This window comes from Parasteatoda tepidariorum, chromosome 2 (assembly GCF_982258835.1).
Source record: "Parasteatoda tepidariorum strain Cologne lab strain chromosome 2, Ptep-v5.0, whole genome shotgun sequence".
NCBI lineage: Eukaryota > Metazoa > Arthropoda > Arachnida > Araneae > Theridiidae > Parasteatoda > Parasteatoda tepidariorum.
The window spans coordinates 27,860,588-27,924,262 of NC_141756.1; the positions used below are offsets into that span (position 1 = coordinate 27,860,588).

At 27.9% G+C, this 63,675-nt stretch overlaps 2 protein-coding genes across 10 annotated transcripts; one reads left to right on the forward strand and one right to left on the reverse strand.

The window, feature by feature from the left end:
- Positions 1–12,223: 12,223 nt before the first annotated feature.
- Positions 12,224–20,275, reverse strand: Pmi (Transmembrane protein Pmi). 4 transcript variants are annotated; one of them, XM_016056103.4, is made up of 2 exons: positions 20,073–20,275; positions 12,224–14,647 (listed from the first exon to the last, which is right to left on the reverse strand). In XM_016056103.4, the coding sequence occupies exons 1-2, from the start codon at positions 20,096–20,098 to the stop codon at positions 14,134–14,136; spliced, it is 540 nt and encodes a 179-aa protein (XP_015911589.1). In that variant the 5' UTR covers positions 20,099–20,275; the 3' UTR covers positions 12,224–14,133. The 4 variants fall into 4 exon arrangements, with proteins under 4 accessions (XP_015911589.1, XP_015911590.1, XP_042909217.1 ...); XM_016056104.4 differs by having other exon boundaries at positions 20,059–20,203; XM_043053283.3 differs by having other exon boundaries at positions 20,003–20,197.
- On the forward strand, positions 20,127–53,197 carry CSN3 (COP9 signalosome subunit 3). 6 transcript variants are annotated; one of them, XR_006226459.3, is made up of 17 exons: positions 20,275–20,568; positions 20,665–20,794; positions 28,811–28,923; positions 29,104–29,153; positions 29,998–30,090; positions 30,896–30,970; positions 31,592–31,696; positions 33,053–33,142; positions 33,232–33,282; positions 33,377–33,478; positions 34,449–34,520; positions 37,171–37,257; positions 39,078–39,191; positions 40,957–41,037; positions 43,847–43,994; positions 48,376–48,442; positions 52,957–53,197. XR_006226459.3 is itself a non-coding variant. In XM_016056098.5 (17 exons), exons 1-15 carry the CDS (start codon positions 20,514–20,516, stop codon positions 43,976–43,978), a joined length of 1,350 nt encoding a protein of 449 aa, XP_015911584.1. In that variant the 5' UTR covers positions 20,275–20,513; the 3' UTR covers positions 43,979–43,994; positions 48,376–48,403; positions 52,957–53,197. The 6 variants fall into 6 exon arrangements, 5 of the variants coding, with proteins under 5 accessions (XP_015911586.1, XP_015911584.1, XP_015911585.1 ...); XM_016056098.5 differs by having other exon boundaries at positions 48,376–48,403; XM_016056100.5 differs by lacking the exon at positions 43,847–43,994 and having other exon boundaries at positions 20,127–20,568.
- Positions 53,198–63,675: the final 10,478 nt, after the last annotated feature.

The window sequence follows — 63,675 nt, forward strand, 5'->3', positions numbered from 1 at the left end:
TCAGTTCGCGTAAGAAAATCTCATATATGGCGAAATACGCAAAAATTAAAATTAAAGGGTCCAAACTTTGGATCGCTGTCCTGACCAAACAATGGGGACCGTATTTCTCAGATTGCGGCTACCCCCTATATTTTGGGGGTCAGAAATCCTAATCCGTTGAAAAAAAAGTATATTTATTCAGAGAAAGTAAATTTTTGCGTCTGATTCTATAGCTTAAAATATCGTCTGCACTAATTAATTGGGATATTTGAAGCTACTCCTCGAAGCCTTGAACATTCAGGGAACATGAAGTTACCCCCCCCCCTCCCCCGAAACATTAATATTGAGGCCTAAAAGGTGAAGATCCGATCATTAGATCAAAAATTATTCAGAGTCATCCGTTTTTTTTTTTTTTTTTGCACTGTTTTCATTTGTTTGACAAATAATTTTCCCATGAGTGTGCTTACTCGACAGGGCTGGCTTATATGGGAAATGAGAAAAAAATATTCTCTGTTGCCAACTCCTTTACCTTTAAAATAAGGCTGGGCTACTAGTGACAAAAAAGAGCAAGCTATATTTAATGATTGTGTTTATAGTAACTGTTTATGTTGTAAACCTTTCCCTCTGCTTTTTAAAGGACTTGGGACCTTCCAGAACTTTCAGTTAGTTCTGGGTAGCATTAAAAGGTTTTTTTTATTGTTCTATCCGCTTTTTTTTTCTTTTTTTTTTTTTTCGTATTCCATTCTTTTTTTTTTTTTTTTTTTTTTTCAATTCTTCCTGTCTTTTAATTTTTTTATTCTGTTTTTTACCTGTACTATTCTTTTTTTTCTGATTTCTTTTTTTTTTGGTCTGTTTTTTTTTTTTTTTTTTTTTTTTTTTAAATTTTTTGTTCTCGATTTGGTAATTATTTTCATTTACCATTTTGCTTCTTAATTACTATAGTTTCTCTTTTGTTCGACCATTATTTTTTAATACTAATTTGAGTACCTTTATCGTTTCAAATTGTATTTCATAAAATTTTATATTAATGCAAAATTGCAAAACAATAGTACAGATCTGTCTATATATTATTTTTGATTTTTATTATTTTTTCTATATGCAATATAGTTCTCAAGAGAAGAGAAATTGCAGATATTGTCAAATTCTTTAATAATTCGTAACAAAGTTCCAAAAAGCAATCCAAACATAATCCACAATCAAATTCGCAAATCCAAAATCCAGTCCATAATTCCGACTTGTTTAACAGATATTCATCCCTTAAAACAAACACTAATGGTCCTTTTTATTTGATTTTTTCTTCCTCTTGAACAAGTTCTTAAAAAATGATCGAACTCTAAGCTTCTTAGTGCTCTTTTTCAAGATCTTATCTGTTTTCCTTTTATCACCAATTTCATTAACCACTTCATGGACCATGCTAAAAAGATAATTAAAAACATTGAGTATTATGAATTTTCCTTCCAAAGCGATTTGATGTGCTATATTTTTTCTCACTAATAAAAAATAAATTTATAATTGTATTGTATTTTGTTAAAGAATTCGTACATTTAAAATTTGATTTCTCAGAAACTATTCATCAGATTTCGTTCAAATTTCGTACTTTGCCAAACAAATGTACAATCTTTAAAATGATATAAAAATTTGTTTTTGTTATATAATGTGCTTATTTGTACTGTATTTGTATTCAAAACTTTTTCTACGATTATTCAACAAAATAATAAATAATTATTAAAAATTACTTTTTGAATAGAATATTTAAGTAAACGAATTTTATAAATGGATGCAAAATTTTTTTAATTCATTAAAATGTTTCTCGAAAAATGGCAAAATACAAAAAGTACTAAAATTAATATTAAGGGTGCAGACCATCCAAACGATTGGTACCACATTTCCCACACTGCTGCTACCATTGAATTTTAAATGGTCAGAAATCTGAATCCGCCGTAATTAAACGTATATTTATCCAGAGATAGTGCATTTTCTTACTTGATTTCTTATTTTGAATTTGATTAAATAGCTTATTTTAAGTCAATCCCCGAAATATTAAGATTGAGACCTAGTATGTGAAGATCCGATGATTAGACAAAAATTTAAGGGTTTTTCTTTTTGCACAATATCACCAATAAATAATAAAACTAAGGAGAAACAAAAACATTATCGAAAACTAACGACTCCCAACTGAGGAAGATGATAATGAAAAAGTCACAATCTGTTTGAGTGCCTGGAGAAAAAAGGAGAAGCAGTAAAACTAAATTTAGAAATAATTCAAAGATTCATCCAGCAAACTGTTTTTAATGATTTCAGCGCCATCTATTGCGTTGAAATGCTATAAATTTCGGTAGAAATTCTGTCGCTTTTTTTCTTTTTTTCAACTTTTCGGGATCACTGATGTACCAATTTATTTAACACCTTTTTTGGCTAATATTTAAAAAAATATGTTAAGGTCGGCAATTACAGAACACCCTTTACACATTTTCGCACAGGAAAAATGACGTTTTAAAAGACAATTTATTGTAAATAAAAAAGAAATGTAAATTTCAAAAATTTACAAATCTTTCTAGATTACGTTTCAAAGAAAAATAGTGATGCGAAAATTAATAAACAAGAGAATTACAAAAACTTGAAAAATATTTTTTAAATATTTTTAGCTTTTAAAATTACCTTTCTAAATATAGATCAAATTTTAAAATAAACTTTTTGAGATTTTGAAGATGCTGAATGGGAGAAAATACATATTTTATATCCATCTATAAATGAAATATATTCATGCAAAAAAAATGCATATATTTATTGTAATTTTTTGCATTGTTATTTAAAATTAATCATCATGGATATTTCTATACGTTGATATGAATTAAGATAAGATTAATTTCGTGAAAAATTATTTTTGTATATTATGAATCTGTTACAAAGTACTAAGTTTTAAAAAAGTCTATTCGAAGCATTAAAAACAAATTTTAAGTACCTCATTTTCATCTCCGATTTATCATTGGATACCTTTTCTTCCATCAAATCTGAAGAACAACGGCCATCCACTTTCACATAACCAGAGTCACGTTCTTCATCATTTTCCTCAACATTAAACATTCCATTCATATCTTCCGCTAATGACTCGTATGACGATCCTCTATAGAGTCGTTTAATTCTTTTGTACTCCCGAAAAATATAATCAGTGTTTGTCAGTTTGTACATCAACTCTTCATCATAACTTTCATCACTCATTTGAACAACAGATTCACATTTGGAATCCAAATCCCCATCATACTCAAGAGATTCGCTAGACAGAATCTTTTTTGGGAGATGTTCAAGTTCCGTCGTCATTTCAGAAGGTGCAAATGAAATATGCATATTTGGAAGACTTTGAGATCTTATATATTCACCAGGCTTCCTCTCATAAGAAAGTTCGTCTTCCGATTCTTCATCAATTTTACAACCTTCCTCAACAATATACTTGTTGGCAAGACGACGGAGTCTAGAATACCATTCGCCATAATCAATTTGGACCATTCGATCTTGCTGTGCAAGAAACGAATCACAATTATCACACTTGGCGATTGTCGCCTTTCTATTTTTTCTCTTGGCTGCAAAACAATATAACCAATATTTACCTCATAAGGCATATTATATAATAGTAATGAAATTGCGTATAATTTGAATTTCTAATACATTTATGAAACTGTTTCGAGTAATAAAGTCGAAATAAACGGGGGGAGGGGGAATCTTAACATTTTTGAATAAAAATTCTGTTAATAAATTATTTCCCTTAAAATGACTAAAGTAAGTGAAAAAAAAATTTTTTTTTTGCAATTTTAGTTTATTAACAAGTAATCTAAATCATCCTTTTTTTTAAAAAAAAAAAAAGAAAATTTAAAGAAATTTGAAAAATAAATTTTAAAGAAATTTTATTGTAGGCACATTATTTCAGCGAATCACAGTATAATTTACTATAGAGTGCGTAATATTAAAGTTGAATTTTATGAGTTTTACTAATAAGTAATTAATTTAAATCAGACTTTATGATAATTGAAAAGCATGCATTTATATATAGTTCCAAGCTAACAATTATTTAGTTAAAATAGAAAAAATAAAAAATTAGAGCTTGTATTCTACTATAATTGAAAACCTTTGATAAATTTTGGTACGTCCTTTTTATGAAATTATACAAATTTCTAAATAGAAAAAAATTTATTTGTGGAAAAATAACTACATCATGAGAATTGAATATTCTATTTTCAACGAACAAATATTATTGTACGTGCGCAATCGAAATAATTTTAAAAATATTTGTAATAAAGTTAACAGTGAACAGTTTATGTAAATCGTCAAGATTTGTTATTTAAATTTTGAATGCTCTATTAGGCAGACTGCTAATGGAGTTTTATGATAGAGAAATATATAAGTAATAATAAGTATAATGAATTAATATATAATCTAACACATTCTAAATAATAGGTCTAAAGCTTTTTGTCATTAAAAAAATTAAACTCAAAATAAAATGAATATTTAATAATATTAGCAAATATCAACTTTTGTTAAGTTAAATGTTTACAAATATAGATTTTAAGAGTGTGTTAAAAACTCAGATTAAATAAGATTAGCATTCAACGTCATATTAATCACATAAATCATTTTTTAGATATTTTTATAAATTTTCATTATGTTTTGATAGCTCAATTAGCTGATTAGTGAAATATTATTGAAAATCTAAAATGTAAATATTTTAGCTATTGTTAATGCTTACGTTTACAAAACCCCAAGCACATCAACCAGTTTCTAATGAAACCAAACATTTTTTCCACTTATTAATCACTCTACAAGTTTAAGCTCAAACGTTATAGTATAACTCACAAGCTCAAAAATTAGAATGAAATTCTTCTTTAAAAAATGAAACATTTATTGATGTTTTCAATTGTTGAAATTTTAGTATTATAACTGAAACAATATATTGTTAAACAACAGAAAATCACTTAAATAACGATTGTTGCTGAAAATTTGTCAAAATGAAATTTAAAACTGTCTAATTGTTGCAAACTTACAACAAAAAGTTTTTAAAACTGCTTGCTATTGATCAGGGCATAATTTGAATTGGTATTTCACATTGATTTATAAAAATCTTGTTTTTACTCGCATAAATTAAGCACTTTTAAATAAGAGTCAAATACAATCTTCTGGATATGAAAATATTTGTAGTGATTTTTTTTAAATTAACAATGTCTATGGAACCTATAAAAATCATAAATACAAGAAAAAAATAATATTATCATTGACAATTTGAGTAACGTTGGTTTCATATAAATCCAAAATTGCTACCATTCTTACTACGCTACACACATTTCTGACGAATGAAATATTTATAATATTTTTAATAAAGTATGGTAATTTAGTGACACAATTAAAAATCATTACTACAATCCCATTCAAGTGACATACAGAAGTTTATAAATTTTACGGTTAGTTTTAAGTGTGTTTTAATAAATTTTCTATTAATTCTAAAATTTTGGAACCAAATTTATTTAACTGAGATGTAAAATTATGTGAATGATAATGCAAATGAATATAATGAATCATTTTTAATACATTTCTATTTCAGGTGCATTCACTAAAAGTTTTTTTGTAATAAGGTTTCAAACCTTAATACCTATAACTTTTATTAAACATTATTTTTATGTACTTTTTCATTATTCTGTATTAATTTAACTCAAAATCAGTGGAAAATACTATATTTTGCATTTTAGTAATTTATGGTTATGAAATATAGCGTGTTACGTTAAATTAAAAATTTGCCAAACGTTACTCACTTCCAAATAATAATTTTTCAAATTTGTTATTCCTTATTTGTTATTTCAAACTTCATCATTAAAATTACTTTAATTAACAAAATCTTGTATATATATTTGATTATGAATATAATATTTGATTATGAATAAAAAAAATATTTCGATCTACTTCTTTTTTTCTTTTGGATTCTAAATTTTAGTACAAATGAAATTCGATAATCTAACAGATTTTTTGAGAGCTATTAGAATCATTTGCGTTATAAAAAAATAAATGCTAAAATATAATTTTGCTTGTTATTAAAACGAAAGAAAAAAATTTATAAAATGGGCACCGGTGCCCCATTTGCATCAAAGGGTTATTTATACAGGTTATTCAATGAAGATGCATGACAAATAATCCGACATTTTGATTGTAATATAAGTCCGCTCTTTATTTCCATATAAAAAATTTCTCTTTCATCAGTGTTATTCGCGTCATCTTTATTTTTTTTTCTTTCGTTCTTATCATGACTGTGTGTTATGCTGTCGATAGTTGTGCTGTTTCTCTCATAAATACTTTTACTCACTGCGTTGCTTTGCAAGCATGAAATATTTAATTCCATTCAATATCAAATGAGAATAAAAGCTTTATTTACTCATATATGAGAATGGTTTTTTAATTAGCTTTTTATCTCCAGTTTCTATATTTCTAAGAGATACTTAAAAGAATTGTTAAATAATAATAATACTTAAAACATTCTAAGTTAGGAGACAAGATAATGAATTTTTTATTCAAAAATTTTTTACTGCCTTTCTTCTTTGTTGCCTAGTATGACTTTCTTATTCTCAAGTAGAGAATTTACAATGAAACAGTTTCGTGAAGATAAAAAAAATAATAATAAAGTTTGGAAATGTATAGAGATTTTAAGAATACCTTTGAGTCTAAACTAAACTCAGCGGTACTACAGCCCATAGAGGGCCAAGGCCTACTGTGTCCATCACAGTTCTCTTGACCTTGGGCTCTGGGGTGCAGGAGCAGATGTTCCGGTCAGGTGGTCAGCCGAACGCGGAACCCCCAGTGTTTAGTTCCCAAGTATGCTTGGTACTCATTTATCGACCCACTGAAGGGATGAAAGGCTGAGTCAACCTTGCCCGGCCCGAGGATCGAACCATGGACCTGTGGCACGACAGGGCGAAGCCCTACCGCTTAACCACCAGACGTCACCTTTGAGTCTACTGTAAACAAAACAAAAAATTAATTCATTTAAATTCTTTTTCAGCTCTTGACTCCAAACTTTTTTTTTTCTTTGAACAAGAAATTTGAATTATATAATTTTTTTTTATTTGTTGTCGAAGCTCAAAAAATTTAGCCTTTGTTTCTTGCATCAGTTTTAGTGTAAAAAACCTTTCCTTATATTTTTGAAACTATAATTTCTATAATTACTTTTATACCCATACGTTTTAACAAATGTTTTGTTACGTAATTTCAAAAACCCAAAGTTGTTGCAAAATTATTTGATCCATGTAGATCAATCCTCGCTTTTATTAGGAGATTTAATTTATAATGCTTAATAATTTTAACAAATATTTTCATGTAATAATTTTAATATCCTCCTTAAGTAATGCACGGAGAAATAATTCTGGTAATATCACGGTACTGTACGGTAATGACATTTCTGATAAAATGAACCATATTTCTGATAGTAAAATCCTAAATATACTGTATTTCAACCATTTATTTAGTAGTTTACTCATTCAATTGGTAATGGTTGTCCGGAAATTTTGGTTTTCAAAATTATAGTTCTTATAACCACACATTTAGTAAAGAATACAAAACAGAAAAGTTAAAAAGTTAAATAGTTAATAAATGGTTTTTGAAGCATGCTCTAAAATATCATGCTAAAATTACCAAATTTTATCACAATTACCAAGCTTTACCACATGAAACCATTTACCAAAATAGTTACAAAATCGCTTCGAAAAAATTATAGAGCTCTTGGTGTAAAGCTGGAAAAATGGTTAAATTTTACTATATTCTGGTAGCTTTGACCAGACATTTTTTCCCAATGTGTAAATACATGCTAAAAAATACATAAATATTGATGTTTTATGAGAAAAAAATACTTAGTTGAGTAAAACACAAAGAATAATTCAAACGACATTTTCTTTCCTTCTTTTTTCATTTTAACAAGGCAAGAATCTAATTACAACCACTTACTTCGGACGTATTTTTCTTAACTGTAAATAACTCGTTCAATTCAAATTTAAAACAAAAGCAGATTAGGCAAAGAAAATTTTCAACATGAGCTTTTTACTTACAACGATTAAGTATAAAAATTGCTGTATAATTACACAAAAATGTACTAAGTTGTTCCAAATTGTCATATGTTTGAAAACATATTATTAAAAGATTTAAATGGTCATGAAAATTTTACTCTTATGAGTCTTTGTGAAGACGTCATCAAACAATTTGGTTAATGAGCAATGTTTTGAAAGTTTACTACTCTTATTAACCAAGATTGTAAAAAAAGAATAAATATGAACTGAGCTACCAAAGCTCTAAAACTTTCCTTTAATTATTTTAAATCTAGACAAACATTCCGGGAAAAGTCACGCCTGGTAATGTATGGTATAAATTTTGTAATTCTCTTTTGATTTCTTGATTTAATTTTTTATATGAATCAATGTGAATTTATGATTAAAAACATAAAATTATTATAATAGGTAAGAAAATCGATGAGTTTTTTTATTTACCATAGGATATATTCTACTTTTCATTCTACAAGTTAAATCAGGGATTGCCAAACTTTTTTGATCATCGACCCCTTCATAATTTTTCGAAATCTCCATCGACCCCCATAAAAGTAATTCTCTGTTAATTAAAATAAAACTCTATTAGATACTGTGTTTGTACATTTATTTTATGATTTTGAACATTTATTAAAGTAATAGTACATAGTGTAAAATAGTTTTATGAAAAATATATTAATGTTGAAACATAAATACCTTAATATTTATGAAATAATAAGTAATTATAAGTAAGTAGAAATAATAAGTAAAGTAACACTACGGATTTATTGCTTCTTAATCAATGACATGGATGTACCTGGTGTTTTCTTTTTCTTTTTTTTCTGCAAGGTTTGTTATATTGGGTTCAAAATTGTTAATTTTAATCTTAAATCCCCCTCGAAACTCCACATTTAATTTATTTCTGTTCTTAGTTAAGATTGAATTTACGTGACTGAAACCGGCTTCAACCATATAGGAACTTGGAAATGCTATCATAAATGGCTGAGCTATTTCGTAAAGTCTTACATATTTTTGCATTATATTTATATTTGTCCAAAATTTGCTTATTGTTAAATTTTTAAAAAGCGTCTTTGCTTCAAATCCCCATAATAATTCAGCAAGCTCATCTTTCAGGTTGATGTCCACGTTTTCAATTTGAGCAGAAAATGGCACAATAATCCAATCAGGGATGTCACTGTTTTCCAAATCAACAAAACGCAGTTTAAAATCGTCGCTCAATTTTTGAAGATTACCTGTATATATTTATTTCCAAGTCTTCTTCTTTTATTTCTAATTGTCACATATCTGAAAAATACTGTTAATCCTTCTACCAATCGACCCTTCCGGTTCGGTTCGACCCCCTGGCTCAGATCGACCCCCGCTTATGTTAAATAGACCCCTGGGGGCCTATATAGACCACTTTGGCGACCTCTGAGTTAAATTAACCATATAACATATGATAGTATAATATCAAACTAATTTTTATGCTTTTTAGAAGTGATTGATCTTAATGATAATTCATTAGATTATGTTAGCTACATTATTCTTCTTCACTTCAATTTATTAATTTTCACAATGTAATGTGTTTACTTCTACCTGCCGGGAAAATGAGCTATCGAGCAAAAAGGTGTTGGGCAAATGAAGTTTGGAAATTGAGGTGTCGTGCAACCGAGTATCAGAAAACGAACCCGACCCAAACAAAAACGTCTTCACGAGGCTAGTGAGAACATGCTTGAATTAACAACTTTGTGCCAATGAAGTTTTTTTTCTTTCTAAAAATAAAAAACAATGTAACGCTTTGTTGGTAGAGTGGCACTCGTTTAGATTTAGAAATTAATCGTATAATGCTAAATTTCTTAAAAAAGAAAAATTAATACAGTTTTTTTTAATCAAATATCTTTTGCTTTCACAAAAAAAAAAAAAAAAAATTCGCAAATTTAAAAGAGATAGTTACCAAACTTCTATCAACAGTGACTGGTAAAATTACCAGCACTGCATCTCAATTCACATTTAAAGCTGACATTTTATATAATTCAAATATATATATATATATATATATATATATTATATATATATATAGAGAGAGAGAGAGAGAGATAATGTGTGCGTGTATTTTACGTATGTGACATTTAATATTTTCATGTTATATGTATATATATTTCTTTTCACTCAGAATTGGAGCATACGGCCTCTATTATAGCTCTCTATCTCACTTTGTTTGCGGTCTGCCTCTCAATTTTTGTGATAAAATATTTTTTTAAAATTTCAACACATTTAGCAAATGAACCAAATTGAATAATAGTTTTCAAATGCATTGAATTGAGTTCAAAATATCTTTCTAAGTATAGTGAAATACTAGAACACAAATTAGTATTTTATTTAATATAAGTCAGTTCAGTCTCCAATAAAGCTATTTTTGTGAATGCATACCAATGAGTAGTACATAAAAAATCAACACATGTGTGGTGTACATTTGGAGTAACATTAAATATTAAGAAAATGAAATTTCGTACAACTTTCATGGTCTTTAACTGCCTTCGCCGAAATTAGACAAGCATTAAATGAGAGCCGCGATGGCTCAGGGGATAGAGCGTTGGCCTTCCAATGAGGTGAACCGGGTCACCGACCACAGTCCTGACGTGAAATAACCTCAGTTGTAGATGGATCATGTGTTAGAGTCCCTTTGCAGTCAGGCTAACCGTGGGAGGTTCTCATGGTCTTCTTCTCCATGTAACGCAAATGTGGGTTAGTACCATTAAAAAGTCCTCCATGAAGGCAAATTTCTCTCAATACTTGATCCAGGAGTTCCCTTGTCTTCTGGATTGGGTTCTAAATTACAAGGCTACGAAGTTGAACATTAGTAGTCATAAACACAAAAATTGGGTCGGCTGTTCAACGACGGTTATAAAAAATTAAAAAAAAACATTAAATGAACTGGAAAAGAGGCCTTAAGTATAATAGAAACAAAATAGATTCCCAGCTCGCAAGTTGCTGACTCAACTTTCATATAATATGACTTTAAACTTTGAGACCTAATTAATGTAATACAAAAAAAAAAATTAAGTTAAAAGTTATAAAAAAGTTAGTTAAGTTAAAAGTTGAGCAGTAAATTGTTTCAAAAAATCTGAGGTAGGTTCAATATGAATAGCTGAAAGTAACATCTTCCCCCAAAGTGAGCTTCAGTCTTTCTGGAATTAATTAAGAGGAAGGGGCAAAACTTACTCGTTGCTATCTAGGCAAGTATGAGTCTGCTGAAATCCATGTTCCCCATCTAGTAAGGATCGGTTTAGGAGGTAATTGAATGTCTGGTGCAATTTCTTTGAACACTTGAAGGTCTTTCACAAATACTTTTTTCACACTAGAAACAAGCGAGTCTACCTCAGGATAGAGACCTTTTACTTCCTCTGCTATCCTGTGCAATGCATGAGCAAGGCACGTTAGATGGATCATATTAGGAAATAAAACTTTTACGCATTTCCAGCTTTAAGTGTATTCTGTATTCTATTCTCTATTCAAACAACAAACACTGTCAATCTCATGGACAGAAAAATGTCTTTCACCTGCCTTGCTCACTCAAGCACGAGTACCCTATCAGCTCAGATGAATAGCCATTGTATAGTGCAAGGGGTGACCACTGCCTCAGAGGGAGGGAGTTGTCCCAAAAGGAATAAAGTCCTAATCATCTTAAATGCATGACAATACGTTGGATGACAGTCAACCATTTCTGTACTTCAAAATTTATGCTCGATCAAAAGTACAAAAAGCTTTGCAGAAAAATTTTAAATTAGGCAGAAATAGGCATTTATGAACAAAAGGAAAGAAAAAGGCTTTTTTAGAAGAAAACGTTTAAAAAAGGCAGAAAAGGGCATTTATGGCATTTTGCCTGAACTTCCGGGCTCTAGTAATAACACATAAAATACAATAGTTGAAAAATTATTTTTTAAATAGACAGAGATCAAATTTTGACTATTACATATTTATGCACCTGACAATGCTATCCACGCAAGTGACGTGTTGACCCCAATTTATTTTTTAAGCAATTGATAGAAACATTTCAATCTCTTAACAGTTTAAAAGATATGAAAGACTTGCGCATAAAAAATACAGTTACTTACTTTTTATGCAATATCTTACTTAAAATCAAAATTGTCAAAAACATTTATTGGAAAAAAATAAATTAAAAGAAAAGAAAACCATAATACTTTATAAAAATCTATCAGTCAAGTTTTTTATTATGTTTCTTTTTACAAAGAATATTGTAATATATCACGTAATCAAAATGCATACAGATTAAAGAGACAAATAAAAACATTATCCCTTATAAAGAAGAAAAAAAAAGCACATCAAACAAAATTTTATTTAGCATAGAAGATGATAATCTGGTATCTAAAGAAAATTTAATATATTGTCCATTGAATATTTCAAATTAAAAACTAAAAATAAACAAGAAAACGTTTCACCTGAAAATAAAATAAGGAATAGATTCAATCTCTAAGATCTAATTTACAATAAATAATCAGGAATGTATCCAAAATAATTATGTATATGAAACATGAGATTAACAGTAAAAAGGTGTAAAACAATCAAATCTGAAAAAAGAAATGTCACTAGAGAGTTATTTAAAAATTCTTAATATAAGTACAGAAATAATTTCAGATTTTTAGAATGAAATTCTTTATTATACATTTATAATTTTTGATTAAGTTTATAACATTTTTAAATAACTTTGAATCGTAAAATAAAAAAAAAGTATGTTGTTACATATTCTTACAATATACAGCAAAATATGACAATCGCACACACAAAAAGTTCTTTATAATTAATAAAAAAACAAATTTTCAGCATAAAAAAAAACTATGTAACATTACTAGTAATAAAATATTGAAAAGGATAAAGAAGAAAAATTTTGAAATTTTTTAAATTTCCTTTAAGTATTATTTTTAATATGAGGGCTGACTGCCTTTAATTTCTGAAACAGGCTAAAATATTGAGGAAAAGATAGGTTCATATTTTTATCAGTTAAAGTCATGATAACTATAAAAGCTTTATGATTATAAATTTTGTATTTTGTTCACTTTATGAACATTAATAAACACTTGGTTACACTTTTGCAGCAATTGTAATTCACAAAATTGGTACAAAAAGATTTGTCTGTACTTATTTTTTAGCTGGGAATATAAAATATTAAGAAATATAGCTATAGCTAAAATTAGTCAAACTTTTAAAACTATTTAATTAGCAAAATTTCAGTAAAAATTCCTCGAAACAATTCAATTTGTTCAGGAGATCCAAGCAGTAAAATTAAGCGTGGAGAATTTTTTTTCGTTCGATTTAGAAAATAATTTCACAATTTAAATAGCTTAAAAATCATCCAGTTTTGACACCTACCTTTCATCTTCACTTTAAAAAATAAACATTTTTTATTACAACATGCTTTAAAATGATTAAAAAAAAAACTTTTAAACTGCAAAACTGAAATTTGTTTGTCTCAATTTAATTCTGAATTGCTAGACATCATGTTAACATACATAATATGTATTATTAATTACTGGATTACACTAACAGAAATTGTATTATATATTATGGGTAGGAAGTTTACATGAGCAATATATTTCCACTTTTTAATTTAAAATGCTTTAATTCAAATTTAGTAAAAAAATAATAATAATATTGTGTAATTATTATGCATAGCACATGTGTAATGTAACTTAAATTATAAATGAAAAGAAAAAATCTAACCCTACTAGTAGTTCCAAGTTATTATAAATTTTTCATAAAATAAAAATAAAAACTTAATATCATTATGAATTACTGAAACTAATGAAAGGAATCAAAATATTGTAACAAAAGCAATATTAAAATGGATAATAACCCGATGTGAGCAGATTTAAGAAATATATTAAAATGCACTTTCATTAATTGCTCTATCAATAAAACATAGCAATAAATGTAACCAGAACTAAACTAAAAATACAAAATTTCTGCAAACATCACTTAATATGGAAATAATCTCAACTTAGATTTCCTTCATTAACTTTGAATATATCAACATTTCCTCTTTACAATAGAATAAAATTCATCAATTACACTACGGACAATGTAAAAAAATATACTATGCAGATGTTACACCTTTATATATTCTAAATGCACAAACAGCAACAGCTACAAAAGTTATTGCAGAATGCAGAACAATTCTACGTGTGTCATCCTTCCGAACTAGAACGACGGGAGAAGAGGACGTTAAAGTATGAAGAGGAAGCTTTTCAAGATTTCTAGGATTTGTCTCAACTTGGTATTTACAACAGGGATCACTTTGCCAGGATAGGGCATACACTCCAGTACACAGCAAGCTTAAACCACACAAAGGAAAATTACCATAAACACTATCCGGAAAAGCAAAACTAGATAGAATGGATCCGAAGCCGGTTAAAATTGCAGACTTGTGTAGACAGTTTCCGACAGAAATCCACCTTGCAGTTTCTTCCCCGAGTTTAGTTGGCTCTATCACTATACATGAGCACTTCGATTCTAAAGCACGATCTAGTTCATTTTCAAAAACTTCATGAGCGTTCTCCCCGTCATAGATTTCTCTAATGATTGCAATATTCATGTGTTTTAGAATATCTCTGAAAGTAAACAATAATAATGTTATCAAATATCAGTAATGCAAATTGGCATTACATATATGTTTAACATCTTATAAAAATGGAATCATTTCATTGGGCTGTAATAATGATAATACAAAATCAAATAATAGAATAAAGATATTGCGTAAGTTAGTTGCCATTCGATGTTAAAAAAATTTATTCACACAATACAAAAATCTACCAGCATATTTTCTTAAAAAGAAACCTTAAAATTCTGTCTGTGATTTTAAGTAGCAGACATTAGTAAAAAAATATATCTATATCAATCTCAAGAGAAGGGCTTTTGATCAAACCATAAAAAAACCTAGATGGATACTGACAAAATCATTGCATGAAAAATGTTTTACTAACAGATAAGCATACATCAATATATAATTAACAATAATTATATTTATTAAAGTACAAAGTAAAATTTAGAATATAACAATGCCAAAAAATTTAGAATATATTTGAGCCATGATGGCTCAGTGGTTAAGGCACTGTGCTGCCATTGTAAAGAGCTAGGGTTCAATCCGCAGTGGTAGCTTGAAACCCACCCAGCAGCAGATTGATGGGTGCCAGCTTGTCAGGGAAGTAAAGGCTACTTGTGCACAATGCTTACCCCATTGCCACAATCATGCCGTTGGTTACGAAATTGTGGAGCAATATCCTCCAAGACCCCCTAGCTCACAAAGGGCTGTGGCGGGAATGCTTTACTTTAAAATATATTTGATACATAAAAATTACAAAAACTTTTATTTTGTTTGGCTGCTTTAGGTAATTTGCAAGCTTTCTTTTCTTTACACAATACAAATTCCAAATTACAAGCCTAAATTCATTTATAAATAGAATTATCCACGATTTATTTTATTTACTAATTTTAATATAATAAAATAGAAAAAAATTCTTAGAAATTAGCACTTCTAGTGATAATATATTTAAAGTATAATTGCATTATGAGAAAGGCTATTTCTTAATACATTTTCTTCTTAACATATGCTAAATTATACAAGAAAAGTAATACTTAATATTTCAGCTTCAACACTACATGTAGTATGTTCTTAAATCAATATTATTAATATATCAATGCAATTTTTTTAGATTGTTGACGTGACTGTTTTATCCAGGGTTTAAATCGTCAACAACTTACTGACCTTGTTTATAACTAGAGTTGGGGAAAAAAATGTCAAAAGTTTTTTCTTTTCAAACAACATATCTTTATTTTATTTAAAACAAAAAAATAAAATAATATTTTAAATCATTATATTTCATAAAACTTTTTTAATTATTTATTGTTATTTTCAATAAGCAGCTAAAAAAACTATCCAATTTTTATTTAACAAATATACAAAGATGATAAAAAAAAAGATTAGGTAACTGTAAATTTTGAATATACTCATATATTAACACTAATTAACAAACTACAACTCAACTTAACATGCAAATAAAAATTTCATATTGATAAACAAAACAAAAAACAAAAAAGTAAAAAAAAAAAAAAATTAAAACGAGTATCCTTTTACTTGTTACTATACACATGAAAATGTCCTATTTCAACATTATTTAAAAAGATACAAAATAACATTACTACATAAATTTACTTTATAAAATGAATACTTCTCATTAATTTGTAACTTTCAATTCAAAGAAATACGACAACTTTCAATTTAAAGAAACATTGAAAATATAAAACATATTTCGTCAATTAAAAAAAAAAATGAAAATAATGGAATCGCAAAAAGGACTAAAAATGTCAAATAGACTGACTTAATATAAACCTTATTAAACAGATTAACACTTCTATTCGATGCAATTTATTATTGTAATGTTAAGTGGCCTTTGAAGCTAAGTTAAAAGATTAATTCTGAAAAGATGATTTCTTTGAAATAAATTATAGATAGATGAAGATTTTGTCATCAGTATCCACATCAAAATAATCAACAAGGTTTGGCCATTTCAGAGCAGTGGCCAAAAGAAACTTTAATGAATCAGCACAGCAGGGAACCAATATAAAAGGTATAACTTACATCCAAACACCCCCAACAAAACACTAACCCCCGTATTCACCATTGACTCTGACCTAACGCGTAACTCCCAGTTCCTAAACCCCCGGTTTGGAAACTTTGACCGAGAGTTCAAAAGCGATTCCACCAATATTTTTTGACCGTCGGTTTCTTAACTGCGGGTTACTTGACCGGCAGTTACAGGCGGTAGATTTATAGCCGTATTAACAGCATTTGTTTTCAATTTTCGTTGCTATTTTTTAAAAAAAATTTCTATTAAGAGAAGAAAAAAAGATTGCATCGAGTAATTAAATTTGAATCTCTCTTTTACTGGTCAAATAAAAAATATGTTTAGTTTCGTTTTCCTAACTGACTTGTATTGATGAGCAAAAGGATCCGAGCTTTATTATTATGAATTTAGATATTTTATTATTGTGGATATCATAAAGCCGCAAGCAACCATAGAAATGTTTGAAATTCAATTAAAAATACTTTTATTTCCCACAATTATTTAATACTTTTATTTTACACTCAAGAGGATTATGCTAACTAGGGATGTAACGAATATTCGGCCACTGTTCGGTATTCGGCCTATTCGGCTTAGCCGAATACTGAAGTTATTCGGCCGAATAATGAAGTATATGCTATTATTAATTATTTAGATTTGTGAAAACCTTATTGTTGGCATCAAGATATTTAAAATATTACAAAAAATACATCAAGTTGTTAAATTTTTTTTTAAATATAGAAAGTTTAAAAAAGAAAATTTGTTAATATTTATTTCATTTTTAATTTCAAATTTGGAAATTATTTAATTACAAAATTAAAATTTCAAAAGTAAAACTTTTTAAGAAGTTCTTAATTTTCTGAGCTTTAAAAATTTTTCTGACAAAAAAGAAAGTTAAGAATACATTTAACAGTAGTAAGTAATGAGTTCTTATCTTAAATAAAATAGCATATAAATTACAAGTATAACAATAACTGAAATATGCTATTATTAATTATTTAGATTTATAAAAGCCATATTGCCTTGTTATTGGCATCAAGATATTTAAATTATTACAAAAAAAAATCAAGTTGTTAAAAATTTTTTAAATATACAAAGATTAAAAAAGCAATTTTGTTGATATTTATTTCATTTTTAATTTATAATTTGAAAATTACTTTAATTACAATCAAAAGAAAATTTTTTAAAAAGTAAGTATTCGGCCTAAAATTTGGCCGAATATTCGGTATTCGGCCCCATCACTATTCGTTACATCACTAATGCTAACTTCATTATCATCCTTATTCGCGTATTTTTAATCTTTTTTTTTCTTCCCCTTCATAACATATTATCGATCCATTGAGAAAAAAAAAAATTTTAAATTAAATTGTATATAATAAACTTCTTAGTACAGATAAGCATAAATCAACACATTCATATTATTCAGAAGTTATAAATGACTACTATTGTGCTGCCATCTGCTGATGATAAGAGAGAATCGACGTCGGAGATATGGTGAATAAGATAACAATTTTTTTGAAGGAAAATGTCATAATCGGAACAAATATTCCGAAACTTTAAAATTTTAAAAAAATTATGCCTTTAAAAATTTTATTATTTAGATAATTGTACATGGAAATATATCAGTTGTATAAATGCCCCATATGTCATAAAGTAGTCAGGCTATATATTAAAAATTATAACTAAAGACGGGTATTTTAATTTCATATAATTTTAAGCAATAAGTCTCTTCCAAATTATCCATATTTTTTCGAAATATTCAGCAGATTATTTTATGCAAATTATTGTGTAGTTAAAATGTTACCTCGGATCAAAATTTGTATTGATTAAGTAATATTTATTTCAGCATAATTTCTAATATATATTTAAAATAATGTATAGGTTTTTAAATTTAATTAGTAGCTTTATTTTATGGATTAAAAAATTTTTAAATTCGTTTCGTTATCTTCATATCTAAATATTGCACATTATTTTGGAAGTTCAACTCTAAACTATTTTTATTTTTGGGCAAGATCTATCATCTCGATAAATATTATTGAAATCTAAAAACGTTAATGAATTGTATTCTTTTTTTAAATTTTATATTTCTTTCAAGTATCGATTGTTTTCTTTCTTTTAAAAAAATAAGTAAAAGTTAGTTAAATTATTTACAATCTTCTTACTCACACTATTCATTTGAATTATTGTAGCCGCAATCTTTATTATCCACGACTTTTTTTTCGAGTGAAAAATTAGTTAAGTGCTGTAACGATTGCTAGTAATAATTTGAGAAATATATATAGTATCTTCTGTTGAAGATATTAACTCAAGAAAATTTAATTTTCATTTTATTAATGAGCATTTATTTGATATAAATTAATTATAGTTACATCTAGTAAAAAAAAATGACATAAAAAAAGCAACCGAACATTATTAACATTAAAATTAAAATTATCAAACGAAAAAGAGCAGAAATCTAAAAAATACCAACGGCGAAAACGAAGTAAATGAAGAAACACTCGTTTACTGCGCCTGCGCGGTTACTCTAACCGGGAACATCTTCAGGTTAAAGTTACTTAACTCTGGGTTAGAGTAACTCGCAGTTACATACACGGTGAAATGAAATTTTGGACTCTGACCTAGAGTTGCTCTCATAAAACCTGTTTTGAACTCTGACTGAGGGTTAGGGTCAATGGTGAATACGGGCGTAACTTTTAAAATTTTGCCAGTTAAAAAACACGTAGATAATGGTTGTTGGCGTGAAGATGTACCAATACTAAAATATCTTCATAAAAATCAAAAAACGAATATCAGTAAAAGATATGAGCAAGCTTAAGACATAACCTAGTTCTTATAAAATTGGGTATAATATTCATTTAAAGAAAAATTTATCTAAATATTTTGTTGATAAATACTTGCAATACATTGATGTGGCTAACACTTCTGAAAATTTGAGCTGAAATTTACCTTCACAACTTACATTCATTATGGCAATTATTTTTAAATAGTTTAGCTTTAGATAGTTCAACAAGTGTAGATAACATGAAAATTTTCTACCGATAGGATTTATCTAGAAATAAAACGCCTGTTGAAAAAAATTTCTTAAAACTTTTTTATTGATATTTTTTAACAAAAATAAAAGAAGTCGACATTCATAAAGGCTTTGTCACAAAAACTTAGATTTCATTAGTATAAAATTAAATTATTATCCTATTTTGATAGTAATGTTCATAAGCCTATGTAATAAAAATAATTTAAGACTTTCTTATGGGAAAAACTATGATTTTAAATAAAGGTTATGAGGTGAAATTGAAAAACAAATTAAAAGATATTATTAACGGGCATTTAAAGGACAGTCTATCTTACTTTTGAAATGCCATATAACTGCAAAACACAAATTAAATATGAGTAAAAAATCGCACTTTGAAGTCTTTACCTGTCTGAAGCATCATAATCATCCATATTTAAAAATATATTAGATTTAAGATGTATAGAAAATATATTATCAAACAATTTCTAACTTTCTATCATGTATGTCTTCAATATAAACAAAAGAATAATAACAACAAACGATACGATACGATTAAGATTAAATGAATTCAAGTTATAAATACTTCAGAGACTCGCAGACTGAGAGAGAGCTTTCAAAATTTTTTAATTTTTTCTTTCATAAAAATTAATTTTTTGTGCTGTCCAAAAAATAAATTATCAAAGAATCTTTGGCAAAGATTATTCAGCTGACATTTTGATTATAAACTGCTAACCGCTTTAAAGTGAAAGTAGTTGAGTGTCAAGCCGAATCAAAACAAAGCGAGTAAATTTTCAGGGAAAAGTTATCTTTATTTTGAAATCTTACGAAAAATAGACATATTTAAAAATGGTTACTGCCCTGGAACAGTTTATCGTCAAAGTTAGAAATCTATCTTTCCCTGGTGAGTTAAATTTTACTTTGTATATCTTGATAAAACCTTGTAGTGTATTGGACTTGATGTAGTGTATTGAATGCTTATTTTTATTCTCTTTCATAGTTACGTTCGAATCTCTTCATGAATTTGTGTCAAAGAGCACAACTTTATTAATGAAGAACATCAATATTTTGGATGATGTTTTAGAAACATTAGATGTTCAGGAACATTCCATTGGAGTTTTAGCTGTCTTGTAAGTAAAATATTTTACAGTTTGAACTTATATTTTTATTAATTTTTTTACCTGCCATTTTTTTATGTATATATTTAATTAACAGGTAGTAGCACTTGGAGATTTCAGTTGATGTGAACTTATTGAATGGTTCTTATTACTTGCTTAAATAAATTTTACTGAACAATAGGATTAGTAATTTGTATACATCAGTGTTTGTTTGTTTTTTATGTCGAAAACTAGCTTTCTACCAGTTAAGCAAACTAGCTTAAATTATCAAAAACGTTGAGGTTGAGAAGGAGAAAACAGAATTAGAAAATATGATACTAATAGCTTTATAGTGTGGCGTAACTACCACTACGAAAATTAAACATCAATTCACTGGTATATAATGTTAGTGAGAGCTTAATTTGAGCAATGATACGTAGGAAACAGGTATCAACTGAAAATATTTATTTGATGTAAATAAAAATAGAATGGAAATTACGAATGAATGACATGAGCGTCTGAACGACGCGGTGTTTGTAAACAGACTGATCAGATGAGTCTCGGCGATGGTGTTGCCAGATTCAGTGTCTGAAAGTTTCAGTAGAGTTGAGTGATATTCTCACACCCCCACTTCACGAAAGTCCCAATACAATACTGAACTTCTTAAGTTGTTCACTAGTCACCGGTTTGGTGAGTACATCAGCAGTATTGGATTTCGAATCAATGTAGCACAACTGGATCAGTCCAAGTTCGACTTTTTCTCTTATGAAATGGTGACGAATGTCTATGTGCTTCACTATAGATGATAGCATAGGGTTAGTACTGATCTTTATAGCACTTTGATTGTCACAGTATAATTTTATTGCATCCATCTTTTGGTTGAACAGTTCCTCTTTGAGTTGTTTAATCCACAGTAATTCTTGTGATGCTGCAGAAATTGCCATGTATTCAGCTTCTGCTGTTGATAAGGCGATTGTTTGTTGCTTTTTGGAGTTCCAAATTATGGCACAATTTGATTCGCAGAAGACAAAACCTGTTGTTGATTTTCTGTCGTCTTTGTCGTTGGCCCAGTCTGAGTCAGTGTAACCTTGTAGTTGTCCATTTTTCCGGAAAGTTAGCCTTTTGGATAATGTACCTTTTAGGTATCTGAAAATTCTTTTGACAGCCATCCAATGAGGTTTTCCTGGGTTGTTGGCATATCTACTAACTACCCCCACTGCAAATGCAATGTCTGGACGTGTTCCTTGAGCTGCATATATTAGACTTCCGACTGCTTCTCTATACGGTATCTGTCCTATCTCTTGCCTTTCTTTTTCGTCCTTCGGAGACATTTCTTTGGATAGTACTTGATCAGTTGGGAAAGGTGTTGCTGTTTCTTTGCAATCTTGCATGTTAAATCTTTTGAGCATGTTTCTGATATAGGTGCTTTGGTCTAAACTGATGATTCCTTCTGTACGGTCTCTTGTGATGGTCATTCCAAGAATGTGGTGGGCTTCTCCTAGATCTTTCATTTTGAAGTGTTGTTTTAGCTTCGTCTTGAGGTTCTCTTTTTGCTTACGGTCATTCGACAGTATCAGCAAGTCGTCTACATAGACGGCAACTATTAAAATTTTTCCTTTCTTGTTTGAAACAAAGATGCAAGGATCAGTTTTCGATCTGGAAAGTCCTATGTCTTTGAAGGTTTCAGCTAGTTCCATGTGCCATGTTCTACTTGCTTGTTTTAGTCCGTATATGGATTTGTTCAGTTTGCAATATCTGTGAGGAAAATATTCAGGGAGGTCAGGGAGTTCCATGTAAATTTCTTCTTCCAGTTTTGGGTGTAGGAATGCTGCTACAACATCCATTTGATCTAAATCCAGATCCAAGTTGGCTGCTTGAGCAATGAGAAAACGGATAGAACTGTTTCTGACTGTAGGTGAGAAGGTTTCCTCATAGTCTATTCCATATTTTTGAGAGCATCCTTTAGCTACTAGGCGTACCTTATGTCTTTCTGTTTCCCCATTTGGTTTGAATTTTGTTTTGAATGTCCATCTACTCTTAATGGCTTTTCTACCAGGTGGTAAATCACAAAGTTCCCATGTACCATTTAGTTTGTGAGCTTCGATCTCTTCTTCCAGGGCAGCTTTCCATTTCTGAGCTTCGTCAGATTGCATAGCATCTTCGTAAGTTTCTGGATCCTGAGCTCTACAGAGATTTGCTTGATACACAATGAAGTCATCGTTAAAGATTTTTCTGTTAGGTGCCGTAGCTCTCTTCGGGTATCTATTTGTGTCTTGATTATAAGGATCTTCATCTTCATTGTCTGAAGATTTGTCTGTGGTGTCTGGTTCCTCTGTTGTGGTTGGATTGGAAATGTTTTCGATTTCAGTCATGTCTGCAGCTTGGGATTCTGTTGACGTTGAGTCATCTGCTTTATTTAAAAAGTCATTTTCAAGGAATATGACATCTCGACTAATGAAAACTTTCTTTGTAGAAGGATTAAAAATACGGTATCCTTTTGTTTCTTCACTGTATCCAACAAAGATGCCTTCTTTGGCTTTTGGATCAAACTTTTTTCTGTTCACATTAGGGATATGTACCATGACTTTGCATCCAAAGACTTTTAGGTGGGAGAGGTTTGGTTTCTTTCCTGACCAGGCTTCTTCAGGTGTCATGTTTTTCTATGCTTTTGTGGGTGATCTATTCTTTAAGTAGTTAGCTGTGTAAACAGCTTCAGCCCATAGTTCAGTTGAGAGTCCTGAATCAATTAGCATAGTACGAGCTTTCTCAACTAAAGTTCTGTTCAAGCGTTCTGATGTCCCATTTTGTTCTGGAGATCTTGGCACAGTTGTTTGATGTCTGATGCCACAAAGCTTTAGGCAGTTCTTAAGATCAGTGTTGACATATTCACCTCCATTGTCAGATCTTAAGGTTTTTATTTTCCCGTTGGTTTGATTCTCAACAAGAGCTTTAAAGTTCACAAAAGTTTCTTTTACTTGATCTTTACTTTTGAGGAAATAAACAAAAGATTTTCTTGAAAAATCATTGGTGAATGTTAGAAAATAACGAGCTCCTCCAATAGACAATGTTTGCATTGGGCCACACAGATCTGAATGCACAAGTTCTAGAATGCAGTTAGTTTTGGTTTTAGATTCTTTAGGAAGAGGTGTTCTTGAAAGTTTTCCTTCGATGCATGTAATACAGGTGTCAGATTTATTAGTGTCGCAGTTAATTCCGGTGGACATTTTATTAATTAAAATGTTCATATCTCTTCTATTTAAGTGAGCAAGTCTACGGTGCCAGGTGTTTTGAGAGTTTAGTATGGCAGTTGATGCAGAAAAATTAGCAGTGTCTAACACATATAGTCCATTATTTTCTGATGCAGTAGCAACTACATTTTTATTTGGAATTATAATTTTAGAATCCAATATCTTACATCCTTCAGAGTCAAAAATTATTGACTTACCCTTTTTGGCGATTTGAGAAATGGAGAGCAGGTTAGTGGTGAGTTCCGGAGCATGTATAACATCACTAGCTGTGATAGTGCTGTTTTTTAATGCAATATCCACTGTTCCAATACCTATTGCTGGAACCACGTTGCCATTGGCTATATCAATTTTCCTGTTTCCACCAGGTTTTAAATTTTGTATCCAGTCCCCTCTCGGTGTCATATGAGCATTACAACCAGAATCCAGATACCAGTCTGTAGGTAGGTTATCTTTAGAGTTGGATTCTACAGATGTGAAAAAGCCAGCTGTATTTTCTCTGTTTTCTACCTTCTTTCCTGTGTTCTGTTTCCTTGGTTTTGGACAGGAATGACTATAATGTCCATATTCATTGCAATTGTAGCATCTTGGCTTTTTAGTGTCTTTATTCTTCGGTTTATGAGCAAATTTCCGGGATTTTCCATAAAAAGCACTTTCAGAATGATTTGTCGATGTAGAACACAAATCTTTCACATTTTCTTGTAATAGCAAATTTTTGACAAAATCAACTGTAATGGCTTGATTTGAGCCTTGTATTCCTAGAATGAGTGGTCTGAATTTTTCTGGTAGTCCTCCAAGTATTATTCCGCCAACAGTTTCACTGTCTAGTGGCTTTCCTATACTTTCGAGTTGTTCCGAGATGTTCGTTATGTTGTCAATATACGTTGACATCAATGAGCAATCTTCATATTTTGTTCGAAATAGTGATGAATACAGTCCAATTCTTCTAATTACCCCTTTATCTTCATAGGTATTCTGCAATGACATCCAGGCTTCCTTAGCTGTTTTCGCTTTCTTGGTTTCGGCTGACGCTATCGGTTTAATCGATAAATTTATTTTTGCCAGTGCTCTTCTATCTAATTCTGGATCAATTTCTTCATTTCTTATCGGTTCAATGCATCCCCAGAGTCCAGCATCAACTAAGAAATTTTTCATTAGAAATTTCCAATCGGAATAGTTCGAGCCATCAAGATGTTTCGATTCTGGAAGTCCCCCACTTGACGTAGAAACGGGTGTTCTTCGGACATTTAATTGAGTCTGTAAATCTTCAATTTGTTGCTGCAATTCTTTAATTGCTTCTGCTTCAGCCATTTTTCGATGTCAGAAGCAGGGTTGGAGTTTTTGCCGGCAAAAAGGGGTTTTTGCCAGGACAGTGGCAAAAACCTGGTAAAAACCGGCAAAAACTGGTAAAAACCGGCAAAAACCAAATTATCTAAATTGCTGATTAAATATTATTACAAAATACTTGAAACAAATTTAAATCAATCATAAGGAATAATAATTTTGATACATTACATGAAAAAATTATTTTTAACAGATTAATAATTAATAATAATTAATATAAAGGCAATAATTTTTAAAACATTGAAAGTTTTTTACCTCTTTTCATTTTAGAATCCTTAAATAAATGTTTTTTTACAAATAAATAAATATTATTATTTGTATAATATTATTATTTGTATAATATAATTATATTATAAAAAATTATTATTTGTGCAATAATTAACTACACATCTTGATAGATATTTTATGCTTTAAATTATAGTTTTATTAATTTAAAATAAGTTCATTTCACTGGAAAAAAGAGAATACAAATTTTCCAATCAATAATGTTTTAAACTACTGAAATGATACATTATTACATTATGGAATAATAATTTTTTTTTTTTTTGTAATTATTTATATTTATAGTATATATTTCAATTTTGGGAATAATTTTGTACCAAAAATGTGTTTTTGTCCTCTCACCTTGGAAAATATAGGTTTTTGCCACTTTTTGCCAATTTGCTTGGCAAAAACCTGTTTTTGCCAGGACGGTTTTTACCGGTATTTACCATGGTTTTTTCCGCCTGCGGCAAAATCTTGCCAACCCTGGTCAGAAGTGTTTTTCAGCGAACAAGTGATGAAAAAGAAACTGACCTGTTCTGTTGTTTCCAACACTTCCGATTTCCGAATTCGTTCTTAAATGTTCATTTTAGTTGATTAGTATTTCCATTTCTGGGCCCGTGACCTGTTAGTGAGAGCTTAATTTGAGCAATGATACGTAGGAAACAGGTATCAACTGAAAATATTTATTTGATGTAAATAAAAATAGAATGGAAATTACGAATGAATGACATGAGCGTCTGAACGACGCGGTGTTTGTAAACAGACTGATCAGATGAGTCTCGGCGATGGTGTTGCCAGATTCAGTGTCTGAAAGTTTCAGTAGAGTTGAGTGATATTCTCACATATAAGACATGTTAACTTGATTCAATCACGAGGTACCTTTTGATAGATGAAGGTTGGCATGGTCTTTCCCCACATTGGTGACCCGGACGTGATTTGAACATGCTGTAACGCCCACTTCGCCGAAATCTTGACAGTAACGCCCACTTTGTTGGATGGTACACATTAAACAGTTGACTTGTGACTGTGACATAATCCATCTCCTCACATTGTTACTGCTCAGTTTCAATCATACTCAACATATACACTCGACTGGTAAAGGCAACAGAGGAGCGAACACAGCTGTGAAATTAATACATCTCTCACATTCAGCACTCAAAAACCCAGTGACCTTAATTGCAGCTCTCACGGTCTTTCACAAGTACAGCAACTAGTGGTATCCATCCATCGAATTCTATCCCTGATAAAATTCTGGTGATATAGTATTGTGGCATAACTACCACTTTCCATTACGAAAATTAAACATCAATTCACTGGTATATAAGACATGCTAACTTGATTCAATCACGAAGTACCTATTGATAAATGAAGGTTGGCATGGTCTGTTGGTTTTTCCCCACAATAGCATAGAATCTGAATAATAGTACAACAGAATAGAATATATGGTTACAAGTGTAGGATCTAAAATAAGCTTTGAATACTATTGACACTATCATCTCTTGGTTGTATGACAGTTTTTAACACAGTGAAACCTTGGTTGGTGGGCACTCTTGGGACTTAAAAAATTATCCTTTTTTGAGAATTGTCCATTATACAATAAAGAGAGTCATTATACAATAATGAGAATTGTCCATTATAAAGAATACAATAGCAAAGACAACTCACACCATAAATTGTTCTTAGAATAATTGCAGCAATATAAAAATAATTAGTCTATTATAACTATTAACATTGATAATTTTTTAAACTTTACAAAATACAATATTTACAGTACAAATATAGTAGATGGGAAATTCTGATAGGCTGAAACTGAGTTTGTTTGCATTGCTGTGAGGCATACTGTTGCTTATGCAGCAAGATCTCATACATCTAAATGCATATAGCTACCCTTTATCAAGTATGTGTGCTAAATATAAGTATATGCATGTGCTTAAACTAAAAAACTGTTCTGAATACTGACTCAAGTTACATTTCTCAAGAAACAACTGCAAAAATAAAAATGTAACATTTTAAAGAAGAAAAAAAATTGTTCCAAATACATATACTTTTCAAGCTCTTCTAAAGCATAATGATTATTTAAAATGCCCAAAATGGAATTGAGTTGTTTCTCAAAAAATAAAACTTGAATTATTTACTCTATAAAAATATATAAATGAAATATGTAATTGATCTATTTGAAACTCGCAATATATATAACTTTAAGCACAACTTAGTTTTTCAGATTTTATTAGGTTACTGAGGTGAAATACATTATTCTAAATTAAACAAATGATATTTTGATGGTTTTATTCATATTTTACCTGGTTTTATTTGCAACCACAACACTTAAATATGACATCTGGAGAGAAGCCCCCCTCCGCATCCTCCCCTGCACAGGGCTACTTGTGAAAGCGAGCATACTCTTGCAATAGGTAGAAAGTTCCACCTGTAGCCAATTTTGATGACCAATAAAAGAAAAGCAAAATATGAGATAGAAATAAGTGATCACAAATGTAATGTTTAAAAAAAAAAAAATAACGATATCTGACATAAAAATAATTACTTATTAATTTGAAACAAAGTTTATTGTTTTCAAAATCAAAATAGATTATATAAATGAGAATTAAAATATTACTTTAAAGAGGGAAAAAATCTTTATTATGTTGAAATGTAAAAAATCAAAAAAATTAACGAAAGAATGAGCAATGAAAAATGCAGAGATAAATAAAGCTAAGAGTGGCATTTGCAGAAATTCTAACCGCAATATGTTATCTTCTAATTAAGAGGCTTGATTTTCCAGAACTATTATATTTCCTTCTGATACAGAAATCTAAGATTGATTATGAGAAAAAGAAGTCTTGAAATCAAACGTACTATGTATATTTTTCTTTTTTTTTTTTAATTATTATTTTTCCCTAAAACATGATATGTTATAATAATAATAATATAAATATTATATAATATAATATATAATTTTTTTTATAATTTTTCTTATATTAACATTTTTGAACTAAAAAAAAGATATTTTTATTAAAATTTAGAAGCAAAATCATTAAAATACTTTTCACGCTAAAAGTTGCCAGTAGAAAGAACGAAGTGGTCACCAATAAATCTACCTCTAGTATCCAGTGGCCACCCCATAAATTTCCCAGACTTGCCCTTTAAGTATAGACATTATTTTCTATGACATTTTATTAAAGTACTCATGTTTTTATAGAACAGTGAAATTCAACATGCCAAATATACCAGAGTATGATGCTCAGTTCTTTAGAGTTCAAGAATTCATCAACAATTGTAATGGCGAACAAGTTCGATTTGCACCTGATATGTGTACGTATTCACTTTGTTTGAATTTTTTAAAAAGATATGTAATTTTAAATTTTTTCCTATCATTTTCACATATTTATAAAATGTTATTTATTTATTTCGCATATTTATTAAATATATTGATTTTTGTTAAATTTGTAATATTCGTTTATAACATATTAATTTTATTTATTTTGCTTCTAGTTGTGAGACTTTGTCATCTAGTTACCAGTAGTTTAATTGAAAGACAACAGGTATATATTTTTCTTTTAAAAATAATTTTAACTTTTATATCTACTGTTCTTTTTGTTTTTGTACAAAAAGTTATATTTTATTTGAATACATTTATTATAAGATATTTTTAAGGGGTATTTTTGTTAATTTTCAGACTCTTTCATAAAACATAAAATTTCTTTTAAAAAAATTACAATTGTCTTTTTTTGAATTTGATTTTTTTTTTCCATTGAATCTTGAATGCAATTTTCAATGTACTCTATCGAAAATAATTCTGTTAACTCACTTAAAAATATTTATCTCAATTTGAAAAAGTTTTATCTCAATTTAAACATATATATAACTTTTATCTCAAAATGTTTTTCTGTAAGTCTTAAAAAGTGACAATATCTGGTTGCATTACAGTTTTTTTTTTAAAGAGAAAAACAGTTTCTTTTTTTAAGACATTCAATATGATATAATTCTTAATTTTATGTGGATAATATTTAATAAATAATGCAATCAGATATTTAGTGACATTATAGCCTTCAGGGCATGTTATCATTTACAAACTTCCATTAATTGTGTTTTAATATAATCTCAGATAAACCAATTAGTTTAATTTTTATTGTTATTTTATAGATTAATTTCATATAAATTATTTATATTCTCTTCATTTATGTTTATATAAGTATTTAAAATTTTTACTTAGGACATGAAAGCATTCATAAGTTTTGTTTTTAATTATTTTATATCTTCTCTTTTACTCATACTATAGTATATGTCAAAGAGTAGTTGGTGATATTTTTTTCAACTTAAAAAATATATTTTAATACAATTATATTGAAATAGATTTTTGATTATAATGCATATTTGATTTTTCAGTATATTAGAGGGATACCTCTACTTATCAAAGCAATCCAGAAAATTCAATTATTTCCTTCTCAGTTAACTACAATACATGCCTACCTATGTCAAGTATGTGTTTTTCATGTTTCTAATTGGCCACTATTTATATTTATGAATTTTAAAGCACATCCCTTTTTTGTAATTCTTTAATTTTTAAAACAATATTATCTGTTTTTTAAGAGACACGGAACCTTTAAAATCTTAAAAATGAGCTTTTCTATTTTGTTGTCCTTTTTAAATGTTGAATTATTCTTTTTTTCTGTCCTGTAATTATACAGCATTCCTTAGAGGCCATGTTTCATTTTCAAAAAAGTATTGAAAGAATAATATTTAATATACTTATTTTATTGAGCATAGTTATAAATATTCTATCGTTTAAATTTATCTGTTTGTCTATAATTGTTTAAATTAGCCTATAATTATTTCCTTTGGTATAGTAGCATATTTTGTTTAGTATGCTTCAGTATAATATCTGGCTGAGTTTCAAAATTATGGGTACTAACAGCAAATATGGGACAGAAATTTAAACAATGTTAAATTTTTACAATTTTTGGGTAAAAGTGTGGTCTAAAACAAATAATATGTTAAATAAAGCTTTTTTTTAAAAAAAATTCAATGTGAAAGTTATTTATTATTCTTAGTTCGATATAAAAATAGATTTTCAGAAATATTTCAAGAAATTTTTGCTTGCGACCAAATTTTTTAAATTGCATTTGGAAGTGTGAATTAATGTATCCTTGATTTAGAAACATGTGAGTAATTAAATTTCTAGCATCAAAAATTTAAAGAAAAAATCATCGTAAAAGTTCAATATCTTTTCGGGAATTATTAAATTATAATTGACATTCAGCATATTTTGTAATCGTTTTTTTAGCTTTGTCTGCTGTCTAAATGCATGAAGCCTGCTTTGCAATTTTTGGACATTGATGTAACAGACATCAATAAAGAGGTAAGTTAAAACTATACTATCTCAACAAATTTATTTATTCTAATATTTTTATTGATACATTAGTTTTCATTGTAACTTTTCTATTATTATTTTATATTTTCATATTCAACTTCTTCTCTTCTCTTGGCATTGATTTTGTGTTCTTAAATGTTTTTATTTTTCAAAATGTAAATTAAGTGCATTTTTTTCTATACACTGTTTTAAAAAGTTAAGTTTATTTTTGTATTACTTTTTATTGTTAATTATTTTTTTTATTTTAGTTCAATTCAATTAGCTCAATTCAAAAATGTTATTAATAGGTTTTTTTTATAATTGCTTCATAAAATGAAGCTAAAATAACACATTAGAATTCTTACTGTTTGAACTTTTTACTAAAATAATTTTTCACTCACATAATGAAGTAGAAAATAATTTATAAAACACAAACTAAATCCTGTAATCATTGTTCATATTGGCACTGATGTACTGTACTGTACTTATACTTATTGTAATAACCAAATCTGTGTCTCTCTGTTTTAACATATTATTTCTATTTCATTACAGATTTCATTGATCCATTTTGCCTTCAAATGTCATTTTAAATTAAGTTTTTTATTTACATATATATTCTTTTTCTTTTAGAAAGGAACATATGACACTAAGAATTTTCTCCTTTATTATTATTATGGTGGAATGATTTATACAAGTCTGAAGAACTATGAGCGTGCATTGTATTTCTATGAAGTAGTAAGTTGTAAAGATTAATTAATTCAATTACAACTGTAATTATAAAGAGTACCCATAAGGTCAAGGAAACCTGATATCAGGGTTTTGAAGGGTTCTGAGAGTAGGGAAAAAGTCAGAGATTATTGTTTTTTTTTTTTTTTTTTATCAAACCTGAAGATAGGAAATCTTAAATTTTTTAGTTCTAGCCAAAAGTATCCAGGCATCCACCTAAAACATAGTATGGTAGTATTTTTCTAGGTTTGGTCTGATTTCCTAAGCTCCTGTGGAAGGAAACCTGAACTCTGAGTTGTATGTGGACATTCAGGAGAATGCTACTCTCCTAACTTTGGCTGTATTTTAGTGAAGGTCCACTTCTCTTCCAGCACCTCCTCAGATCCTCTCACCCCATATAACATCTTTGTGACAAATTAGAATGCAGAGTAACTAACCACCTCTAATTTTAGCTACAATAGCTGTCTGATAATCAATTGCTATGGACATTCTCTCCAAAGATATTCGGGCTCTCATTGATGCAAAAAAAAAAAGAGAGCCAACATCATTTTAATGTAAGATAATTCTACATGAAAGAAGAAGAAAAATTTTGGTCCATACTTTAGGTTACAAGGATTTTGGGCATATTTGTTAAATCTGCTTCTGACTTGAAAAATACTAATTTTCAGATTCTTCGCAACATTTGTTTCTGAGTTATACATTTTTTAAATTTCACCAACTCTTCATGAAATTTTTGACAGTTGTAACTTTAAAGTTATTTTACCTAAAGAGCTAAATTTTATGTCAATTTGCCTTTCATAAGGTTTTGCGAAATTATTTTAAAAAACATTTTTTTTTTTTTGTTAAGAAATTAAATTTGAGGTTTTGAAATAGGGAAAAAAGATGTTTTCAAGTTGAACATTGACAAATTATGCAGAAAAACCAACATTGCATGTTATTTCAAAAGCAGTTCTGATTTTAATCATTAATTTTATGTTTTGTTATCTAACTTAATTTAATTTATTGGGGTAATTATCCTGCCAGAATCACCATCGCATATTTAAAGTCATTTAATTTTTCAATTTTTATAAAAATTTCAGCAGGACATTAACTTTTCATTATTCTTAATTTTTCTACTGTATTCCAGTCTGGAGCATGATAAAAGTAGCTTATTCAAATGCATATTTTTTTATATTTCTTACCATTCTATCTTTTAGTTGCAATATTTAATATTATAAGAGTGTATAAAATTAATTACAAGATGTTTTCAAGTGTTGTTAGTTGTACACTTTTTCCAAATGTTCTGCACTTGATAAGTCATATCAAAGCATTTATGAAACTAATGTTGATAAGCGTTTTGTTTTAATTTTCTTTCTTTTTTTTAAGGCAATCACTACTCCAAGCATGGCTGTAAGTCATATTATGCTAGAAGCTTATAAGAAATACATACTGGTGTCCTTAATTTTGTATGGAAGGGTAAGATATCTTATGTACACCATTTTGCTAGTTTTTTTTTTATTATTATTATCATTTTTTAAAACTTTAAAATGTATTTCATTTATTAGATTCCAAATCTTCCCAAATTCACATCTCAAGTTGTAGGAAGATTTATTAAGGTAATCTTCTTATTTTTATTAATTTATTTACATTTAAGCCTAAATTTAAAAAAAAAAAAAAAAAAAAACTCATCTGTAATTTCTTAATTTTTAGCCTCTTAGTCAAGCTTATCATGATCTTGCTGTAGCTTATAGCTCTAATAGCCCTATTGATGTGCGAGCTGCTATTACCAAACATAATGAAGTGTTTGTCCGAGTAAGGAAATGTAGATTTTTTTTTTGCAACTTTTTCTTTTACCTTTTGTTTATTAAGTAAATTTATTCAATTCATGAAGTTTCTAACTTTTCTGGTTTGTATTTCTATTGTTGCTTTCATTAAAAGGCTAAATAAATTTTGAGTTATTACATTTTAAAACGGTTGGCATAATTGCTGCTTTACCTAATACTTTTTAAAATAATGAGATTCTGCATACCCTGAAGTGTAGGCAGAAAATTTTGTTAATTCATAATTAAATACCAAAAATCTTAACGTGAACTAAGTCAAAGTAGCTCATGATAAATTTATGAGGTATAGTTAAGCATGTTTAATTTCTTTTTAAATTAATACTTCAATTAATATATTTTTTTAAGTTGCTGAATATGAAAAGCAAAAACTGTTTATTACTAATTAAAAATTCATGTTTTGAAAAACTGTTACAAATTAAATAAATTTTTTACCACAACAACCTGTTTTGTACCAGGTGATTCATAGATATTAGGATTCTACAATTTCATGACCAATGGTAAGATTTTTGCAGTAAGCTCTCTGCTGCGTTCAGGCCGCTTTTACTTCCGGAATGAGCTGGTACTCCTTGAGTGATCAAACCCAACTTCCTTACAGTGTGCGTTAACAACTAAGCCACCAAAGTGTCAGTTTGAAACTTATAAAAATCTGCCTGATTTTTCCTGCTGAAGTTTGAAATTACTGACATATTTTGTATGCTAAATTTAATTCTAATTACACTGCCAGATGGGGTAAATTTTTTGCTCTCAATTCGAAAATTGCTTTATTCTCATATAGCATATTAATTTCATGCAATTTTAAGATAAATTCTCCTTTTTATTATTGTTTTAAAATGTGTGAAATTCCTAAAAAGGTTGTATACATTAAAACAAAATGTTAATTATTGCAATATTGTGTTATTGTTATGAATAATATATATAAATATATATACTTTTTTCTTTAGGATAATAACATGGGTCTTGTAAAGCAATGTATGTCCTTTTTATACAAGAAAAATATTCAGAGACTAACAAAAGTAAAGAAATTTATTCTATTAATTAATCAAAACAATTTTTTGTTGTTATTATTCTGTTACATAGTAAAATATTAGTTCTAGAAAATTAAAAAAAAATCGTTATCATTAACACATTAAATTTTAGTATCACATATTTGTTTGATATGTTTATTTGTTAAGTACGAATTTTAAGTTTATTAATCTTTCAAAATATTTCTTTAGTGTTTTTTTTTTATGTTCTATTTTTTCTTATCGCTCTGATAATAAATATTTGAAAATTGCACTCATTGGGCATATTTGTTCATAAGTTTTTTTTTTTATTGAACTTTTTTGTTTATTATGTATAATTATTACAACACTTGAATTTTAAATTGATGATAACTCTAGAACCTCCATTGTATCCAAATATTAAAATTGCTGAATATTATGGGTTCCTAAAGGATCACACTCTTTTCTACGAAATACAATGCATTTTCTTAAGGATATAGTGCTCTATTTAGTTTATTTGCTCTACCCTTTTTAAAGTTTAAATTTAACTCTCGATGGTAATCCACGATTTGTGATGCTGAGGCTGTATGATGTGAAGACAAGACAGTAACAAGGTAAACTTTATTTAAATGAGGTGAAAAATTATAATTACTTTGATAGGATGAGTCAGTATAAAAAGTTCTCACGGATCTAAAATTGCAGATTTTAAGAGCAGTATAATGCTTTCAGAATTGTGTCACACTTTACCAAAATAATTGCCTTTCAATATTTTATAAATAAATTATTCTAGCCAAACTTGGATTAATAATGATAATAAATTAATTCTTGAACAAAAATTAATAAATCTTGTATTTTTTTTCAAATTTAGTGCACACTCTTTTTTTCTATAATGAAACACATTAAAGATATCTATAACATTGAAATAGTGTAGAATAGTATTTAATATATCACACCAATGTAAATATAGAACATTAACCATACGGTAAGTGTTTTATTGTGATATTTCCCACAGTGATGGGAAATTGCTAGTTAAAAACCTGGTTTTCTTACATTAACACTAGCAAATTTTGCTACTGATTTTAAATCAATGAATAATTAATTTTTAAATCAGATATATATATATATATATATTTACCAGCCTAATCATCTGATAATATTACAGTAGAGAATCAATTATCCGGGATGCTCGAGACCATCCCGGATGTCTGAATTTCTCGGTTTTCTGGATCGACTAAAAAATTTCGTTAATCGATGTTTTATCGAACCCTAATTACAAGGAAGGAGTGTAACACATTTTAAAGTAAGGTAAGAGAAAAAAAGAAAAGCACTCCTAAATTTAAAAATAAAAAAAAAATGGTAGAAAAATAACATTTAAAAGAATAAAAAAATTTGCAAGTTTAGACAGGAAACACAAGTTTAAAAAATACAAAATTCTCATATTTATTTTTTAAAAATAATTACAATTCCTGAATTAACTAATATAAACAAAACCAATGATTGAATAACGCAATATATTTCATACCTAATTATACGGGGGGACTATAAAATAAAAGGAAAACTTATTAATCTAAATAAAAACAACACGTGAAAATTATTGAAACGATAGCTAAAAAAGGCACTAACATAAATATTAATACCCGTAACAAGGCAAGATCAATAAGGTGAACGGAATTTTTAAAAAATAACCCTAATGATAAATTTTATGAATAAAAAAAAATTATTGTGTACACATTGTTTATCGATCTTCTGTTCACTGATATGCATGTGCATTGCATTTTCTGCACCCCCTCGTAAAACAAAGAGAAAGCAAAACCACTCCTTTGAGTTTGATTGACGGCCTAAAGGAGAAAATAAAACATTTGTTTCTTCCCTGCCTCCTCTCGATCTAAAGATCTTCAAGGTCACAAAGGAAATGAGGTTTCTCTGATTAAACATGGGGGGGAATTCTCCCCTTCCTCACATTTTCCTCTACTCTACTTCAAGGATGAGTCCAATTTCCGCTTTTTTCATAATCGTTCTAATTTAAGATGGTGGGAAAACCGAGCAAAATATTTCCCGGTCGATTAGCTAAATATAGTAAATTGGTTCAAATCAGCATACATTAAAAAAAAAATTATTATTTGTTTCTCTGTACAAAACAATTCTTTCTTCTATATTGATCTATGTTAACTAGATATATGTTTTAAAATCATTTGTATTCAATTGAAGTATGTTTATTACTGGCAAATTAAATTACATACAGCTAATAGGAAATTAAAATTAACCATTCCCCCTCCCTCTCTCTCTCTTCTCTCTCTCTCACTCACTCACTCACACTTCTAATTTATTTGTCTGTTTTGAAATATAATAATTATCTTGTATCCCATTTTTATTATTTCTTTGTATAAAGCCTTTACTATCAATTAAACCGGACTTTAAAAAAATCACAACTCACAACCTGAAGCATATATTTATAGATAATATTGTATAAAAATATTTTGCACTTGAGGATTTATTTTTTTAAAAACTCTAGTTTTTAAAATTAATGATTTTCCTAAGAAAATAATAGTTGCTTTAGATTTTTTTTTAAAATTATTGATCTTTATCAATCATAAAATCATCAACATATTAATATACCTTATTAAGTCCATAAGTATATAGTTCTTTAAATCTTCAGTTACTTAATTTTCTTTTCTTATTTTAGACATTTTTAACCCTTTCCCTAACTGATATGGCTAACAGAGTACAACTATCTGGACCACAGGAAGCTGAATTTTATGTCTTAAAAATGGTAATCTTATTGTGTTTTTTTTTTTTTTATAAATTTAATTTTTTCTTTTTTATGTATTGAGTCTTTATATAGTAGAGGCTCAATAATTTGAGGTGGATGAGGTCCGAGTCTACCTCGAACTTTCCTAAACTTGAATTATTGCAAACTTAAAATTTGATAAATATTTATATAAAAGGAAATAAAGCAATCTTTAAAATTCATTATTTAATTGATATTATATTTAAAGAAAATTTAGTTACATTAGAGAATCAAGATGCATTTTCTGCATTACACCAAGTTACAATATTCATTATATTACTGCATCAGGTTTATTGTACTTCAAAATATTTGTCTAATGTTTTATGTTTTAACACACTGCTCACGTGTTTCAGCGTTTGACACACAAATTTATTTCTCAACATTCAGTTGTAGTAATTATTGTAAAACCAATTGTAGTAATCGTTCCACCTGTTATGTGTGCGTTGGTCATTGTTTGGGAGCAAAACTTTTTTTTCACTAACTCGGATTTATAGGAAACTCGAATATCTACCATAAATGAATTTATTTATTTTTTATGCTGAATAAAGAGTTAAATCTTTGTTAATGGATCTTTAGTTAAATCTTCGTAGATAGATCCATTAATTTTTTAATTTTACATGCTATTTTGAATAAAATGATGTATGAAATGTTGTGGAAATTCTTCAACTTTTCAAATAATATAAATCACAATGAAAATTTAAACAATTAAAAGTGTTCATCTCATTTAAAGTAAAAAATATTTAGTTTATGGATAGTAATTTGCTATTAAGAAATATTACTATTTAAGATAGAAATTGTTTTGTTTGTTTATTTTTGTAAGTTTTTTTTTTTTTTTTTTTTTTTTTTTTTTTTTTTTTTGGAAAGTGATACGAATATGAAACATTTAAGGATAAAAACAGAGACATTAAACTGCTTATCATTTGATTCACTCACTGCCAATCATATATGTGCTTATTTTTTTTATATTTTATTAAAATTTAAGAAGCCTAGCTTGAAAGAAATACTCTTACAATTTTTATTAAATATTGATTAGTGATTAGGTTGTATTCTTTAAACATGTTTAAAGTGTTATACTTGACTTTGCAAAAGTCAGGAATCTTTTATCACAAATGTTTAGTTGTTAAAGGTTTTGATGAAGTTTCTGTCACAAACAAACAAAGTACCCTAAGTATCCTTTACTGACTGGACAGATTTATTTATTTTTTTTAGTTTTACTGTTCTTAGATTAAGAAATAATCTATAAAATTTGCTTAGTCTATTTTGAGGTCCTTATTAATTTTTTGTTTATCAAAAACTGCAATTTTTATTCAGAATATGTGATCAGAATATGTACCATCTCTCATGAATGGAACTTTGTTTTATTTATTGGCATGTGCTCTTCAAAATGAAGAGCACTTTTAACTGTGAAAAATTACTTTAAAAAATATCTTTTTTTTCCACTTTTTATCAGAAACTTTAATGTTGGTGTTTTAAAGTGCCAACACTAAAATACTAACTTTATATATTAGTATAAAATTTCTACTTCTTACATAATTCTGTATTTGGCATAACAAATTATTTGCTAAATTAGAACTCTTATAAAAAAATTTTGAAATCTATTTGAATATCTTAAAAGTCATTCTATTTCCTAACCAAAAAACCTAATTGAATAAAAAGGATATTTCAGCATTATTTGCGAGTGACATTTTTCGTACCTTCTTTGATACACAGACTGTTTCTTTAATGTCAAAATAATTAAAATTAACATTTTCAAATAATATTTGCAATACAAGTTGTATATATATATTTTTTTTTATATGAAGATTGAAGATGGTCAAATATTTGCATCAATAAACCAAAAAGATGGTATGGTTGTATTCTTGGATAATCCTGAAAAATATAACTCTCCTGCAATGTTCCAGCATTTGGAAGATGAGGTATTTTGAATTAATTTTGTCTTGGATTAATTTTATAATTATATTTTAATATTATTTAGGTAATAAGTATTTATAATAAAAATATGTTTCTAGTTCTTTCATTGTTTCTTTCAATTGCTTCACAACTTTTGGTCTTTTTTTGTTTGCATTTCTTGTGTGTGTGTAAATTGTGTTCTTAATTTCTTGAGTTGCATATGCTGATACTACAGTGACCTCTCATTTGTGCGCGGAGGCAGTGGACCACAGGAAAAGCGCATATAAGTGAGACACGCACATCAGTGAGAAGCCATAATAAAAAGCTTAAAAATAGAACATTAATACATTTTGCTACATTATATTTCTAATTGATACCAAGTATACTGGGCTGAACGTTTAAATAAGATAAGATTCAAATTTCAATAAATTTGCCTATAAATAAATTAGTATTTAAAGAAAATGAAAATGCCCCTAATTTTTTTTTTTTTTTTAGTTCCAATATTTTAAATACAATGTTATGACACAAAATTTTATAAATACAAAAAATCACTAATTTTGAATTTTTACCACTAACCATTTATTATTTCATAATACTCTAATACATTTTGCTGTGAAACTAATGAGAGTTCTTGAAAACTCTTAACAAGAGCCTATATATAATTTATAAAGTCTATTGCCATTGTAAACCATAAAAGTTTTACAACTTATGTAGTAGTCTTAAAGAGTTACTCCTTTATCTTACGCATTTTGTAATGATATAGCATACTTGCCAAGTCTCCTGTTTTTTAACAAAGACTCCTATATTTTACACCTATCTCCTGTTTACCTGTATATTCTCAGATTTCTCCATATTTCTGGAAGAAATTAAAAAAAGAGGAAGAAATTTTCGATAAAACATCCGCCAATGGCAAAAATACTTCTCTTATTCCTCAACAGACGGTGCTATTGCCAGTACTGTAGTATGTTGAGTGTTTATAGTTTAAGAAATTATAAATAATGGTTTAAAATATCTTCTTTATATTATGATTTATAAACAATCTTTTTATTTCGCTAAATGTAAGTGCTTATATTATTTCCAATTTTGAATTTCTCTTTTTGACTTACATGATTATGCATGGTGTATCAATACTTTACTGATAGCCCGAAAAATGTTGCTGTCAAAACCTTAAGGACAAAGAAGCATCTGAAAGTTAATATATTAAAAATGAAAAAAAAATCTTTTCTGTTTAAAAGGTAGTATTTATGTCTAAGCAATTTTATAATCCAGATGAAAATTTAACTTTTCTACTTACTTGCATAAATTTTATAAAGAAAATTGAATGAATATTGGTTACTTAATTATTTTTATCTTTAGTAACTAATTTTCTGCTTTTTTAGCAAAATATTTTCCTACTGAGTTTTTGCTTTTGCACAATTGTAGATTCAAGCATAGCTCATCATAAGGAATCTGTTGTTTCTGAGGGAGTGTCTATTAATTTTGTGAAGCATCTTCAAGTTGTCCAATATTAATATAATCAATGCTTTTTTTAATAATTGTTTTTCTGATTACTAATAGCTAATTTTTAAAGTTGGTCCCTCTGTACATTTAACAACAGCAACAATAAATGTGTTTTTCCTACTGCAGAGTCCTATTAAAAATGTTCAGTGTTGTAAATTTTAAAAAGAGTCATGATTATTATTAATTAATTACGACAAAGCGTTTATAAATTCTTGTCTGCAATTAAAAAAGTATAATTTAAATTAGTTACGCATTTAGTTATAAATTAGTTATGCATTTTCATTTTGTTAGATGAAGAAATGCATCTCATTGGATGAGAAGCTAAGACAAATGGATCAAGAAATTACTATTAACTCAAAATACATTCAAAAGGTAAGTCTAGCCTAATGATTAGTATTCATCTCACTAAATACCATCGCCTTTTATTTCATTGTACTTCTTTTGATTTTTAATCTTTATTGTTCATTGTTTCTTGCTTATAAATATGGAATAAAGTATTTAAAAATTAAATAGTCCCTAATTTTACATGACAGTCGTGGTTTTAAAACAAACTTAATCTACTGTAGCTAAAGCATGACAAGTTTTCTTTGACTTTTTTAAAAATTATAATAAAGCAGAATCCCCCCTTTTTTTTCATTTTTACCTGAGGAATTTCTATTGTAATAAATATGTTTTTCAATATGTTTACCTCAATTTATACTTTGCTCAGTATATCCAATTATGAGACATTTGCCATTGAATTTTACATTCAACTCAACTAAATAAAGTATATCAATCTACATTAATAAATTTATTGCTAATCCCCATCCCGCCCCCAAAGGGGGCATCCGGGTAAACATTAATAATGTAAAAATATGTTAATAAAGTAAAAATATGTTTTACATAACTTTGTGTGATAATTTTAAAATCATTATTGTTTAACTTCAGTTTTTTCAACAACAAAAATTTTGCATAATAAGTAATTCCAATTAAAAACTTTCTTATTTAATTTTTGTATAATATTTCAATTTATCATCTGTAACAGCTTATCAATATTTTATTTTTATTTATTTTTTTACATTGGCTTATTATTTTACTGTTCTGTTCCTTTTGTTAAATAGTTAAATATGCTGTTTGATCAAAGAAAATCATAGTGTGCTCTAAAAATTATTTTTAATTAAATTGCTAAAAATTCCTTCATTTCCAAAGTATAAGATTTCTTTTATTTTATTTATTTTTTATTCATTTAACTCAGTATTGCAGACTGTGCAAAATATTAATAGTGTATTTGGCTTTAGTGTTAGTTAGCTCTAATGTTGATTAGTTTGACACAAATAAATCACCAAGACATACTCAAAAGCGTAATATTCACACAAAAAAGTTGATGATGAGTATTTGGTGGTATGACGCAAAAGTTATTTCTTATGAATCAGGACTCATCGAATGTACTGCGACCAACTGGATAAAAATATGCAAAAACTTTTTTAAGAAAAACTGCCTTGATTGATCCCCCCTTATCTTTTATTAGCATGAAAATGCTAGTCCACAAACACATATCAATCGACTGTGGTAAAACTAGGAAAATTGAAACTTTGTCATCTTCCAATTTCACTAGACTTTGACCCCACTGACTACCACTTCTTCAATTTGGACATTTTAATTGAAAAACAATATTATCCTGACAATGCAGTAAAACTGCCTTTCCAGGGATTCATTGACTCTTGTCCACCAGGGTTTTATACCATTTACCTGAACATTCTGCTGCTTAAGATGCTACTATTCGATGAGTTAAATCCTTCCTGCAAATTCTCTTTCTTCTACATATATAATGTGAAGTATAGAAAAGTGAGTTCCAATAAACTTCGTGTAAACCACAAAATTTCAAGTTCTGAAAAAAAAAATTCAAGCTATCAAAATGTAAATAAATTATTGCAGCAATAAAAATAGAAATCATTTTTTAAATAATCTTGAAATTAATTGTTTTCCTTTTAATTTTTACAATATTGAAGATAAATTTGAAGATATGTTTAAAAAATATTAGTTTTTTTTTTTTTTTTAATCGAGCTAGATCGAGACTTAGCTATGTTGTCCCAGTTAAGCTTTTCTAGTAACAGATGGCTGCAACTTTCTTACTTTCCCTTTTTTTTTTCTCTGCGCATTAAGTAGGGCCGTAGTTTATTTATGAATTTTTGTTTGGTTAAGGGTTTTCAGAATGTAGTGTACTTTTGTTTTGGCAAAAGAAATATGTTTTTACATAATTTTTTTGAAAATTATTTTTCCTTTTGTAATTAGTTTATGTATTTTGTTTTTGTATTCTCTTTTTGTCTCTTCCTGGACTTCTTACAAAACCTTTAGTGAAACAAAGAGAGCAAATTTTAAACATTTGTTGTGCTCTCTTGATAGAAAAGGTATTGTATTTTTATGACTTCCGAGGTTGGTACCCTCTGATTATGTCATCTTCGGTTGTCATTATTGTTTTTTTTTTCAAAATTTTCATTGTTTTCTTCTTTAACCCACGGATGGTTCTGCACAATAAAAGTCGTATTTTATACCTGCAGTCTTCTCTGCATAGCAAAACCGGTTTTTCCATGTTAATAGGTAGGGGATCAGTGCATAGGGAAGAAACATTCTATCAATTTTGCCCATTTTCTAAATTGCCTGTTGGTTAAAACTTGCCATTAAATTATTACAAAATCACTTTCCACTGCATCATCCTGCCTTAATTTGTTTGCATTTTGATACTTTGAAAACATTTTTTTTTTCAGCATTTGAAACTTCATTGTTTTCTCAACATTCACCTGAACTCACCTTTTCTATATTTTAAATTGCTTTTATAGGGAAAAGAGAATTTGCCATGAAGTTCTTCTCCTGTGGTATAGTCCTCTCTTATAGCAAATGTACAAAAAAAAATAATAATAATGGGTGCATACTTTAATTAATACAATTGTACCTTATTTTGTAAGCTATTAACTAACTAAAAAATATTTTATATATGAATGCAACAAAACTATTTAAAAAAATTTTTTAAGTTAATTCTATACAATACAACCAATATATAAAAAAATCATTGCTGCTTCCTATAAAAATCAACTGTGACAGAAATGTAAGCTGGTTTTGAAAACGAATGTTCTATTTTATTTATCTTTGCGTGAAGTGAATGAGTGTTTGGTTGTTTATTTTTTCTTGTTTACTTAATTTTTAGACTCTGAAAAAAGAAGATATTAAAACTTCTAATTTTCTACATATTTATCTTGGTTTCTTGTTCCTTTCCACAATAACAGCAGTTTTTTGCAACATTTTAACATGGTGCTGGAAAAATTATGGGTTCACTTGATATTTAAACTCTAAAGGTAAAAGTTTTTTTTGTGCATAATTAAATTTTGAAAGCTTAGGAAGCAGGTGGAACAAAATTATAGGTTCACTTTTGTCAACTTTTTTGACTTATATTGGTCAAAAGGGTTTGGAAATATTTACTATCAACACTGTTTTGTGATGAGAAGAAAAATATTTTCAATATGAAAATGAAATGAACGGCTTGTTAAACTTTAAGATAGATAAAGAAATCTCCCAAAAGGCTGATTTCACATGCTATCATTATGTGTAAACCAATACTTTTGTTTCACCTCTAAAAACATATTTTTATGTCATTTTTACTATCATTTACCTTGATTTCTGTATAAAAGAATCACATCACTTATAATATTTCTTTTTTTATTTTATTTATTTGGTGCAAAATGTAACATTTTTAGTGAACCTATAGTTTTGTCCCGTTCTGTATTGCCATGCTGTGCTAATCTAAACTTGATATTTATTACTTCAAGCAGTGCAAGCTTTATTTTGAATAATTTCACTTTAAATTTGATATAAATAAACTATATCTCAGCTATTCGTTTAACTTGATGATAAATAAAAACTGCTGTTTGGTTTAGTATTTGTAAAGTAAAAATATGCTTATAACTATAATATTAATATTTTGCACTATAAATTTTATGAAAACAAAATATCAAATATCTTATTGAATATATTGCCTAATAAAGATTACATTTGAGATTAGTTTTAAAAATTTTATAGTGCAACATGTTCATTTTATAGTAGATTTTTATACATTTCATGTCCATGTAAGTGTGTGTTTTTATTATAAAAATGTATACTTTTAAAATATGTATTGCAACTATAAATTTAATTTTATCAAGTTAATATGATCTAAACTAAAAATTTGCCTCATTTTCTCAAATCAAGAGTATTAATAAAAAATAATTTATTATTATGTTTCATATTCTTCATAAAAAAAAAATTAAGCAGATATTCCAGGAGTGAAATTTATTAGTGGGTTATAATTTTAAATTATGGTTGCTCTTATTAAAATTTAGTTATTTATATGCATCTATTTACTGTGGCAGCTTTTACATATTTTAGTTCTTATTTAAATTTTATTTATTAGCTTTAAGATTATATTTTTAGTATTTAATTATATTTGATACCATATACTGTTATCGTTCACCAGAATCTGTGATAATTCAAATTAGTTTTGATCAATACAGTAATACTTTATAGATTAATAATGAAGTACATATAATTTAGTGTGCAATTTACTAAAATTATTTATTCAAATAATTATTGTTCTTGGTATAGTCACATACTATCCTACATTTGAAAATTTCCCATATTATTTTTTCCAATGGTAGGGAAATGAAGTAGATATTTTTAAAACAAATATGATTTTTATAAAACTCTTACTTAAGAGCATGACCAACATTATATCTGGCCTTTTATAAACCTGTTTAAATTATTTATTTGTAGTGGTGGACATAATTATTTTCATCCTTTCATATTAAAATATTAGTAAACAACCTTTACTACCTCTAGGATCATTTTTTTTTTTTTAAACTGCTGAATTTTTTTTCCATACCTGCAAGTCTCTTGTTTTTTAATGTAGACTCCCATATTTTAAGACTTAAGAAATGTTAAGAAAACTTTTTTTAGTGATAAATTTCTGCTAATGGCAGAAATACCTCTCTTATTCTTCAACTGATGGCTTTATTGCCAGTACTGCAGTTCATATGCTGCCACGCCAACTAATCATTATGTAGTCAGAATGCTGCATAGTTTATTCAGTGAATCATTTTTTCTCCGATAACTAACTTCATTATATACCTATAGGAATCTGGCAAGAACTTTGTTTGCATTACATTTTTAACAATCGTCGTTAAAACATAAATGTATTTCGGCTTTCATAATCATTTACTGGGGGTGTCAATTGGACAACTAAAAGATAAATAATATAAAACTAAACAGTTCAAAAATATAGCGTATGTTATATTAGGTATTCTATGCATTCCGCAGAGTAATGCAGAGTGTGAAAGAATTTTCTCTACAGTTAAAAAAAAATTTCTCCAAATTTTGCTCATTACTTTCTGATGTAAAGCTTGAAAGCTTTCTTGTGATGAAAAGTAATTTCGCTGTTAACAGTTATGAACAAAACTTCCAATGCTAAGCCAGCAAATTTCCTATGCAAAGCCAAATTAGCTACTTATGTTTGAAATATGAATTTGTAAAAATTCTGTAAAATAAAGCTAATTACTTAGAATTAAGAAAGTTATTTTGATATTGAGTGTGAATAATGGTTTTAAAAAATATTCTTTAGATAAAGATTTATTTACATATTTTTTACTTCTCTAAATGCTTATATTAATTTCATTTTTGAATTTTTTTTTACTTGCATGATGTGTCGAAACTAAACACATAGCTCAAAAAATCTCGCTGGTAAAATCTCCCTTATTTTATTTCTCCAACGTTGATAGGTATGATTTTGTAGTCATTGCTGTATGTAGTCAGAATCAAGGATCTTTTATAAACAATATACATTATTTAACGAAATAATAATACCGTCTGAAAAAATGTAAGGATTTTGCAATCTCATTAAAAATGTAATTTTTAAGGGCAAGACACAAAAATAATTCTTTCATCAAATGAAGTGAAATAGGTTGTAATAAAAGTTTCCACACTGATTAGTCCTCTATTATATGGCAGTTTAGATTTTCTTTCTTCCAGCCAGGAAGCACACAGTGTAAGATGAAAATTGTGCAACAAAAAAAAAGCAGAATTTGCTGCGTATTATGCATAATTTATTTTAATTGTTAAATTGCATCAGTTACACTCAAGGAAAATAAGAGCTGATGACAAAGCCTTTTATCTATGCTTTAAACCAGTAATTCCCAAAAAGTGTTTCACTGAATTATTCTGTGGAAGAATCACTAACAAAAGTTGCAACTTTTTTTTTCTCCTCTTTTTGAATTGGAAACTTTTGATCTTTTGATTTGGTGTTATGCTGCAATGAAAGATTCTTAACTGAATAATAGTTACACCCGTTTTAGACATAGGAACTAAAAATGCTCCCTCTTTCAAAAAAAATATATAATTTTTCAGCGCCATTTCTGATTCCTTATACACATTATAATGCTTTTGATCTTGTTTTTTTTTCTTTTTCTTTTTTTGGTAGAAAAATCTTCTCACTTTTGCGCTACGTTACGCGACTATGCATGCTTTGTTCATAATTTGTAAAATTTTATTTTTTGTCTGTGAAACAACTAGTGATGTGCTTATTTAAACATATTGAAATGGGATTGAAATCTTGTACTTTTCTTAATATATTAATTCTAGATGTGTTTATTAATTTACAAAAAATAAAAAAAAAATTTCGACCATTTGTTTCAACCTAAAATTTCTGATTGGATATGAATTAACTTTAAGAAATATTTGCATTACACAATTTCCCAATTCTGACATTCTTATTTGATTACTTTGTGTTACTGTTTAAAAATATTTTCTAAAGATTAATGAAATTATAGAAATATTCTTTATCATTGAAATTAACAAGATAGTAATTCCTTTTTTTTTCATTGTTTTTATAAAAATAAAAACTTTTCACTTTTAAATTGTCCTTATTATTAATAGATTTTTATTCATTTTATTATTATTTAACTTTTTTTATTCAAATATTGTCTTTCCTTTGTAATATGTAGATCATTATTAAAGTTTTGAAAATTAAAATTTACTATTAGAACATAATTTTTTTAATTACTAAAAGAATATGAATTATAGTTTCCAGAAGCAATTTAATACTATGCCTATTTCATATTTGATTCTATGTCTGAATAAGCTCTCATTTCATATTTTGTAATTTATATACAGTAATATGAAATGATTATCTAATCGGTAATACGAATGAAAATCAATTTGTGACCTCCAAAATCAAATTTCTTAGTCCCATACTTTTACATATGTGGTAGATAGCATTATCTTCAGTGTTAACAACAGATTTACATTTCTATGTATAGAAATACTGCAATGTTAATGACAGTATTTGATACAGGTGTTTAAAAGAATAAACAACCTTTAATTTTCTTTTCTTTCTTTTTTTAAAAAAATATTGACTCAGTTTTGGGTGATTCCTGTCTGTACTCCAAATTTAAAAATTAAATTGTAATAATCATTATTTTGGAACCTTGAAAGTGTAGCATCACATATTACATTTTCACATGTAATAGCTGCAATACTTCAGTATTTTCTTTTAGATTATATAAAATAAGAAAAACACTTCTTATTAATCAGTCATTAAAGGTTAAAAAAGACTTTAAATATCTGACTCTCAAAACATTAATAGTGACCTACATATTGCTTATTTCCCAACTTTCTTTTTTCTTCTCTAACAATTTTCTTTTACTTTTTCAGAGCTCAGAAATGCGCGACACTTATGAAGGTACGGTAAACATTAGTTCTGATGTTAACACGCAACCGTGTAAGAGTCCCTTTTCCTAACATTCTTTTAACGCACAAGCATTACAGAATTTGAAGAATTTTTAATTCGAAATAAATATAATCATTCATAGTTTATATATATTTTTTTTTACTAACTGCCTGTGTTGTTTAAAGTGTTTTTTATCCTCTAGTTTAGGAAAACTTAACAGTTTTAATAAAATTTTAAACAACTTACAAACTGTTGTTGTGAATTAGTGTGTAACTAGACCTTGATGATGCATTGTGAAATATTGATATTTTATAAATATCACCATGGTAATATTTAAAATTTATTCCCAGGTTACATGTTTTATTCATTATCTACAAAATATATAGCCTTACGGCAGTATATATTGTTAATGATAAATATCAGTTTCGAAAATAACACGAGAATTAGTATTAACTTTAATTGTGTAAAACGTCGTTGACGTGGGTGTTAATAAATTATATTTGGGTAATGAGAACCTTGACCAATAAAAAAATAATGTTAGAAAAATTTTGTGCAATAATATGAAATATCCATATTTGCCCACAGTGTTACAAGATATTGAAATCTCACAATTCAATGTATAACCCGAAAAGAGACTTTGTATGCCTTTTATTATTAAAAATTCAAAGTAAAAAAATTATGTGTAATTTTTTTTTTTTTTTTTTTTTTTTTTTTTAAGTAAGCAATTTTACAAATAACAGAATTTTGGAATCGGAACTTTTGTGTTTCAATAAAATTTGATGTACAAAATTAATACTTTGGGTTTAAATTGTTGTTTGTCCCTTGTTTAAGTTTGTAAGTTGTGTTAAATATACATTTACATTTTAAATTAACACATATTAATAAGGAGTTATGTCTAAGCATGTAAATTTTGTCTTTGCTGTAAGGTTTGGAAAAAGTCTTTTTAAAATAATCTCTTTTAAAAATACATAATATTTTTTTGCATTCAATAATCTCTCATGAACTGTTAACAGTATTATTTTAAATGTAAGGGTATTAGTTTACCATTTACATTCTTACTTTTAAAAAGATAAAAATTTAATAATTTTGTACCTTGTTAAAATAAAATTATTTCTTTTTTATTCTTAGTAACTATCATACTATTTTATTTAAAAATTAGATAGATATTGGGAGTATTTTACCATTGTGTATGTGGAAAAACAAATGAATTAATCAATATGAAAAAATAGTCTAACTATACAAAAAACATTTAAGCTCACTGGGGAATTTTTCTATGGCATTTTTTTTTCTGACTGACTCTCTAAATTGCGTTTTATACCTAGCAGTCTGGCACAACTTAAAAAAAGAAATTTTTAATAAAACAAAGTTTAAATTAGAGTGTAATACTTCCCAAATTTAATACTTTGTTATGATTATTCAAGTCTCCATAAGAAATTTAATTCCTAATCTATAACTTATGTATTCCATCACTTTATGTACACCATACTTTTGAAACGTTTGACGAAACGTTCTTGTAAAAATGCATGGTCACTACATGAGTGCGGAGAAATATTGCAATTATTTACTCGTAACTACAAATGCAGGACTAATTTTATCAAAACTAAATGCAATAATCACTTTTGATTTATAATACTATAAAGTAGTTATTGTAAATAAAGTTATTAGAAGTACTATAACTCAAGTTAATTGTAGTATTATGTGTCAAGTTATTAGTAGTAGCATTTGACTTTTTGACCAAAGATCATGTACTCGACCAACTAAAATAAGAACATCGAGGGTTGGTTGTGTATCTTCTTTCATTCAAGAAAAATTTTAAATGTATCTTGTTTGATTTGCATAAAACAAAAAGAAATTACTATTTCTTCGAAACTTTTGCGACCAAATGAGACATTCTAGAAGTATTTTTGATTTGAAGTGATCATTTTTGGGGAATAATAAAAAATTAAACTAGATTTCATATTGAAATGAAGGGATTGCATTGGACATTATGAGTGTTAACGTTGTTGTTGTAGGCCATTAAGGCAAGGGATGTGACTGTTCTTGTTTTCCAGTGGCGCCATCTATGGACAAAAATTCAACTTCTGACACACCCATACATCACACCTGTTTATAGGGGGGACCCATTAATTCATCCACAACTGCGAGAGTAATTTTGACCTGAACCAGAGAATGATGTATCCCCAATTCAGTACCCCCAGAGGTCTAATTTGTTATGGGAACATAGAGGATTTAGTGACCCAAGAGATATAATGTGCACCAGTCACCATTTACTACACAGCAGGCCTCGGCTGGCTATATTTGAAATCTAGATCTCTTGCGACCGTTAGTCTAGCGCCCTGTCCTCTAGGCTATCCTGGCCACGATTGTTAATTTAAACTTTCATTTATGCAATACAAATAAGTAGTAAATTATCAATTGCTTCAATGAAGATCCTTCAGAAACTTTGTATTGTATATTATGCAAGAAAAAAACTTTCTTAAAGGAACTTAATGTTCAATTAAGTCAAATTACTAAAGTTACTTTTGAATATTTCAATCATATACTTTTTATTCTATACTTACTACTTAACATATGAATTAAATCATTTAAAATATCTAGTTAAACTTGCTAGCAACTTCCTCACAGTGAAAATTCAAATATTTTAAGAGACATATAATCTTGATTTACTATGACAACAGTATTTAAATTCAAAGTAGTTTTTTCATATACTAAAAACGTTTTATTTTATTTCAATCTTTCCTTTCTTATTTGTTTAAAATTTTTGCATCCCACTTTTGTCCATAATCAATTAATATTTTTTGAAACTTTTTAGTTACAAAGTCGGTGAAACTATGATTGTAGATTTTTTTTCTGCCAAAAGTATAGCTTGAATTAAATCATTGTCCAGTTCAGAAATTATAATTTTGGTATACTCTAATTCAAAACATTAATTCGTCAGAAAGTGAACTAAAGCAATACTTATGTGACACAGTGAACCATAAAAACAAACAATATTTTTATTTCTTATACTAGAAACGTAATTTTTTGTGTATTCTAGTATAGCAATGCTTATTAGACAGTTGAAAAAAATAATAGTTAAAAGCTTCTTAACTTATTGGCATTAATAGAACCTATATATCAGTTAGTACTAAGTTTTAAATTATTTTTTAAAATTATCCTGAAATTATTTAAAAAATCAATTGATTATAGCTAAAAAAAAAGGGACATTTTAGGAGTGGCAGAAATCTGATTGAAATATTGATTTGTATAGTGTGCTTTTTGTTTTACTGTGTGAGTCAGTTACCCATGCAGCTAATCAATTACACTTAAGGGTATTGACAAAAACTATATTTTTCCATTTATACTTTTTATAAAATAATTAGTATAGTTATTTTATAAGAAAACTGTACTTTTTCCAATAAGCCATTCTTATATTGTATTCTACACTTCAGAGTCTAAAAAATAAGTCATCTTTCTTTATTTTAGTTTTCTTTGAATTCTTCAACTTTTTATAGTAAAGAAGTTTTGATGGGCCATTTTCGAAATATTTTAAAAAATTTGTAAAATATAAAAATAACAAAACTATTGCTTTTTTTTTTTTTTTTTTTTTTTTTACATCAACTTAATTTATTTTCTGAATTTGGCAAAATCCTTTTCCTAAACGTTTTTAGCTATTACAAATGTATTTAACTGCTAGTAAACTCATTAAAAACATGTGATTTCGATTGTTGAGAGATTATGCATGTTTGTCATTTTTTTTTAACAAGCTAAGAATGATTAAATAAATCTAAAGAAAACTGAAGCGTTAAAATATTACCTGATTGAAAACTTCATTAGCTTTAAAAATAAACAAATATGAAATAACAGTCGACACGTTTCAAGAGCTTCAAAAATAGACGCCTATTTTCAAGGCTTGCCAAACTAAAGACTTGCAATTCACATCTTGAAAATGGGCCTCTAATTTTGAAAAGCTTGAAACATTTCAACTGTTATTTCATATATGTTTGCTTTTGAAGCGCTTAAAACATTTCAACTGTTATTTCATATGTGTTTATTTTTGAAGCGCTTAAAGCATCTCGACTGTTATTTCATATTTGTTTATTTTTTAAACTCTTAAAGCATGTCGACTGTTATTTCATATTTGTTTATTTTTAAAGCGAATGAAGTTTTCCATCTGGCAATAAACTAAGAATGAATCATAATAAGTTTTTAAAAAAATTAAAAACTGAACTTCATTAAATTAATAGTACAATGATAAAATCTTATTATTTTGATGTTTAATAATTGAAGAGCTTGGTATAAAAAAATCATTGTTGTCATTTTTTTTTGTCAATTACTTTCAGGAAAATCAGCTCCAAAATATATTGAAATATGTAAAAAATCTTTTTTTCTTTAATTGAAAGCTTAAAAAAATTATTTAATTCCGTAAATAAATTAATGTTCTATGCTTACAGATAATCAAAACATCTGCATGTTTTTCAACATGCAGATATAAGTGTATGACATGACTTTTTACTGAACTTTAAAAACATTTCACTTATTCTTTTTGCAGTTTAAATGAAAATGATTTTCCTTTTTTTTTTCAGAAGAATAACTATGATGTAGAGGAACCATTCCATGATGTAAAACAGTAATAGGAACACTGACTTCTTAATTCACTCATTCAATCATTTACAATTTCTTTTTTATTCATCTCATCACAAATCATTGTGTTCCGGCGAGACAGAACTCTGATGATATATTTCAAAATTCTAACTTGTAATTAAGTCCATTTGTTGGCTGTATGCACATTCTTGCAAATAAAACGTTTAAGACAAAGAAGAAAAAGAGCATGTATTTTTATTAATGAATAATATTTAAGACATTAGAAAGAAAAAAAACCTTACTCATGGAATGAGAATTACCTTTTAGGTTTAATCGGTTATAAATTCCATTGATACTAGTGTATAATTTACATATAATTTTAACTAATGCTTAACATATTGTCGGGAAATTTTTTATTGACGCAGCTCGAAATGCATATTTAAGAAAATGGACACAGCTCGAAATGCGTGTTTAAGAAAACGAAAACAGTTCGAAATGCGTGTTGAGGAAAATGAGCAAAGACAGAAATGCGTGTTTCTAAAAAATGAATACATCCAGAAATTCGTGTTTAAGAAAACGGACAGATCGAGGTCCGTGTTGAAGAAAGTGGACACAGTTAAAAATGCGTGTTCAAGAAATCAGATACAGTTAAAAATGCGTGTTTAAGAAAATAGGCACAGCTATCGAAGTGTGTGTTTAAGGAAATGGACACAGCTAGATATATGTGATTGAGAAAATGGACACAGCTCGAAATTTGTGTTTAAAGAAATGGAGATAGTGGACTTGGCAAAAAAACGTCTTTTTAATGTCAAACTCAAATTTAACAATAAACATAGAATTCCTTACTTTTCTTCATTTTTTTTTTTTAAACACTTATAATCGTAACGGGTTCCGGACTTCTAGGTCGATATATTGCGGATGTAACTTAAGACATCTCGTCATATTCAGTATACTAAAGGATAAAGTGGTTTTTAATGTCCTAAATTCGTACTGCTACTATGAATTTATTGAGTTCGTGGCAGCCTTTAAAAAGAACTATTGACTTTAAAGTCGTTTAAAAAAAAACAGTTATTTTTAAAAAAATGTGCTACAAGTGATGTAAGCAGATGGGTGATAACCCAATACGAAAATTTATTTGGATTTATTAGCTAATTGTTTAAAAAAAATTCGTTAGATAAATTTGAGAAATGGATTCAAATTCTAAGTCGTTTTCTTAAATAGCTGTGTCCATTTTCTTAAACACGCATCTTGAGCTGTGTCCAAATTAAAAAGCTCACCGACAAAGTGTGAGTTGAACATGTTTCTGAAAATGAAAAATTTATAAATATCCTGAAAAATAAATGTTTTATAATTTCAAGAAAAAAATTTAGAATAGGATAAATAACGCAAGTTAATATAAAATGATGCACGATTGTGATTCAGTATCTACGACAGTATTAAATTTCATAATTGTTTCTCCATTTACTCTCAAAGCAGCACGTAAACAAACAAATTTACAGATTTTTTTATTTTATTATAATAAGAGATAGTTATAACTGGTAGTATTTCGTGCGTAAAATAATAAAATTAATTTTTATTAAAATTAAAAACTAATTTTAAAAAAAATATTAATTAATTCTAAATTTTCCATAGAGTTCACAAGTGTACGAATGGTTTTATATTTTCTAGAAAGAAAAGGTAATTGAAAAAAAATGATTAGTACATTTATAAATGCACTAAACTTTGATATTTTATACAACAAAACAATGAATTTCTTGGTTAAATCTGACAGTTGCTAGGTCAAACAGTTTAGCTCCAACAGGCGTTCCAGTCTTAGCTACAGGGTCTTTTCCCTATATGTATCAATGAGTATTGGTGAAAATGCACTTGCATTACACACGCAAAAAATTATACTTTTTTTGCGAATAATATGCTATTTTTATAACTGCTGTGTGTTTGCAACTGTTACTCATGCTCAAGATAAGCCTATTGAAAGTCAGCACTGTCTACGCTTATTTTGAAAATGGCACAAAACGTCAATATGGAGAAAAGCAGCAGTTTTGTAAAAATGATAAGCGTTTGTTATCTAATTTTTTTATACTTAAAAACTTACTTTAATGCTACATTACCTGGTCTTAAAAGAAATTGGAAAAACTGAGAATACGGCAGTGTTTTGATCTATGTGGAAAAGTGTCACCAAATAGGTGAATTTTAAAAAAAAGTTTAATAACTTTTAAAATAATTAAGCTATTTGTCTGTTCTAATGCGCTGATAATTCTTCACGGCAAGATTTATAGTTTAATATAACCGCGTTGCTTCAATTGTAAAGCAATTTAACTAAGGCTTTTTTATTTTCATAAGCGACAGAGCTTCGAAAAACAATGTTAAATTATTTTTGTCTTTCGGCGTATGATCGCAATGAAGCCGTTTGATTAAGTATATTATTCAGTGGTTGGAAGTGGCGCTCTGCAAGTAATGAAACTTCTGTAGTCGCTACTTTTTTTTCGTAGTTTGTAGCGTAGCGTGCTACTTTTACAAAGTAGGGTTGAGAATAGTGCGATATTAAATATTAAAAAAAACAGTAGTTTGTAGCGATTCCTGGCAATTACCTTTAACGTTGGAGTAGTGAAAAAACAAAAGGTTCTAGCGAAACTAATTTTCCGAATTCGATGAGTTCGAATTTCGAGTCCACCAATGGACGCAATGAAAATGCCTCTGTAACTGAGCATTAACAAGAGTTGCGTATTTAGAATCATTTCTAACTAATATTTAAGCTTGCCATTACGAATAATAAATAGTTTCACACTTTCACTTACGAATGTACACTCGATAAACCCTGATGTTATTTCATAGCATGGAAACATACTTTCGACGTGCTTAATTTCATAGAGGAAATAAAAAAGTGTTGAACACTTAACAAAATTGCAAATATTTGCTAGCATTTTTTAAATTAAAGAAGGGAATAAAAAGTTGAAAGGTGTTAGAATAACAAACTGGTTCATGTAAACATGAATAAAAATTCCTAATAATTCTTCATGTTAAGCCAATTTTTTTATTCAAAATCTATTCGAAACATATCGGTGTAAAATAATTTTTCCAAATTCATTTCCTTAAAAAAGCAAAATAGTAACTACATTTCGGAAGAAGCTTATAGACGCTACATTTAAAAATAATAATAATAAAAGTATTTGTAGTAAACTACAAAAATTATGTAGTTTTTCCGACCTCTGATATAACTGAAAGAAGTACCGACTGATAAAAATAGAAGAAATAACTTTCATGATTACACACATGAATCCTAACTTCCGGCTCTTACTTTGTGGCAAAAATCTTCAAGAGAAACATGCTTCTTCAAAACATATAGTAACTGTTGTGCTAAATTACGACCGGTCTCTAAAAAGTTTCGATTTAAATAATAGCTGTCTGTCATACAACCTGATGACTAATCGGCGAGATAGTAAATTGGAATGACTTCTAAACCTTAATCTGTCTCGTTTTGATTTCATTCAACAATTGGGCAGAGCCACCTGAAGAAATCACAACCCCCTCCTCCATATCCTGCTGACCTCCATGTTTCCATAAAAAGTCGAATGGCTTTTCAATAAAAAGCATCCTTAATGAAGAGTAATTAAAAGGATGAGTTAGTCAAGGAACTTTATTGTAGTAAATGGTGAATTGCATTTAATAAGCGTTTTCTATGGCAGTAAATTTTCTATCAGTTGTGACTTAAATTAAAAATTAATGCTCTAAAAAATTCCAAATAAAATTGCCATCCATATTAGCTTTAAAAAAAACATATTTATTAAATTATTTTTTCCCGCTTTTGATGTTTTATATCATTTGCGATACTTTTAAAATGTAATATATAAAGTTGTTTCTAGTTTAAAGTATTAAATATAGCGATTTGCTATTGTTTTCGTCCTCAACCCCCGAAAACTTCGCCAAGTTTAATTCTTTTTGGTGCCGTAGAAGTTTGTTGTCTAAGGTTACTTGGATTTAAAACTTTTTTCCCTAATCAGAAACTTTAATATTTGCTTTTTTAAAGTATCCGACTGGGTAAAAATTGGCAATGTAGACAAAAAGAAATTGACTTTTTTTAAGCTATCTATTTTTAAACTTAAGCTTATTGGCTTTCCAAGCCCTGTTAAAAAAATTTTATCTGTTTTTCAGATATGAAGTTAGTTTTTTCGCCTGCTGAGCAGTGAAACCGGTAATAAACTCACGAAAACGAAACTAAAATATTTTTTTATTTGAGTATTTGAACTCTTATTTATTTGCATAAATAATTGTTATAAAGCAAATAAAATTTATATTCAGAAATTAATTTTCAAGTTATTTTTTTGTTAGAATTTTGATTCTAAGAAAATTGCTTTACGCTTACGCACATTGCAAAATAAATTTATTATAGAATTCTTTGAAAATGTGAATGTAGATTTTGTTATCGATGCTTTGAATTTAAAGCAGAGGTCTAGGTTAGAATAATTTTTTTTTCAAAAGCTCACCATTAGAATATGTAGAATTTTTCTTTAAAAATCCAATATTAAACAAAGTATTTAGTTTTATTTCATTGCCTGTTTGCTTGTTTGTTTTTTTTTTTTTTTTTTTTTTTTTTTTAGGATTTTAGTCCAAAACATATGTAATGACATTATTGATTTAAAAAAAAACTCATTTTGAAATTTATGCATTACTATTTGTTGTAGAATTGTTATCGCGACATGAAAATTTTGTAGTTTTGAAGTTCAAATTTGCCCTTATTTTGAAAGATATTTTATAAATTTTTAAACTTTGCTTCAAATTTATAATTTTAAGATCCATGCTTACCAAATATAACGTTAAATTAAGATTTTAATTGAGCCTTTTAAAAAACTGTCGAAACCAGTCGGATACCTTAAAAGGCTAAATTCAATATTATGATAAAATTATTAAAAATAAATATTTTTTTTTCTTTTTTTACAATTTATTAAATGAAAGCTAAAGAAAATTCTTTAATAATTTTTCAATTATTTTTTTATTGCCTATTTGGCGAATAAATTTATTATACAAATCATTTCGAAACCAAAAATTCAAATTAAAAAATTATATAAACTATGCAACAAAAAAAAAACTATTACTTTAATACCTTTTTACTCGAGTATTAAAGCTTTAACCTTTATCACCATTGGAAAAAAAGTCTTCCTTTTTTACCACGAAAATTCTGTTGCTGTTACAGAGTATTCTGGTATGATTTTGATTTAATAAATTTGATTTGTTTCAACTGTAGTACCTGATAATCATGCTATGAAAATTTTTAATAAAGCTTAGCCTTTATTTTCCACCTTCTTTGACAAGTCTGTTTTCGAATGATACTATATCATCGAAAAATTGTGCACCCAAAAAAGAAAGAAAAAATCGTAAAACAACGAATAAAATCATTAATTTGAAATGAAAATAAAAATGTTGAATAACGTTAAAAATTATTTTGAACGTAAATTTCGCAAAATCAAATTCATTTATAAAAAATCTAGACAAATATATTATTACTAAACTAACTTGTATATTGTTTTGTATATGTATATATAATTGAATTAGAAAAAAAAGAATAAATAAAAGAATCTAATCGCATATCTAATGTCTCAAATTGTGGTTAAATAACGTTCTTGTATTATGCATGTCTCAAAACGATACTGTTGAATTAAGTAAATATCTACTATCAGCTTACTTCTGAAAATTAAATAAAAAGAATTAAAAGCATATCGCTAGTGAATATTTTTCTTTTCGATTTCATCTTTTCGATACTTTTAAACTCGGTCGGGCCTCGTCATCGAATTATAAATAAAATTTTAATTTTCGTTCAGTTGGATTTTTTTTCATCCAACAAATTTGTGATTATCGTGTTACTTCTTAGTATTTTTTTCTCAGATATGTAAACAATAAAATTTAGCGTTTATTATTAATGAAGCGGTGCTTCAAAATTTCAACTGGATACGGTGCTGAGAAACTTGAATACTTGACTGGTAAACTTGAATGGTAATTGAAATTAATCATAAAAATAAAATCTAAAAGTCTTCGAACGAACAGATGCATTTTATTTGAGCCATTCAAAAAAATGCTGATTACAGAAAGTCTTGATCTAAGTTTTGTCAGAAGAAATTAAATAGAATTCTAGAATAAGTCCAGTTATAATTCTCCCATTCTAATTGAGTGAGAAACTTGTTTGTTTTTTCACATGTTTCGAAAAAGATCTCTCTTCAAACAGCTGGTGGCAGTCTTAAGTAAATAGGCCTCGTAAGAACATGATAAAGTTGTAGAATGAATTGTTGTCTTTGAAAAAAATAATTGGAATTTAATTTAATGGTGGCTAATTTAGAAATAAAAGACGGTTTGCGTAATTAAAGAGGACATATGTCCCTTGGCACCATCTTTAGAGAGGCATCAAATTCATGTCACGTGTTTACAAACGAATTCCAGAATAAAATGTATATAAATGTATTCTAATGGCCATTCCTTACATTTTCAATTCCATCCATGCATTTTACCATTGTGAAACTTTCATTTGTTAACCCTTTGACACAGAATTTTTATTAAATTTATTTTTCTTACTTTTTTTTAGATTAATTTGCTTTAATTTAAGTTAAAATAAGTGAAAAATGTTATATTTAACATTTTAATAATTTATTGTTATGAAATACAGCATGAAACGCCGGTGTCTTTTTCTGTGTTTAAGGTAAAATCTTCCAAACACAGCTCGGTTTCAAACAATAATTTTTCAAATTTACAGTTATTTAGATCTAAGAAAAACAGTTATTCATCATTGAAACTTCTTTAATTTATAAAACTATTGATGCATTTTCAAATATGCATGGGAAAAAAAAAATTATTTTCAAATTACTGTTTTTGAATTTTGTTCCTAAGTACAAATATAATTCCGATAAACAAACAGATTTTTTCAGTAACTATTAGACTGTTTTTTTATAATTAAAAAATACCAAAATATATTTCTGCTCGTAATTAGAGCGTCAGAAAAGAAAAACATATATAAATGGGACACCGGTGTCCCATCTGTTAAGAGATGTCAATTTATGAGATTTATTATAAGTCAGTGGGAAAGAAAATGTTCTCCTTACATTTTTGTGTCATTTTGTTTTTCGTACGAACTGTTTTAATTATAAAATTTGCATTTCGTACTACGCTCTGAATGACTATTTTAAAAACTGCCCTTTTTTCTTTCTTTCTTTTTTTTTTTTTTTTTTCTTTTTTGAAAATTAAAGATAAAAAAATATTAACCGAGCATAGTTCGCAAAAAAATGACATGCGCTTGCAAATACATGAAGAAAATTCGTATAAATTAGTTCACCGCTGGTTTGTTAGATATCATGGAGCATTTAATTGTACTGTTTATGAAATAGAAATCTTTTTTTTTTCATAGGAATTGTTTGTATGAGATGATTTTTCGTACTGTGATGTTCGTTCGATTTCATACTTATCTAAAAAAAATTATTTTGCGGTATGTTTTACATTTCTTGTTAGTACCTTTTTCAGTTATTCAAATAATTTTTTTTAAGTATCTATGCTTGTTGTTGTTAATTCACGTCGCACTAGAGCTGCACAATGGGCTATTGGCGACGGTCTGGGAAACATCCCGGAGGATGATCCGAAGACATGCCATCACAATTTTGATCCTCTGCGGAGGGGATGGCACCCCCGCTTCGGTAGCCCGACAACCTGCGCGCGAAGTCGAGCACTTTACGGTAGCACAGTTTAGCGAGGACCAATACCGCACACCATTGGTCCCTACACAGACTGACCCAAGTGGTCACCCACCCGCACACTGAACGCAGCCAGTGATGCTTGACTTCGGTGATCTGCTGGGAGGCGTGTCTTAACGATCCGTCCACTGCGGGACTGATGCTTGTAATTGTTTCACTTGTTTTATCTTTCTACAAGTTCAAACTCTTACCCGACAATTCAGTGTTTATGTAACCATAACTTAATGTTAATGTTAACTTAATGTTAATGTTAACTTAATGTTAATGTCAACTTAATGTTAATGTTAACTTAATGTTAATGTCAACTTAATGTTAATGTTAACTTAATGTTAAATTGATTCTGATAATGTTAAATTGACCAGACGTCATACCACAGGAGAATTCGTCGCAAACTTAAAAGAAAGAAAAACTGAGTTTAGGCAAACCTAGAGTAAGCCATAAATTTTTAATTGCTGAAAAAATTTTTAAAAAATCACCAAAATGCAAATTATTCGAACTTCTTCATTGCGTAATCCAAAGTTATCTTCTCATAATTTATTTTTATTTTGATATTTAAAAAAAAATTATTTTCAGCATTATAAACTTAATTACTTACTCCATGTTTGTTTGAGCTCACTAAATCTATACTTTATATTTTAAATTAGTTACCAAGGTAAAAGAGAATTTGCAACGAAAAGTTCTTCTTTGGTAAGGCGTCCTCTAAATAATAATATCGAAGGGGCACAAAAACTAAATCAGTCCCCCGGTACTCTAATCCTAGCTCCGAAAGAGTGAAAAAATGGAGGAAAATAATTTGAAAAATCCGTATATAATAAGGAAATCCTTAAATCAATAATGGAGTATTATCATTTGATTTAATGACAACTCCATAAGGAAAAAAAATGTAAAACATGGGTCACTGTGTCTAGGTTAAGTACAAATAAGATTATTTGGCGTAGAGGGCGAAAAAAACATCACTCGGAAACATCAAGTTGCATGACAATTCTCGTTTGCTCGACTGCTGTTTCATTGTTTTGCTCATTGGAAAGGTGTCTTAAGTCAATCATATAAATGAATTGATGTTCCCTTGTGTCATTAAACAAGGATAATAAAAGCTCATTTGAAATAGCAAAACCGAGATTCACTTTGCAAATAATATCCTGTTTTGTTTGTTTTTTTAATTAGGTTTTGCTTGACTTTGATTATTAATGCAGAACAATAAAAATTATCTTCAACTATTTTTTTTATATCTATAACACTGCTTCCTTGCCTTACTCGATATTACGGTCAAAAATTGTTTTTACACAAGGGATTTTACATATATAGATAGAGTTAAAAATACGGAGAAGACGTGTAAAAAAATATGTAAATTTTTAAAAGTGAGGAAGAAAAATTATTAATAAATAAAATATTTTTAAAAAGAATTAAAATTTATAAAAGATATAATCTCGTCATCAGCTCACACAATTATATCCGCAACATAAAGTGCTTTCTAATTTTCTAATATAGTATTAATGTAGCCAAAGCAAAATCTATCGATACAATATCCTGAGGAGCACCAAAAGAATTCATATATATATATATATATATATATATATATATATATATATATATATATATATATATATATATATATACCATTGGTTGTTGATGTTTAAAGCAAACCTTATTTTCAATGCAAACAGTGGTTTTAATATTTATATTAGCTAATTATAATTTTTTTAAATAATTCTTTAAACTTTAAAAGTTAGAAGATTTTCTTATAAAGAATTACGCAAAAACGAGCCTTCTGAATAAAGTGTCCTGGTGTGTTTTAAGGATAAGAAATCTATCGAAAATTCCATGGGGGGTGTTGCGGATTGACTTATTTGTTCATTACCTAATTATTATTATTATTATTTCGGTACAACATAACTGATTTTTAACTTTTGAAAAACAAGTGTAAATGCATTGCTATTTCTAACGCATTTGAAACTATAACGTATTTGTAATTGCTATTGGCAATTCAAAGCAAAAACATCTGTAACTTTTTGCAAAACTAATGTATAATCTAAATTCCTAAAAATTTTGGCAACTGATAGAAAAATCTGTCGCCAACTTTTGAGTTATTCAGAATCAGATAAGAACCTTGATATTTTTAACTTATTTTAATTTTCATGAGCACCATAATATATATTTTTTAGAATTCATTCGAAAAAAAAAATTGTATATGAATTTTGAAAATTTTGTAATGATAAACCTTAATGTATTGTGATATCCTCCTAACCACAACTAGAACGAATACGAACTGCGCATGTGTAGTTAGTCAGTGATGTCTCAGTTTCGAAGTGTGTAAGTTCAATGGCGATTTTCTCCCATAGAGTTCATGAAAATCTATTTTTTTCTTTTCTTACAAAAGCAATTTATTTAAGTTTTAAATAAATTGTTTTTTATTCGTAACCTAGTCTAGTTGGAATTTTTGACTAGAATACGTTACAGCATACTTTTTAGAATTCATTCAAAAATGAAAATTTTAATTTTTTTTTCTGAAACATAGAAATAAAAGCGAAATTTTTGCTGGAGCAAAAATTTTGTTTTAATTTCACTTAACAATTTTAATTGATTCAAATTTAATTAAGACTTTCCAAATGATGTTATATTTTTTTACAATATTTTGACCCTTTCCTTTCCTTCACAAAGTTCCTTCCTAAATTCTCGTCAGATTTCGCACTATATTTTCAGAAACGAAGCACACGTTATAGGTCATTATTAAATTTTTTTTTTTTTGATCTTAAGCTTTGTGTTTCAATGACATTTGTGTGCAGAACAACAATAATGGTAAGATGTATATTTATTTTAATTAAGCATTGTTTGGAAGTGAGCCGTGTTTGGAAGATTTTATCTTTAACGCTGAAAAAGACACCGGTGTTTCATGCTGTATTTTATAACCATAAATTATTAATATTTTTCACTTATTTTGATCTAAATTAATACAAAATAATGGAAAATATATGTTTAATAAAAATTCTGCGTCAAACT

What these genes read in the sequence shown, in the direction of transcription:
- Pmi (XM_016056103.4), bottom strand. Translation starts at nt 20,098, where the DNA reads ATGGATGATTATGATGCTTCAGACAG. An exon ending in GATTATGATGCTTCAGACAG is followed by an intron (nt 14,648 to 20,072) that starts GTAAAGACTTCA and finishes GTTTACTTTCAG; the next exon opens with AGATATTCTAAAACACATGA.
- CSN3 (XM_016056098.5), top strand. Translation starts at nt 20,514, where the DNA reads ATGGTTACTGCCCTGGAACAGTTTATCGTCAAAGTTAGAAATCTATCT. An exon ending in TACATGCCTACCTATGTCAA is followed by an intron (nt 30,091 to 30,895) that starts GTATGTGTTTTT and finishes TCGTTTTTTTAG; the next exon opens with CTTTGTCTGCTGTCTAAATG. An exon ending in TTGTAGGAAGATTTATTAAG is followed by an intron (nt 33,283 to 33,376) that starts GTAATCTTCTTA and finishes CTTAATTTTTAG; the next exon opens with CCTCTTAGTCAAGCTTATCA.